General features: G+C 47.5%; 1 protein-coding gene across 1 annotated transcript; it reads left to right on the top strand.

Annotated features, from left to right (window-relative positions):
* Positions 1–3145: 3145 nt before the first annotated feature.
* LOC121280492 (Wilms tumor protein 1-interacting protein homolog) lies at positions 3146–50679 on the top strand. The gene is made up of 8 exons (XM_041192538.1): positions 3146–5173; positions 35272–35373; positions 36489–36556; positions 40783–40845; positions 46151–46281; positions 48020–48071; positions 48463–48531; positions 48788–50679. Exons 1-8 carry the CDS (start codon positions 3538–3540, stop codon positions 48938–48940), a joined length of 2274 nt encoding a protein of 757 aa, XP_041048472.1. The 5' UTR covers positions 3146–3537; the 3' UTR covers positions 48941–50679.
* The last annotated feature ends 11679 nt before the right edge of the window (positions 50680–62358 follow it).

Here is a 62358-nt window from a genome sequence, read left to right as displayed (position 1 = left end):
CCCAGGACATTGGGCAGAATGGCCTGCTCTCCTTTGAAAAAATGTTACTTAATCTTGCACCCGAGAGAGAAGACAGGGCCTCAGTTTAACATCACTTCTGAAAGATGGCACCTCCAACACTGCAGCTCTCGCTCAGTGCTGAACTGGAGTTTCAGCCTAGATCCCGATTCAAGTTATGTTAAACCTGGATAAAACACTTGTTCAGCCTCAGCCGGAGGATTGCACCCAGTTCTGGTCAACACACTTTCAGAAGGATGTAAAGGCGTTAGAGAGGGTACAGAAAAGATTCATGAGAATGGTTCCAGGGATAAGGAACTTCAGTTAATTAGGTAGATTGGAGAAGTCCTTGGAGAGGAGAAGGTTGAGAGATTTGATAGAGGTATTCAAAATCATAGGGTAGGGAGAAATTGTTCCCTCTGGTGGAGGGCAAGAACAAGGGGGAATAGATTGAAGGTAATTGGCAAAGGAAGCAATGGAGACATGAGGGAAAACCTTTTCACTCAGTGAGTGGTTAAGAATTATAATACTCTGCCTGAGAGTGTATGGATGCAGATTCAATGGAGGCATTCAAGAGGGCATTGGATTATAATCTGAACACAAAGAATGTACAGGGTTACAGGGTGAAGATGGAGGAGGGGCACGAGGTGAATTGCTCCCTCAGAGAGCCACACTAGACATGATGGGCCGAATGTGCTGTAACCGTTCTGTGATTCTAGATCTCTGGGGTGGGGCTTGAGCCCACAACCTTCTAACTCAGAAAGCAAGGGTACCATCCACTAAGCCATGGCTGACACCTGGAGAAGGTGCCAATTTGCAGCTGAGTTTTGAGACTTGGGTTAAACAAAGTGCCTCCCTGATGAGAGCAGGCAAAAATTTGCACTTAGAAAGTGGAGGAAGATTTGTAGTGGAGTTCTCCAGGGGTCAGCGTTGGGGCCCTTGCTCTTCCTGATATATATTAATGATCTAGACTGTGGTGTTCAGGGCACGATTTCAAAATTTGCAGATGATACAAAGATTGGAAACATTGTCAACTGTGATGAGGGTAGTCTTGAACTTCAAAAGGACATTGACATGTTGGTGGATTGGGCAGACAAGTGGCAGATCAAGTTCAATGCAGAGAAGTGTGAGGTGATTTATTTTGGCAGGAACGATATGGTGAGACAGTATAAAATAAAGGGAGAAACTCTAAAGGAGGTGCAGGAACAGAGGGACCTCGGTGTATATATACATAGGTCATTGAAGATGGCAGGGCATGTTGAGAGAGAGTTAATAAGGAATATAGTATCTTAGGCTTTATTAATAGGAGCATTGAGTACAAGAGTAAAGAGGTCATGTTAAACTTGTATAAGACACTAATTAGGCCTCATCTGGAGTACTGCGTCCAGTTCTGGGTGCCACACTTGAGGAAGGATGTGAAGACATCGGAGAGATTACAGAGGACATTCACCAAAATGATTCCAGAGATGAAGAACTGTAGCTTTGAGGATAGATTGGAGAGGTTGGGACTGTTCTCCTTGGAGAAAAGAAGGCTGAGAGGAGACTTGATAGAGGTATTCAAGATCCTGAGGGGTATGGGTAGCGTAAATAGTGAGAAACTGTTCCTACTCGAGAGAACATCAAGAACTAGAGGGCACAGATTCAAAATAATTGGCAAAAGGAGTAAATGGGATGTGAGGAAAATTATTTTTCACTCAGACGGTGGTTGGAGTCTGGAACGAACTTGCTGAGAGGCAGGTTCGATCGAGGTATTCAAAAGGGAATTGGATTGCTACCTGAAAAGAGAGAATGTGCAAGGTTACAGGGATAAGGCAGGGGAGTGGGATTGGGTAGAATGCTCTTTCAGAGAGCTAGTGCAGACTCGATGGGCTGATGGCCTCCTCCTGCAGTGTAAAGATTGTGTGATACGTTGTGAAATGTTCAAAGACTTTTTCACAGGAGAAGATGTAGAAGGATTTAGGGAGGGAATTAATTCCTGTGCTTAGGGTTTAGGCAGATGATGGCTCAGCCTCCAATGGTGGGTGATTAAAATTGTGGGATGAGTGCAGAGATCTCAGTGGACTATAGGGCTACAGAGATAGAGGTGCCAAGCCAAGGAGAGATTTGAAAATAGGGGCTAAAAGTTTTAAAATTAAGTCACAGGGATGAAGGGTGAGCAGCATTTAGTGCGAATTAGGGGAGAAAGGGCAGCAGTTTTGGATGAGTCCAAGTTTATGGAAGATGGACAGGAGAGCAAATCTGGAGATAACAAAGGCGTGCACGAGGTTCGAAACCAGGCGAAGAGAGGCAGAAACAGCGTCTGGGGCAGTAAGGCGGGGTGGGCTGCAGACTGTTCACTCTCCAGGGCTTCATCCGGCGTATCTATCACCCCGCGCTGGAGAGAAGCCGCCACTGATTCCAGTGGAATCGAGGGACAAATTCCACAGATTCCAGTGGGCACCGAGTGTCAGACACCTGAGCTCAGTTATCGCCACTTTCTCCCCCCCCGCCCCCCCCCAACATAACCCCCGGTTACTGTGTCCTCTTTATTGACAAAACACAGGAAGATTTCTCAGGGGAGGGAAAAAAAGGAGAAAACCTGGAAAAGTTCGATGCTGTAGAAGGGGTGGATTTCCTGCTTGTTGAGTATAACTAACTGCTTGCAGTAGATTGCGAACAAAATCATTTTTTTTCATGTCTGTGCATGAAGCAGCGTCACCCAGCAGCTTCTCAAAGTTTTTTTTCCCTCTCTCTCTCTCTCCTCCTCTTTATCCACCCCCCACCCCCCCCCCCGGAGTCTCTCCATCATATTGTTTGGCCTCGGAATTAAGCACATTCCTGGCTGCCTCATCGCTACCCCCCTCTGCCCTGCCTCGACCGTGCCCCTGCGCACATTCCACAGCCTCGCCAAAGAGTGCACGGAGGAGGAGGGCAGAGAGACGGGGACAGACTGGCATCTTTGTACCTCCTTCCAGCCAATAACAACCCCCACCCCCCCACCACCACTGCTCTTCCAATACCTGGTGGGGGGGGGGGGGGGTAACTAAATCCCACAAGGGAGGTGGGGGGGGGGGGAAGTTGTGCAGTGTGTGGACAAGGGGAGGGGGCTGGGGGTGGTGGTGGTAGTGGACAGGGAGGGAGGGGCTCTCTCTCTCTCTCTCGCTCTCTCTCTGCCATCCGGATATTGTTGCCTTTTTCTCTCCAGATTGTTACACGTTCGGTTGAAAGTAACGAGCTTCCCTCCGCCGTGCGCGCCATTCCGCGCTCGGTGCTGCGGCCCCGGGAGTCAAATTGACCAAAAGGGAATGTTTGTTTTTTTTTGTGTCAATTTCAAATGCAAAGAGTAAAATGCAGCGCGGGGGAGAGGTAGGAGGACAATGCAGGGGCTATAAGAGAAACTCAATAATCAATTAAAGAACAAAAGAAGGAGAATAGACAGCATTTCAAAAAGAAGAGGAATATGTTTTAATTCTCGCTCCTGCTGCTGCTTTCTCGGAGATTTGGAGTTTGCCTGAAGTTCCTCTCGGATTTTTTTTTGTTGTTGCGAGGACTCTGTAAGTTATGTCTAAATTCGAGGAGGATCTGGGAGTCCAGGCGAGCTTTCTGGAGGATCTGTCCCTGTACGAGGGGCCGAATGATGGGTTTTACAGCGGCCGGAGGGAGCTGCTGGGCAGCTCGGATTTGGAGGAGACAAAGCGGGCGTTCTTCCTGCAGATGATCCCGGGACATCACCACCACCATCACCACCACCACCACCCGCAACAGCAGCAACAGCAGCAGCAGCACCACCACATCCTGCACCTCCAGCCACCGGAGCCGGCCGAGCGGATGAACGGGGCCGGCGGCGTCGACCTCAGCCACCAGGAGCGGAGCCTGGGCACTTTCTGCAAACTCTCGGCTGCTCCCCGGGCCGGGAGCGGGGCGGAGGTGGTGGTGGTGGCGGCGGCGGCGGCGGCGGCGGCGGGCGGCGAGGCGGAGCCGCTCGGCTGCTACATCAAAGGGCCCGGGGGCCCGTTCGGGTACAGCGCGGAGAGCCGCCGGTACAGCGGCGGGGGGGGCGGCGGCGGCGGCGGGATGGTCCCCGAGCCGGGGCTGGGCGGCAGCCGCCAGGGTGGGGTTTACCCGCTCTACCCTCTCCCCAGCAGCGGCAGCGCCGCCGCCGCCACCACCACCACCAATGTATCCGCCGGCTCCAGGGGCAACATTGTATCGGGGCCCAGGGGCAACAATGTATCCGCCCGGGGCAACAATGTATCCGGCGGCGGCAGCCCTCGCTCCAGCCTGGCCTCCTCCTCTTCCTCCTCGTCCAACTGCGCCCAGGAGCACAGCAAACACCCCAGCCCCCGCTCCAGCCTCTACCCGAGCCCCCGCTCCAGCCTGGTGGTCCCCGGGCCCCCCCAGGACCGGTACCCGAGCCCCCGGTGCAGCCTGATCCAGTACGAGGGCGGCGGCGGCGGCGGCGGCGGCGGGGGGAGCGGCGGCAGCAGCGGCGGGGGCAGCAGCGCCCTCAGCTCCCGCTCCAGTTACGCCAGTTCGGCCAGTGACACCAGTAAACACTCGAGCCCCCGGGCCAGCCTCAACAGCTCGGAGGGCGGCGGAGGCGGGGGCAAGGCCGGCAGCAACCGGACCAGCGGCATCAGCCTCGGCTACGACCAGAGGCACATCAGCCCCCGCTCCAGCACCGTCAGCCCCCGCTCCAGCTACTCGGACTCCCGCTACAGCGGCCAGGCGGCCGGCTCGGGCTCCGACCCCGACGCTCCCGGGGCCGGGCTGAGCGCCAGGAGCAGCCTCTCCAGCCAGAGCTCCCGCAGCTCCCGCGGCTCCATGAGCGCCGCCTACCCCGAGCTGCAGCTGCTGGGTGCCGGCCTCCCGGAGGAAGCCTTCCCCGGCCACGACGGCCTGGCCTCGCCCGGGGACCCCCACCCCCACCCCCGACCGCTGGCCGCCCCCACCTCCCCCCGCCACGAGCAGCAGCCTCCTCCCCCGCCCTCCTCCAGCGCCGAAGCGGCTCCCAGCTCCATCCTCCCCTATAACTACAGCCCCGGCAAAGGGGCTCCCCCCGCCCACAAGTTCAGGATCCCCTACCAGGTCACCCCGTCCAGAGAGAGCGGGCCCAGCATGGCCGAGAAGAGGCTGGAAGCCCTGACCAGGGAGTTGGAGAAAGAGCTGGAGTTACACGTCAAGAAGGAATATTTCGGTAAGTTCACAGTAATGACACCAGCTTTCTCCTCCCTCCCTCCCCGCCTGTCTCTCTCCCTCCCCCCTGTCTCTCTCCCTCCCTCCCCGACACACACACACACACACACACACACTATCCGCAATGTCCCTGTCACTAACTCTCCTCAGCTAACTTGCCACTGGCAGTTCATTGTACCTGGGACTTTCCCAAGTTTTGCTCACAGGAGTGAACTTATCGTGGAGCAGTTGGTTCGTGTGTTCGGGTCTCCCATCTCCAGTGGCTGGTTCCTGGGATGGGCAATGGGAATGTAAACTGCACATTCCAAACCCTCACTGCACAGCTTGGGCTTGCCCGTGGTCACAGCGAGCCAGCAGGCTGCAGAACAATTAGAAACTCAACCCTTCCAAAGTCTGCTTGGAGATAGCGTAGTGTGCTGCAGTCACATAGTCTGGCCCTGGCAATGGGGTACGGTTCTTAGGGAGACAGGGGACAGGTCTGTAGCTGTCAAACGCTGGTGTACAGTGCTGGTGGGGGCAGGTCTGTCACTGTATAACACTGGTGTTCAGTGCTGGCAGGGAGAGTTCTGTCACTGTATAACACTGGGGTACAGTACTAGTGGGGGCAGGTCTGTCACTGTATAACACTGGTGTACAGTACTGGTGGGGACAGGTCAGTCACTGTATAACACTGGGGTACAGTACTGGTGGGGACAGGTCAGTCACTGTATAACACTGGTGTACAGTACTGGTGGGGACGGGTCTGTCACTGTATAACACTGGGGTACAGTACTGGCGGGGACAGTTCTGTCACTGTATAACACTGGAGTACAGTACTGGTGGGGACGGGTCAGTCACTGTATAACACTGGAGTACAGTACTGGTGGGGACGGGTCAGTCACTGTATAACACTGGGGTACAGTTCTGGTGGGGCCAGGTCTGTCACTGTACAACACTGGGATACAGTACTGGTGGGGACGGGTCTGTGTATAACACTGGGGTACAGTACTGGTGGGGACAGGTCTGTCACTGTATAACACTGGTGTACAGTGCTAGTGGGGACAGGTCTGTCACTGTATAACACTGGTGTACAGTGCTAGTGGGGATAGGTCTGTCACTGTATAGCACTGGTGTACAGTACTGGTGGGGACAGGTCTGTCACTGTATAACACTGGTGTACAGTACTAGTGGGGACAGGTCCGTCACTGTATAACACTGGTGTACAGTGCTAGTGGGGACAGGTTGGTCACTGTATAACACTGGTGTACAGTGCTGGTGGGGACAGGTCTGTCACTGTATAACACGGGTGTACAGTGCTAGTGGGGACAGGTCCGTCACTGTATAACACTGGTATACAGTGCTAGTGGGGACAGATGTGTCACTGTCTAACACTGGTACAGTGCTGGTGTGGACAGGCCTGCAGCTACCTAACACTTGGGGTGGGGTGCAGGTCTAGTGATGGCAGGTGTGTCGCTGTATAACACTGGGATACAGTGCTGGTGGAGACAGGTGTGTCGCTGTATATTACTGGTGTACAGGGCTGTCGTTGTATAATATTGGTGTATGCCACTGTATAGCATGGAATACAGTGTTGGTGGGGACAGGTCCGTCCCCGTACAACTCTGGTGCACAGTGCTGGCGGGGACAGATCTGTCGCTGTATAACACTGGTATACAGTGCATTTGGGGACAGGTAGGTCGCTGTATAACACTGGTGTACAGTGCTAGTGGGGACAGGTCTATCACTGTATAACACTGGGGTACAGTACTGGTGGGGACAGGTCTGTCACTGTATAACACTGGTGTACAGTACTGGTGGGGCCCGGTCCGTCACTGTATAACACTGGTGTACAGTGCTGGTGGGGACAGGTCCATCACTGTATAACACTGGTGTACAGTGCTGGTGGGAACAGGTCTGTCACTATAACACTGGGGTAAAGTACTGGTGAGGATGGGTCTGTCACTGTATAACACTGGGGTACAGTACTGGTGGGGACAGGTCTGTCACTGTATAACACTGGTGTACAGTACTGGTGGGGCCAGGTCCGTCACTGTAACACTGGGGTACAGTACTGGTGGGGCCAGGTCCGTCACTGTATAACACTGGTGTACAGTGCTGGTGGGGACAGGTCCATCACTGTATAACACTGGTGTACAGTGCTGGTGGGAACAGGTCTGTCACTATAACACTGGGGTACTGTACTGGTGGGGATGGGTCAGTCACTGTATAACACTGGGGTACAGTACTGGTGGGGACGGGTCTGTCGCTGTATAACACTGGTGTACAGTGCTAGTGGGGACTGGTCTGTCACTGTATAACACTGGTGTACAGTGCTAGTGGGAACAGATGTGTCACTGTATAACACTGTACAGTACTAGTGGGGACAGATGTGTCACTGTATAACACTGGTGTACAGTGCTAGTGGGAACAGATGTGTCACTATATAACACTGGTGTACAGTGCTAGTGGGGACAGATGTGTCACTGTGTAACACTGGTGTACAGTGCTATTGGGGACAGATGTGTCACTGTATAACACTGGTGTACAGTGCTAGTGGGAACCGATGTGTCACTGTATAACACTGGTGTACAGTGCTAGTGGGAACCGATGTGTCACTGTATAACACTGGTGTACAGTGCTAGTGGGGACAGATGTGTCACTGTGTAACACTGGTGTACAGTGCTAGTGGGGACAGATGTGTCACTGTCTAACACTGGTACAGTGCTGGTGTGGACAGGCCTGCAGCTACCTAACACTTGGGGTGGGGTGCAGGTCTAGTGATGGCAGGTGTGTCGCTGTATAACACTGGGATACAGTGCTGGTGGGGACAGGTCTGTTGCTGTATAACACTGGTATACAGTGCATTTGGGGACAGGTAGGTCGCTATATAACACGTGTACAGTGCTAGTGGGGACAGATCTGTCACTGTGTAACACTGGTGTACAGTGCTAGTGGGGACCGGTCTGTCACTGTATAACACTGGGGTACAGTACTGGTGGGGACAGGTCTGTCACTGTATAACACTGGGGTACAGTACTGGTGGGGACAGGTCTGTCACTGTATAACACTGGTGTACAGTACTGGTGGGGCCAGGTCCGTCACTGTATAACACTGGGGTACAGTGCTGGTGGGGACAGGTCCATCACTGTATAACACTGGTGTACAGTGCTGGTGGGAACAGGTCTGTCACTATAACACTGGGGTACTGTACTGGTGGGGATGGGTCAGTTACTGTATAACACTGGGGTACTGTACTGATGGGGATGGGTCAGTCAATGTATAACACTGGGGTACAGTACTGGTGGGGACAGGTCTGTCACTGTATAACACTGGGGTACTGTACTGGTGTGGATGGGTCTGTCGCTGTATAACACTGGGGTACAGTACTGGTGGGGACAGGTCTGTCACTGTATAACACTGGGGTACTGTACTGGTGTGGATGGGTCTGTCGCTGTATAACTCTGGGGTACAGTACTGGTGGGGAGGGGTCTGTCGCTGTATAATACTGGTGTACAGTGCTAGTGGGGACTGGTCTGTCACTGTATAACACTGGTGTACAGTGCTAGTGGGGACAGGTCTGTCACTGTATAACACTGGTGTACAGTGCTAGTGGGGACAGGTCTGTCACTGTATAACACTGGTGTACAGTGCTAGTGGGGACAGATGTGTCACTGTATAACACTGGTGTACAGTGCTAGTGGGAACAGATCTGTCACTGTATAACACTGGTGTACAGTGCTAGTGGGAACAGATGTGTCACTGTATAACACTGGTGTACAGTGCTAGTGGGGACAGATGTGTCACTGTCTAACACTGGTACAGTGCTGGTGTGGACAGGCCTGCAGCTACCTAACACTTGGGGTGGGGTGCAAGTCTAGTGATGGCAGGTGTGTCACTGTATAACACTGGGATACAGTGCTGGTGGGGACAGGTCTGTTGCTGTATAACACTGGTATACAGTGCATTTGGGGACAGGTAGGTCGCTGTATAACATGTGTACAGTGCTAGTGGGGACAGATCTGTCACTGTATAACACTGGTGTACAGTGCTAGTGGGGACCGGTCTGTCACTGTATAACACTGGGGTACAGTACTGGTCGGGACAGGTCTGTCACTGTATAACACTGGGGTACAGTACTGGTGGGGACAGGTCTGTCACTGTATAACACTGGGGTACAGTACTGCTGGGGATGGGTCTGTCACTGTATAACACTGGTGTACAGTACAGATTGGGGACGAGTCTGTCCCTATAACACTGGGGTACTGTACTGGTGGGGACAGGTCTGTCACTTTTAACACTGGGGTACCGTATTGGTGGGGACGGGTCTGTCACTGTATAACACTGGGGTACAGTACTGGTGGGGATGGGCCTGTCACTGTACAACACTGGGGTACAGTACTGGTGGGAATGGGTCTGTCACTGTATAACACTGGGGTACAATACTGGTGGGGACTGGCCAGTCACTGTATAACACGGGTACAGTACTGGTGGGGATGGGTCTGTCACTGTATAACACTGCGGTACAGTACTGGTGGGGATAGGTTTGTCACTGTATAACACTGGGATACAGTACTGATGGGGACAGGTCTGTCACTGTATAACACTGGGGTACAGTACTGGTTGGGGCAGGTCAGTCACTGTATAACACTGGGGTACAGTACTGGTTGGGGCAGGTCAGTCACTATAACACTGGGGTACAGTACTGGTGGGGACAGGTCTGTCACTGTATAACACTGGGCTACAGTACAGATTGGGGATGAGTCTGTCCCTATAGCACTGGGGTACTGTGGTGGGGACGGGTTTGTCACTATAACACTGGGGTACGCTACTGGTGGTGACAGGTCTGTCACTGAATAACACTGGGGTACAGTACTGGTGGGGACAGGTCTGTCACTTTTTAACACTGGGGTACCGTATTGGTGGGGACGGGTCTGTCACTGTATAACACTGGGGTACAGTACTGGTGGGGATGGATCTGTCACTGTATAACACTGGGGTACAGTACTGATGGGGATGGGTCTGACACTCTATAACACTGGGGTACAGTACTGATGGGGATGGGTCTGACTCTATAACACTGGGGTACAGTACTGGTGGGGATGGGTCTGACACTCTATAACACTGGGGTACAGTACTGGTGGGGATGGGCCTGACACTCTATAACACTGGGGTACAGTACTGGTGGGGATGGGTCTGACACTCTATAACACTGGGGTACAGTACTGGTGGGGATGGGTCTGTCATTGTATAACACTGGGGTACAGTACTGGTGGGGACGGGTCTGTCATTGTATAACACTGGGGTACAGTACTGGTGGGGATGGGTCTGACACTCTATAACACTGGGGTACAGTACTGGTGGGGACTGGCCAGTCACTGTATAACACTGGGGTACAGTACTGGTGGGGATGGGTCTGTCATTGTATAACACTGGGGTACAGTACTGGTGGGGACGGTTCTGTTTCTGTGACACTGGAGTGTCTTTGGATCTGTAACTGGGAGCAGGTGAGGAGATCTAAGGGTTTGACAGATGAGCCAAGGAAAGAGGTTTTGCATAGGAGGGCAGTGGTGAGGGAGGTTATTTGTTCGGAGGGCGCTGGTGAGGGAGGTTATTTGTTCGGAGGGCGCTGGTGAGGGAGGTTATTTGTTCGGAGGGCGCTGGTGAGGGAGGTTATTTGTTCGGAGGGCGCTGGTGAGGGAGGTTATTTGTTCGGAGGGCGCTGGTGAGGGAGGTTATTTGTTCGGAGGGCGCTGGTGAGGGAGGTTATTTGTTCGGAGGGCGCTGGTGAGGGAGGTTATTTGTTCGGAGGGCGCTGGTGAGGGAGGTTATTTGTTCGGAGGGCGCTGGTGAGGGAGGTTATTTGTTCGGAGGGCGCTGGTGAGGGAGGTTATTTGTTCGGAGGGCGCTGGTGAGGGAGGTTATTTGTTCGGAGGGCGCTGGTGAGGGAGGTTATTTGTTCGGAGGGCGCTGGTGAGGGAGGTTATTTGTTCGGAGGGCGCTGGTGAGGGAGGTTATTTGTTCGGAGGGCGCTGGTGAGGGAGGTTATTTGTTCGGAGGGCGCTGGTGAGGGAGGTTATTTGTTCGGAGGGCGCTGGTGAGGGAGGTTATTTGTTCGGAGGGCGCTGGTGAGGGAGGTTATTTGTTCGGAGGGCGCTGGTGAGGGAGGTTATTTGTTCGGAGGGCGCTGGTGAGGGAGGTTATTTGTTTAAGGAGGGTATTAAAAGTTTGTGGGGTGAATCCTGAGTGTTGTTTTAACCCCCTCCTGACCCACCTCAGCCCTCCAGTCAGGTAGGTTTATCTGAGTGATGTTTGGAGAACTGCGTCCCAGCAAAGGCTCTATTCAGAATCACAGAATTATTACCGTTCAGAAGGAGGCCATTCGGCCCTTCCTGTCTGCATTGGACCACCAAATGAGCTATTCACCTAGTGCCATTCTCTCGCCTTCTCCCTGTAACCCTGCACATTCTTCCTTTTCAGATAACTGTTTAATTTCCTTTTGAACGCCTGGATTGAACCTGTCTCATTCACACACTCAGGCAGAGCATTCCAGACCTTAACCACTCGCTGTGTGAAAAAGTATTTTCTCACATTGCTATTGCTTCTTTGCCAATTACTTTAAATCTATGTCCTCTCGTTCTCAATCATTTCAGGAGTGGGAACAGTTTCCCCCTGTCCACTTTGTCCAGATGCCTCATGTTTTCGAAAACATGTATCAAATCTTCTCTCAGTTGCCTTTTCTCCAAGGAAAACAGTCCCAACTTCTCCAAACTTCCTCATCACTGGAACCACTCTCATAAATCTTTTCTGCACGCTCTCAATCTGTCCTGCCACCTTCAATGACTTGTGCACTTAGGCACCCAGATACCTCTGCACCCCTTTTAGAGCTGTACCCCTTATTTTCTTTTGTCTCTCCATGTTCTTTCTACCAAAATGAATCACTTCACATTTCTCCACATTGAACTTCATCTGCTACCTGTCTGCCCATTCTACCAATTCTACCATTCTATGTCCCTTTGAAGGTCTACACTGTCCCCCTCAGTTCTCAAGGCTTCTGAGTTTTGTACCATCTGCAGGCTTTGAAATTGTGCCCTGTACACCAAGGTCTAGGTCATTAATATATATCAGGAAAAGCAAGGGTCCCAACAGTGACCCCTGGGGAACTCCACTGCAAGCCTTCCTCCAGCCCAAAAAACATCCATTAATCATTACTCTCCATTTCCTTCCACTCAGCCAATTCCATATCCATGTTGCTACTGTCCCCTTTATTCCATGAGCTATAACTTTTCCCACAAGCCTGTTTGTGCACCACTTTATCAAAAGCCTTTTGGAAGTCTGTGTACACCACATCAACAGCATCGCCCTCATCAACCCTCTCTGTTACCTCTTCAAAAAAACTCCAAATTAGTTAAGCACAATTTTTCCATAAGAAATCCATGCCAGCTCTCTTTAATTAACCCACATTTGTTCATGTGACTACTAACTTTGTCTCAAATTATTGTTTTTTGAAGTTTCTCCACCACCCAAGTTAACTGTCTGGCCTGCAGTTGCTCAGCTTATCCTTACACTTTCATTTTTGAACAAGGGTGGAACATTTGCAATTCTCCAATCCTCTGGCACCACCCTTGAGTCCGAGGAAGACTGAAAAATTATGACCAGTGCCTCTGCAATTTCCATTTTCACTTCCCTCAGTATCCTTGGATGCATTCCATCCAGTCCTGGTGCCTTATCAACTAAGTGCAGACAGCCTAACCAATACCTTCTTGTCAATTTTAAATCCTCCTTGTATCTGAGTTACCTCCTCTTTTACCGGCTAGCCTGGCTAGCATTTTCTTCCTTGGTACAGAAAAAGAATACTTTGAATCTAAAACCTCAGCTATACCCTCTGCCTGCGTGTGTAAGTCCCCTTTCTGGTCCCTCATTATCCCAATCATCCTTTTACCACCCTGTCACTATTTATATGCCTATGGAAGATTTTGGGATTCCCTTTTATGTTAGCTGCCAGTCTCCTTTCATACTCCCTCTTTGCTTCTATTATCCTGTGTTCAGTTTGGTTCTCAATTGTAATGATACCTGTCATAAGCACTTCCTTCAGGGTGGTAGAGAAAGCAGCCAGAAAATAAGACACTGATAAGTTGAGACCCCTCGGGGGCTGCTCTGTGGGTAGACTCAGTTGTGTTGTCAGCCACCATTGTCCAACTAGGGGTCACTGCAGAGTGACCAGGAGCACCTCCCCTGCCTGGTTTCCTGCCCCTCTCTTACTGAGGCTAATTGTAACATCACTGGCACCATCCTGGCTTCTGATCAGCAAGGACTGGGGATTGAGCAGTGTCTATCTAATCTGTGTTGCTCACCTAACTCACTGTTTCCACAGAGCATTTCAATCACCCTCCCTGACGACCTGCCCGAGCTCTGATTTCAAAGGTTGTTGCAGATTAAGATTCCCTCAGAATTCCAGGTGGTTTGGACAGTATTACGGGTTCAAATCCCACTCCACGGACTTGAGCACACAGCCCAGGTTGACACTCCGGTGCAGCACTGAGCCAATAAATCCTCAACCAGCACACCCAAAACAGATAATCTGGTCATTATCACATTGCTTTTTGTGGGAGTTTGCTGTGTGCAAATTCTTTGCTGTGTTCCCTCCATGATAACAGTGATTACACTTCAAAAAGTACATTGTTGGCTATAAAGTCTTTTGGGATGTCTGAGGTGGTGAAAGATGCCATTGAAACAAAATGGAAGTGTCTCTGTTTCATTGCAGCAGACCTAAGCAAAACCAAAATTCTGCAGCCCATATTCTAACTCGCAGCAAGTCCCTTTCACTGTCACCCCCTGTCCTCGCTGACTTACACTGGCTTCTGGTCTGGCAGCACCTCCAATTTAAAATTCTTAACATTGTTTTCATACCCCCTGGTGGTCCTGTGCTGGCTGCTCACCTCTTTTCTCCCTCCCACTCCCCCATGCCATCAGTGTTGTCTCCTCTAGTCCCCTGAAATCGGTGCCCCTCCAGTTCTGGCTCCTTCTCTGTCACCAGTCCCTTCCCTTCAGCTGCCTGGGTGCTAACTCTGGAATTTCCCCCTGAAACCTCTCCACCTCTCTACCCCTCTTTCCCCCTTTTAAGACACACCTTAAAACCTACCCGCTTGACCAGGCTTTTGGTCATCTGCCCTAATATTATCATAAGTGGTTTGGTGTTGAATTTTGTTTCTCGCTCCTATGATGAGCCTTATGATGTTTTACTGTGTTAAAGGTGCTATATAACTGCAATTTGTAACATTCAGGCCATGGGTTAGAAAGTGCAACAGGTGACTCCCTGGTGGGAAGAGGTCCCACGGACTTCTGCTGCTCTCCAGTTCCTTACTCCAGCACAGTAGCAGCAGGTCAATGGACCAGGGGGTGGTGTCCATCACCCGGTCTAAGGGTGTTGTCACTTGGCACCCCTATTATACAAACTTTACAGCAGAAGTCATTGGTCAGGAGCAGGAACCCTGATGTTTTTTAAACTGCCTCTCCCTAAACCAAGGGCCCTGAGATTAATTGTAGTGTCTCTCCCACTGCCTGAACCAGTACTGGACCTGAGTAGCCTTGGAGCGGGTGAAATGCTGATTCACCCGAATCGAAACCAGAGCTTAAAGGTTCATTGTGAGGACAGGCTGCATAAACTTAACTTGTATCCCCTCAAGTTTGGAAATTTGAGGAGTGATCTGATTGAGGTGTTCTGTAAAAGGATTTGATAGGGTAGATAGAGAGAAACTATTTCCGGGAGAATCCAGAACTAGGGAACAAAACCTTAAAATCAGAGCTAGACTGTGGTGTCAGTAATTGTGTTTTTATACAGTGTGAAGTGGGATGTGGTCCAGGATCACAGGCTGCAAAATTCAAGTAAACCCTTCACCTGGGTGTGATGAAGGATGGAGGTGGAATGGACACTGTGTGTCCAGTCACTTGCTGGTGAGGCCAACATTTAAGGCCCATCCCTAATTACCTAAAGGGGGTGGTGAGTTCAAATATTGAACTTTATTCCCCAAAAGGCTGTGGATGCTGGGGGTTAATTGAAAGTTTCAGATGGAGATTGGTAGCTTTTTATAAAAGCAAAATACTGCAGATGCTGGCGATCTGAAATAAAAAAACAAAAGTGCTGGAAAAACTCAGCAGGTCTGGCAGCATCTGTGGAGAGAGAAACAGAGTTAACGTTTTGAGCCCAATATGACTCTTCGGCGATCCCTTGATAGCTTTTTGTTGGGTGTCGAGCGATATGAAGCAAAGACTGAAAAATATTCTGACGGGATACAGATTCTGATCTAATTGAATGGAGGAACAGATCTGAGAGGCTGAATGGCCTCCAGCTGTTTGTGTGTGTGTGTGTCTGTGTTGTCTACCCTGTCCATTATGGGTGGGGGGGCTGTATAATTGATGAGAAGAAAAAGGAATAGATCAGAGAGGAGCCATTTCTTACTGTGAGATGGTGTGTGTCTGTAATCAGAGCAGTAATCCTTGTGAAGCAGAGAATAGGAGATTTTTTTTTTTAAACAAAGTGTTCTTTGGAAAGGAATGCATGCAGCGAGCTGCAAACTCCCACCCCAACCCCTCGGGAATGCTTCAATCCGTGAGAAGTCTCAGCAAAGTGTTTCGAGGAGGCTGATGAAATGAAAGCGAGATTGGAGGCCTTTTTTTTTTTACAAATTCCTGCAGCTGAGTCACAGTTTATTTCAGCTGAACTGTCTATCTGTCTATTTGTTTTCTCTGATCCCGTGTCTGGCTTGCTCTGTGTCTGGTCTGGACTGGGGCTCGCTCTGTGTCTGGTCTGGACTGGGGCTCGCTCTGTGTCTGGTCTGGACTGGGGCTCGCTCTGTGTCTGGGCTGGGGCTCACTCTGTCTGTCTGTCTGGGCTGGGGCTCGCTCTGTGTCTGTCTGGGCTGGGGCTCGCTCTGTGTCTGTCTGTCTGGACTGGGGCTCGCTCTGTGTCTGGTCTGGGCTGGGGCTCGCTCTGTGTCTGGTCTGGGCTGGGGCTCGCTCTGTGTCTGTCTGTCTGGACTGGGGCTCGCTCTGTGTCTGTCTGTCTGGACTGGGGCTCGCTCTGTGTCTGGTCTGGACTGGGGCTCGCTCTGTGTCTGGTCTGGACTGGGGCTCGCTCTGTGTCTGGTCTGAACTAGGGCTCGCTCTGTGTCTGGTCTGGACTGGGGCTTGCTCTGTGTCTGGTCTGGGCTGGGGCTCGCTCTGTGTCTGGTCTGGGCTGGGGCTCGCTCTGTGTCTGGTCTGGACTGGGGCTCGCTCTGTGTCTGGTCTGGACTGGGGCTCGCTCTGTGTCTGGTCTGGACTGGGGCTCGCTCTGTGTCTGGTCTGGACTGGGGCTCGCTCTGTGTCTGGTCTGGACTGGGGCTCGCTCTGTGTCTGGTCTGGACTGGGGCTCGCTCTGTGTCTGGTCTGGACTGGGGCTCGCTCTGTGTCTGGTCTGGACTGGGGCTCGCTCTGTGTCTGGTCTGGACTGGGGCTCGCTCTGTGTCTGGTCTGGACTGGGGCTCGCTCTGTGTCTGGTCTGGACTGGGGCTCGCTCTGTGTCTGGTCTGGACTGGGGCTCGCTCTGTGTCTGGTCTGGACTGGGGCTCGCTCTGTGTCTGGTCTGGACTGGGGCTCGCTCTGTGTCTGGTCTGGACTGGGGCTCGCTCTGTGTCTGGTCTGGACTGGGGCTCGCTCTGTGTCTGGTCTGGACTGGGGCTCGCTCTGTGTCTGGTCTGGACTGGGGCTCGCTCTGTGTCTGGTCTGGACTGGGGCTCGCTCTGTGTCTGGTCTGGACTGGGGCTCGCTCTGTGTCTGGTCTGGACTGGGGCTCGCTCTGTGTCTGGTCTGGACTGGGGCTCGCTCTGTGTCTGGTCTGGACTGGGGCTCGCTCTGTGTCTGGTCTGGACTGGGGCTCGCTCTGTGTCTGGTCTGGACTGGGGCTCGCTCTGTGTCTGGTCTGGACTGGGGCTCGCTCTGTGTCTGGTCTGGACTGGGGCTCGCTCTGTGTCTGGTCTGGACTGGGGCTCGCTCTGTGTCTGGTCTGGACTGGGGCTCGCTCTGTGTCTGGTCTGGACTGGGGCTCGCTCTGTGTCTGGTCTGGACTGGGGCTCGCTCTGTGTCTGGTCTGGACTGGGGCTCGCTCTGTGTCTGGTCTGGACTGGGGCTCGCTCTGTGTCTGGTCTGGACTGGGGCTCGCTCTGTGTCTGGTCTGGACTGGGGCTCGCTCTGTGTCTGGTCTGGACTGGGGCTCGCTCTGTGTCTGTCTGGTCTGGACTGGGGCTCGCTCTGTGTCTGTCTGGTCTGGACTGGGGCTCGCTCTGTGTCTGTCTGTCTGGGCTGGGGCTCACTCTGTGTCTGTCTGTCTTGGCTGGGGCTCACTCTGTGTCTGTCTGTCTGTCTGGGCTGGGGCTCACTCTGTGTCTGTCTGTCTGTCTGGGCTGGGGCTCACTCTGTGTCTGTCTGTCTGTCTGTCTGGGCTGGGGCTCGCTCTGTGTCTGTCTGTCTGGGCTGGGGCTCGCTCTGTGTCTGTCTGTCTGGGCTGGGGCTCGCTCTGTGTCTGTCTGTCTGGGCTGGGGCTCGCTCTGTGTCTGTCTGTCTGGGCTGGGGCTCGCTCTGTGTCTGTCTGTCTGGGCTGGGGCTCGCTCTGTGTCTGTCTGTCTGTCTGGGCTGGGGCTCGCTCTGTGTCTGTCTGTCTGTCTGGGCTGGGGCTCGCTCTGTCTGTCTGTCTGTCTGTCTGGGCTGGGGCTCGCTCTGTGTCTGTCTGTCTGTCTGGGCTGGGGCTCGCTCTGTGTCTGTCTGTCTGTCTGGGCTGGGGCTCGCTCTGTGTCTGTCTGTCTGTCTGGGCTGGGGCTCGCTCTGTGTCTGTCTGTCTGTCTGGGCTGGGGCTCGCTCTGTGTCTGTCTGTCTGTCTGGGCTGGGGCTCGCTCTGTGTCTGTCTGTCTGTCTGGGCTGGGGCTCGCTCTGTGTCTGTCTGTCTGTCTGGGCTGGGGCTCGCTCTGTGTCTGTCTGTCTGTCTGGGCTGGGGCTTGCTCTGTCATTGTGTTACTGTATTAAATACTAATCAACTCCTCTGACCCAGTGTATCAGGACTTTGAGCTACATCTCTCATTCAAGCTTAAGCCACTAACTGGCTTTTTGTGATTTGCTTTGGAGTGGATGCAGAGCGGATTTATGATACTGGGGATAAGGGACTTAAGTTACGTAGATTTCTGGATACTAATGATATCAAGGAATATGGGATAGCACCGGAGAGTGGTGTTGAGATAGATGATCAGCCGTGATCTCATTGTGTGGTGGAGCAGGCTCAATGGGCTGAATGGTCTACTCTTGTTCCTGTTTTCCTATCGAGAACCTGGATAAGTTGGGGTGTTGGAGGAGGGAAGGTCAAGAGGAGATTTAATAGAGATGTTTTACATTATGAATGACTCCGATATATTAAATAAGGAGGAACTTTTTCCCAGTGACAGGAGGGCCAGTAACCAGAGGACACAGATTTAAGATAACTGCAAAAGAACCAGGGGGAGAAATTTACTTACAAAGTGAGTTGTGGCTTGGAATGCACTGGCTGAAATAGGGCGGTGGAAGCAGATTCAAAAAGGGAATTGGATAAATACTTAAAGGGGAAAAATGTGCAGGGCTATGGGGAGAGAGAGAGAGAGAGAGAGAGAGCAGGGGAGTGGGGCTGACTGATTAGCTGTCTGAGTTAGCAGAGTCATGATGGGCTGAATGGCCTTTACCTGTGTGTAAAGTTCCTTGAAATGAGTTTGTGTATTGAATGGTTGAGTTATTCGGAAAGAATTGCCCCCCCAATGTGATTTGCAAGTCGGCTGGTTTAGGAAATTTCACCCATGACGGTGATAGAGGAGCTGTATTGGGCCTCAGTGCTCCTGACCCAATGAGTAGGTGGGGGTGTTGGTTAAATCAGTAACGGTCCCTCCCTTGTACAGTGGGAAATGCACAAGTGTTGATGTCAAGGGCACACAGCGTCTGATGTAGCTGTGATTCCTCACAGTAATTGCCCACCAATTTTCAATGTCTAGGCTCATGTGCAAATTGTGATCTGCTCACCAATCTTGTAAAACTTCACTTCCGTATCCTGGGGAGGAAAGAAAGAACAAACCTGTATTTCTATAGCACCTTGCACAGCCTCTGGATATCCCAAAGTGTTTTTAAAGTGTATCCTCTGTTGTTTATTTCGAGAGGACTAGAATATAAAAGCAGGGATGTGCTGCTGAGGCTTTATAAGGCTCTGGTCAGACCACATTTAGAATATTGTGAGCAATTTTGGGCCCCGTATCTCAGGAAGGATGTGCTGGCCCTGGAGAGGGTCCAGAGGAGGTTCACGAGAATGATCCCAGGAATGAAAGGCTTAACATATGAGGAACGTTTGATGACTCTGGGTCTATACTCAATGGAGTTTAGAAGGATGAGGGGGGATCTGATTGAAACTTACAGAATACTGAAAGGCCTGGATAGAGTGGACGTGGGGAAGATGTTTCCATTAGTAGGAGAGACTAGGACCCGAGGGCACAGCGTCAGAGTAAAGGGAAGACCTTTTAGAACAGAGATGAGGAGAAACTTCTTTAGCCAGAGAGTGGTGAATCTATGGAATTCATTGCCACAGAAGGCTGTGGAGGCCAGGTCATTGAGTGTATTTAAGAGCGAGATAGATAGGTTCTTGATTGGTAAGGGGATCAAAGGTTACGGGGAGAAGGCGGGAGAATGGGGTTGAGAAATTTATCAGCCATGATTGAATGGCAGAGCAGACTCGATGGGCCGAATGGCCTAATTTCTGCTCCTATGTCTTATGGTCTTATAACTGTATTTTACTGTAAGGCAGGGGAGTGGGACTAGGTAGAATGCTCTTTCAGAGAGCCAGTACAGACTCTGGGCCGAATGGCCTCCTCCTGCACTGTAAAGATTCTGTGATAATGAGGGTGGAAACAATGGTGCATTAGTGCTAAGACTATCCAAATTACATAGCGAGACTCAGGTTGGAGAGAGTGGTCTATTCTATCACAGAGGAATCACAGCTACCTCAGACACTGTGTTCCCCTGACATCAACACTTGTGCATTCCCCACTGTACAAGGGAGGGTTAGGGTTAGTCACTGATTTAACCAACCGCCCCATCCACTGTCTATGGGTGTCTCTGTGTTTCACACTGGAAGAATCGAGTTTGTCTCTACATTCGCTGATATAAAGCACCTTGAGGTGGTGAGAGGAGATGTGCTGGGATAGGGTGATGTTAACAAATTCAGGAGTCCTGGCTTTGACGCTTCACATTGATTGAGAGGCATGAGAGAGAGAGTTTGTGTAGACTTGGGGGATTTTTACAGAATCGTGCATCAAAGAGGGAGGCCATTCGGCCATTCAGCCCATTGTGCCTGTGCCTGCTCTTTGAAAGAGCTATCTGGTTTGTCACGCTCCCCATAGCCTTGCATTTTATTCCTTTTCAGATATTTATTCAATTCTCTTTCGAAAGCTATTGTTGAAGCTGCTTCTACTGCCCTTTCAGCCAGCGTTTTCCATATCACAACAATTGGCTACATAAATAAATTTCCCCTTGTTTCCCATCTGGCTCTTTTGCCAATTATCTTAAACTCTGTGTGCTCTAGTTACTGACTGTACTGTCAGTGGAAACAATTTCTCATTTACTCTATCAAAGCCCTTCAATAATTTTGATTCATTACATATCCCTTAGGGATGAGCAATAAACGCTGGCCTAGCCAGCAACGCCCACATCCCATGAATGAATAAAAAAAATTCTCCCTTTAAGGAGAACAAACCCAGCTCTCTCGTTTCTCCACATAACTGAAGAGTCTCATTCCTGAGGTCATTTGAGCAAACCTCCCTGCACCCTCCTTCAGACCTGGACCTCGACTCTCCTGTACTCTTGCAGTCTTATAGATATGTCACATTGCCTATCACCCCTGTTGTAACCACCCCTGCCCCCAACAACCCCTAGTCTCTAGGTTGCAGCACCATAAACCCTCTTGGCTCTGTACCTCTTGGAAACTCCTTTAGCTTTTCAGTCTGTCATCTCCCTTTGTCTCTCCCTACAAGTTGGTTACTGCCCAACCCTCCCACAACTACAGAGCTCCCTGTAAGTATCCTCGGGCTATAGTGTAAAATGTGATGGGCGCTTTACGGATACAAGTTTCCAAAGAAGAAACCCGTTCTTTGCATGTAGCTATGCCAGAATATATTACCCATTAATTACCCCTTGAGAAGGTGGTGGTGAGCTGCCTTCTTGAACCACTGCAGTCCATGTGGTGTAGGTACACCTACAGTACTGTTAGGGTGGGAATTCCAGGATTTTGACCCAGTGACAGTGAAGGAACGGTGATATATTTCCAAGTCAGGATAGTGAGTGACTTGGAGGGGAACTTCCAGGTGGCGGTGTTCCCATCTGTCTGCTGCCCTTGTCCTTCTAGGCGGTAGTGGTCATCGGTTTGGAAGGTGCTGTCTAAGGAGCCTTGGTGAGTTGCTGCAGTGCATCTTGTAGATGGTGCACACACTGCTGCTACTGTGCGATGGTGGTGGAGGGAGTGAATGTTTAAGGTTTTAAGGTCGTGAATGGGGGCCGATCAAGTGATCTGCTTTGACCTGGATGGTGTTGAGTTTCTTCAAGTGTTAGTTGACTTGGCAAGTGTGTTACTGGTGTTCACTGGATCAGGACAATCTGTTGTTCACAGGGCAGGGTTACCTCAGCTGATCGTGTTGTGTGGCAACTCGCTGTTCCAGCCACTCCCTCATACAAAAGCCCCCTGGGAGTTATTGCAGCCTTTGAGGTCGAGGTATCCAGAATGTTCTGGGGTTGGAGCAGTTGGGTGCCTCGGGGCTGATTGATTGTTGCAGTGTGGGAGAGGGACAGGTTGGGCCCATCCAGCTCCTGTCACACTGCGGCTGATTAACAAATATTTCTCTGTCTGGACTCCCCGGCTGTCTGAAAACTGAAATATTTTCTCTTGTATAGTTTCTGGAAAAAGTAACTGCAGCGTTTAGTGGGCAAGTGTATAACAGTCTGCTTGAGGAAGTACTGGTGAATGCTGAATATGAGAATTATAAATGTAGGGGCTTCCCCAACACTTATTTTAATGTGTTTGAGGCTAAACCACAGATTTCTTGAGCAAACTGACTCTGCAGTGAACTTAAAGCTATGTCCTGAATCAAGCTAGGGTCTAACAGTTACCAATTAATGAGATAAAGCTGCTCAAATATGTGGGACCCCCACAAACTCTCCCACTCCTCTCCAAAGGTGAAGGCACAAACCACCTTTAAACTCTTGGATCCAGGTTAAAATACTGGAATAAATTAATTTACAGTTGTGATGATATGTAGAAGTAGAAAGCTGAGTACGTGATGGAGAAAGGAATAGAAGAATATGTTGTTGTGGTGAAAGAGGCTTGTGTAGAGGATAAACACCAGCACAGACCAGTTGGGCTGAATGGCCTGTTTCTGTGCTGTAAATTCTATGCAATTAAACAACATGAACCACACTTGAGCAACTATAAACTATTTCAAAACAAGAAATCCTTGCAGTTATTCTCAGCAGCTTGTATTTGCAGCCAGTTTAATTTTCTTTTATTTGTTCACAGGATGTGGGCGTCGCTGGCTGGGCCAGCATTTATTGCCCATCCCTAGTTGCCCTTGAGAAGGTGGTGGTGAGCTGCCTTCTTCAACCACTGCAGTCCCTGTGGTGTAGGTACACCCACAGTGCTGTTAGGGAGGGAGCTCCAGAACTTTGTCCATGTGGTGTAGGTACACCCACAGTGCTGTTAGAGAGGGGGTTCCAGTCCGTGTGGTGTAGGTACACCCACGGTGCTGTTAGAGAGGGGGTTCCAGTCCATGTGGTGTAGGTACACCCACAGTGCTGTTAGAGAGGGGGTTCCAGTCTGTGTGGTGTAGGTACACCCACAGTGCTGTTAGAGAGGGGGTTCCAGTCCGTGTGGTGTAGGTACACCCACGGTGCTGTTAGAGAGGGGGTTCCAGTCCGTGTGGTGTAGGTACACCCACAGTGCTGTTAGAGAGGGGGTTCCAGTCCGTGTGGTGTAGGTACACCCACGGTGCTGTTAGAGAGGGGGTTCCAGTCCGTGTGGTGTAGATACACCCACGGTGCTGTTAGAGAGGGGGTTCCAGTCCGTGTGGTGTAGGTACACCCACGGTGCTGTTAGAGAGGGGGTTCCAGTCCGTGTGGTGTAGGTACACCCACGGTGCTGTTAGAGAGGGGGTTCCAGTCTGTGTGGTGTAGGTACACCCACAGTGCTGTTAGAGAGGGGGTTCCAGTCCGTGTGGTGTAGGTACACCCACGGTGCTGTTAGAGAGGGGGTTCCAGTCCGTGTGGTGTAGGTACACCCACGGTGCTGTTAGAGAGGGGGTTCCAGTCCGTGTGGTGTAGATACACCCACGGTGCTGTTAGAGAGGGGGTTTCAGTCCGTGTGGTGTAGGTACACCCACGGTGCTGTTAGAGAGGGGGTTCCAGTCTGTGTGGTGTAGGTACACCCACGGTGCTGTTAGAGAGGGGGTTCCAGTCCGTGTGGTGTAGATACACCCACGGTGCTGTTAGAGAGGGGGTTCCAGTCCGTGTGGTGTAGGTACACCCACGGTGCTGTTAGAGAGGGGGTTCCAGTCCGTGTGGTGTAGGTACACCCACGGTGCTGTTAGAGAGGGGGTTCCAGTCCGTGTGGTGTAGGTACACCCACGGTGCTGTTAGAGAGGGGGTTCCAGTCCGTGTGGTGTAGGTACACCCACGGTGCTGTTAGAGAGGGGGTTCCAGTCCGTGTGGTGTAGGTACACCCACGGTGCTGTTAGAGAGGGGGTTCCAGTCCGTGTGGTGTAGATACACCCACGGTGCTGTTAGAGAGGGGGTTCCAGTCCGTGTGGTGTAGGTACACCCACGGTGCTGTTAGAGAGGGGGTTCCAGTCCGTGTGGTGTAGATACACCCACGGTGCTGTTAGAGAGGGGGTTCCAGTCCGTGTGGTGTAGATACACCCACGGTGCTGTTAGAGAGGGGGTTCCAGTCCGTGTGGTGTAGGTACACCCACGGTGCTGTTAGAGAGGGGGTTCCAGTCCGTGTGGTGTAGGTACACCCACGGTGCTGTTAGAGAGGGGGTTCCAGTCCGTGTGGTGTAGGTACACCCACGGTGCTGTTAGAGAGGGGGTTCCAGTCCGTGTGGTGTAGGTACACCCACGGTGCTGTTAGAGAGGGGGTTCCAGTCCGTGTGGTGTAGGTACACCCACGGTGCTGTTAGAGAGGGGGTTCCAGTCCGTGTGGTGTAGGTACACCCACGGTGCTGTTAGAGAGGGGGTTCCAGTCCGTGTGGTGTAGGTACACCCACGGTGCTGTTAGAGAGGGGGTTCCAGTCCGTGTGGTGTAGGTACACCCACGGTGCTGTTAGAGAGGGGGTTCCAGTCCGTGTGGTGTAGGTACACCCACGGTGCTGTTAGAGAGGGGGTTCCAGTCCGTGTGGTGTAGGTACACCCACGGTGCTGTTAGAGAGGGGGTTCCAGTCCGTGTGGTGTAGGTACACCCACGGTGCTGTTAGAGAGGGGGTTCCAGTCCGTGTGGTGTAGGTACACCCACGGTGCTGTTAGAGAGGGGGTTCCAGTCCGTGTGGTGTAGGTACACCCACGGTGCTGTTAGAGAGGGGGTTCCAGTCCGTGTGGTGTAGGTACACCCACAGTGCTGTTAGAGAGGGGGTTCCAGTCTGTTTGGTGTAGGTACACCCACAGTGCTGTTAAAGAGGGGGTTCCAGTCTGTTTGGTGTAGGTACACCCACGGTGCTGTGGGTTATTTAGGGAAGGGAACCTGATGCCATGACCCTACATGTGACAAACGTTCTCTCTGAGCTGCGCAGATGCTCGGCTGCTGAGCCCAGAACTTGCCGCACACAAGAAGCTGGTCCCTTAAGTTGTGCTTTTGTGTGGGTGCATGGCAATCTTAAAGGGACTGTGCATGGCAGTGGGAAATTAGAGCCAACATTGCGTGTGACCCATTTACTCTGATCTCTTTTTAATAAGCTCAGACCTCAGCTGTTAGGCCTCATTTGTGGAAAGCAAGACAGTCCGGAACTGGCAATAAATGTGACCCAGGCAATGTTACCTATTTTCCAACAGCAAGTAAACCAACACTTTTGATAGTTACTTGAGAGAGGAGCCTCCTGAAAGCTCTGATTACCTCTCTTCTCAACATGCAGAGGCAGAGTTAGGCAGAAAGATGACTGCCGAGCGAGTTCATGCAGGTTAAACCCAGCTTCTACTCTCCGAGAAAAGCAGGCTCTTTGAAACACAGACTAGAGAGAGATCCATGTGCTCACACTGCAGGAAAGGAATGCCATCTCTGTGGACACACCCTCCCAGGATAAGGATTTTGTGTTTTTGAGAGAGTAACTGGTTGTCCAGGCCAAGCTGCACACACTAAAGGTTTAAGTAAGCAGTTTCAAAATCACAGGAACTTTGACTCGGTTTCTATTCTGAATTTGAACTTACTTGGCGACGCTGAGAGTTTGAATATCTCCCTAGGATTCTGGCAATTAACCACCCTTAACCTCAGTGAAAGATCAGCTGGAGTGCAGGAGAGAGAGAGAGAGAGAGAGTGTTTGCAATTCTCCTTCAAGATTTCTGTGGCAGTTTAACCTGCAGAAATTTGTCTCACTCTGTGCTGCTCCATTTTATATCTTGGTGATGGACAGCAACCAGATCTGAAATAAAGATTGAATTAACCCCGCCTGCCACATCTTTACACCGCTGGTAATGACCTGTTCCTGGGTACCCCGTGCCAGTATTGGTCCATCCTATCTTCACCCCCATTCTATATGTAACATGAGTGGTTAGAGATCCCTCAGATCCTCTTCTCCAGATTCCTGGGCGTAGGTGTCACTGAGGCCCTTTGTTGTGCTCAAGACACTGGGTGGACCCTGGCCCACTCTGATCTGTGTGGCTCAGCACTGCAATAGACTGTGTATTTACACTGCCACTGGTAAAGCTGCTCATGGACCTTGTTTGGAAGTATTTGCTGCAGGTTTTTAATGATGTTGAGGGAGTCATTGGAACAGTCTGCAGGAGATGGGTGACCATATGTTACTGCAGAGCAGGAACCTGATTCAGAGCTGTCTCATTGCCATCTGGAAGACTTTAGGATTCACTTAATGTAAACTGAATGAGTGACCTTGGCGAAATAGACATGTCACTTCTGCCCCTGCCCCCCGCAACCTCCAGACCATGATTGTGGGTTCAAGCACCTGATAAAGGCTTCTGCGAAGTTAAGTGTTAATTCTGTAGATCTGGAACAATCAACATTGTTGATCTGTCAGAGAGAGAATTGAAGATGACTGTTTTAAATAGAATTACATATAGGTTCACACTACAGAAACAGGTCATTCGGCCCAACTAGCCTGTGCTGGAGTTTAGCTCCACTCGAGCCTCCTCACACCCCTCTTCCATCGGACATGATCGTCATATCCATCGATTCTGTTCTCCCTCACGTAATTATGCCCTTTAACTCTGTATGTACTCTAGTTGCCTCAACTACTCCCTGTGGTAGAGGGTCCCACATTCTCACCACTCTGGGTAAAGCTGGTCCTCCTGTATTTCCCTGCTGAGTTTGTTAGTCTTATATTGAGGGGAAAGGGAATCTTAGCTTTGTAAACAAACAGACTACAAAAGCTAAGACGTTATGTAAAATCTTTATAAATCACTGTTAAAATGCGTAGCTGGAGTATTTATTGTGTCCAATCCTTGCTGTTACTTTGGGGAGGATGTCAAAACCTTAGAGAATCTAAAGGTTATGATTTGCAATACTTTATTTTAAACCTAGTTCTCTACCAGATGTCAGTTGACCTGTTGCGCACTTCAAGTATTTTCTGTTTTTATTAAACTGTTGGAACACCTGTTTTGATTCTCCCCACTCCACCCCGCCCACCGCAATCTCCTTGATATTCTCCCTCTTTTGTCTGCTCACCCAAGAGTGTGTGGTCTTAACTGATACAGGATCACACCTGAAGTGGAGCAGTTCTCTGCGCTCCTTCTATTCTGGTCTTTTATGCATTCTCCATTTCCTTCCCTCCTCCACTGGCCGCATCTTCAGCAGCCAGGGCCCCAAGCACTGCAATTCCCTCCCTAAACCTGTCTGCCCCTCTCTCTTCCCGTAAGAAACTCCTTAAAACCTGCCTCCTTTAGCCCTGTTCTTTTCACTGTGTCAACATTCCTTTGGAGTTCCTCGCGATGTTTTGCAATGTTAGCAATATCAATTAGAATGCAAGTTGTTTAAACGTTATTTTGAAGATGCGCTCCCACCCTGTTCCCCTCTCCTGGTCCAGCTCCAAGGGTAGGATGAGGTTAGCGGAAACTCACTACCCACAATGCACCAGCAAAATCAGGGCAACCATTGAAACTGTTAACTTCCTAGTTCGTTTACTTCACATCAAAGGTGAACAACAGATGCATCCACTGGAAATAACTTGAGTCTGTTCCGCACAATGTTCATCTGAGGTTGAAGTGAGATACATTCTTGGGATAATATAGAGCGAGTTTCATTCTGTATCTAACCCCATGCTGTACCTGTCCTGGGAGTGTTTGATGGGAACAGTGTAGAGGGAGTTTTACTCTGTATCTAGCCCCGTGCTGTACCTGTCCTGGGTGTGTTTGATGGGGACAGTGTAGAGGGAGCTTTACTCTGTATCTAACCCCGTGCTGTACCTGTCCTGGGAGTGTTTGATGGGGACAGTGTAGAGGGAGTTTTACTCTGTATCTAGCCCCGTGCTGTACCTGTCCTGGGTGTGTTTGATGGGGACAGTGTAGAGGGAGCTTTACTCTGTATCTAACCCCGTGCTGTACCTGTCCTGGGAGTGTTTGATGGGGACAGTGTAGAGGGAGCTTTACTCTGTATCTAACCCCGTGCTGTACCTGTCCTGGGAGCGTTTGATGTTGACAGCGTAGAGGGATTCTTGAATTGCTCTTCAAGGCGATGGATGTTGCTGCAAATGATTGGAATACTCCCCTCTTTGTCCGCCCCGCTCTCACTGCCTCCTGCAACCAATCTGCACAGAGCAATAACTGTCAGAAAACAATGAAATAACTGGTTCTGATAAATATCAGCTCACTGTCAGCATTAGGGGTCCTGCATTCTCTCTTATGAAGCAGAAGGTTGTGAATTCAAGTTCTGAAATCTAGGCTGGTGCCCCCGAGTGTGGTGCGCCCAGTACTGTATTTTGGATAAGATGTTAATCAGAGTCCCTGTCTTCCCCCTCTGACGTTACAACTTCCTGACACTGTTCAAAAAGTGCGTGAGTTCCCTGCCGTGTCCTGGCCGATATTTATCCCTGCAGCAACATTACCAAAAAAAGGTGATCTGGTCATTATCACGTTGCTGTTTGTGGGAGCTTGCTGTGCGCAAATTGGCTGCTGTGTTTCCTACATGACAACAGTAATTACACTTCATTAACTATTGCTTTGCTATGCCCTGAGGTTGTGGAAGGCACTTTAGGAATGCAAGTCTTTAATTATTTTGTTGATGTTGATTAAGGTTTAAATATAGGCCAGGAAGCTGAGGGAACTCTGCTACTTTTTGCAAAGTGCCATGTTGTCTTTGCATTTGCTTTTCTTGTATCCTCTCCTTTCTAGATTGAAGTTCTGAATTCTTGGTTAACTGTTGGGAGGTTTCCCCTCCTGCTCTGGCCTTTTAAGCTGTTGTTTATTTACCTGGATTGTGAAGTTGCCTTTGAAGATTTGGCATTCCTACAAAATTCTGATTTTCCTCTGCTTCTGAAAGTAAGAACAGAGGAGGAACTGGAAATGAAACAAGGAATAATTCATTGTCTGATGAGCTGAACGTCTGTGTGAGGGGCAGGCTTTGAGAAGTTTATTTTTTTAAAAGAGCATTCGGGTCTGTATCACAGAATCTTTACACTGCAGAAGGAGGCCATTCAGCCCATTGAGTCTGCACTGGCTCTCTGAAAGAGCATTCCAGCTAGACCCACTCCCCTGCCTTATCCCCATAATCTTGCACATTCTCTCTTTTCAGGTTGCAATCCAATTCCCTTTTGAACACCTCAATCGAACCTGCCTCCACCACCCTCCCAGGAAGTTTGTTCCAGACTCCAGTGAAAAAATTTTTTCCTCTCATCATACTTACTCCTTTTGCCAATTATTTTAAATCTGTGCCCTCTAATTCTCGATGCTCTCTTGTGTGGGAACAGTTTCTCACTATTTACCCTGTCCATACCCCTCAGGATCTTGAATACCTCAATCAGCCTCTTCTCCAAGAAAAACAGTCCCAACCTCTCCAACCTATCCTCATAGCTACAGTTCTTCATCCCTGGAGTCATTCTGGTGAATGTCCTCTGCAACTCTCTCTAATGCCTTCAAATCTTTCCTCAAGTATGGTGCCCAGAACTGGATGCAGTACTCCAGATGAGGCCTAACTAATGTCTTATATAAATTCAAGACCTCCTTTCTCTTGTACTCAATGCCCCTATTAATAAAGCCAAAGAAAATATATGCTTTATTAACTGATGTCTCAACATGTACTACCATCTTCAATGACCTTTGTACATATACACCGAGGTCCCTCTGTTCCTGCACCTCCTTGAGAGTTTCTCCCTTTATTTCATGCTGCCGCTCCATATTCTTCCTGCTAAAACAAATCACCTCTTACTTCTCTGCATTGAACTTCCATCTGTCACTTGTCTGCCCAATCCACCAACATTTCTTTGTCCTTTTGAAGTTGAAGACTATCCCCATCACAATTGACAACATTTCCAATCTCCATATCATCTGCATATTTTGAAATCATGCCCTGCATACCACAGTCTAGATCATTAATATATATCAGGAAGTACAAGGGCCCCAACTCCACTCCAAACCTTCCTCTAATCTGAAAAACAATCATTTATCACTATTCTCTGTTTCCTGTCACTCAGCCAATTTCTTTCCCTTCTATTCCATGACCTCGAATTTTGCTCAAAAGTCTGTTGTATGGCACTGTATCAAATGCCTTTTGAAAATCCATACACACCACATTAACAGTGTTTCCTTTATCAACCTTCTCTGTTACCACCTCAAAAACTCCAGCGAGTTAGTTAAACATGATTTTACTTTGAAAAATCCATGCTGGCTTTCCTTAATTACCCTGCCTTTGTCTAAATGATTATTGATTTTATCCCATACTATAGTTTCCAGACGTTTCCCTACCACTGAGGTCAAACTGACTGGCCTGTAGTTGTTGGCTTTATCCTTGCACCCCTTTTTGATCAAGGGTGTAACATTCACAATTCTCCAGTCCTCTGGCACCTCCCCTGTGTCTAAGGAAGACTGGAAGATTATCACTAATGCCTCTGCAATTTCCACCCTCACTTCCCTCAGTACCCTTGGATACATCTCATCCGGTCCTGGTACCTTATCTATTTTAAGTAAAGACAACCTTTCCAACACCTCCTTCCTCTCAATTTTAAGTTCTTCTAATGTACCAGCCACCACCTCTCTCATCTCTGCCTGGGTAACAAGCTCTTCCTTTGTAAAGACAGACGCAAAGTACTTGTTCAACACATCCGCTATTTCTCGTTGGCTATTTTAAGAGAGATAGTATACAAAAGCCAGGAAGTTTTGCTAAACCTTTAAGAAACACTAATTAGACTCCAGCTGGAGTATTATGTCTAATTCTGTGGAACACACATGAGGAAGGAGCGGGTGTAGAGGAGATTTACTGGATTGTACCATAGATGAGAGTCTGCTGTAATGTGGAGGAACTGGAAAATCTGGGATTGTTTTTAGAGCAGAGAAGTGAAGGGGAGATTTAATCGACGTGGTTTTGGTAGAGTAAATAGGGGGAAACTCCGCACTGGCAGGAGGGTTGATAACCAGAGGATACAAATTTCAGATCACTGGTGGAAAATGAGACATGTTTTTTACACAGGAGTTGCTGTATCCTGGAACGCACTGCCTGAAAGGAGATCCAATAGCAACTTTCAAAAGATGAATTCTCAAGGGCTGTTAGGGATAGGCAATAAATGCTGGCTTTGTCAGTGACGCTCATATCCCATGAAAGAATTTTTAAAAAGGATAAACGCTTGAAGGGGAAAACGCAAGAGAGTGGGATGAATTGGATAACTGGATAGCTCTTTATAAAAGCCAGCATTGGCATAATGGGTTGAATGGCCCTCATCGTCACTGTATGATTCTATAATTAAAGGGCCACTGACTTTAAAAAGAAAAACATCAGACAATTTTAGGGAGGGAGATGAGCTGCCTGTCCCAGCATTTCCAGTGTTTATATGTGGACGTGGGATATGACATTCCGATGGGAAGCAGAGCGTCTTGTTTGTGAGCAAGCACTGGGTGGTGCAGACAGCAAGTAGAGAGGCAGCAGTCAAAAGTCTGAGAAAAGTGCCTGGCGATGTTTACTGCTGCTTGGCAGGACCCAGCAACAAGGCCTGGTACCTTCCTGGGCAAATTGGTTCTGGTTGTGTGTTTCTTGTCCCCGATTGGCAGCTGGGGGGGGTAGAGAGAGGAGGAGACCTGCAAACTTTTAGCTGCAACCCCTGCACCTAAACCAGAGGAGCCTGACAAATCAGCCCCTCAGTGAAATTGGTGTCCTGGTTTGTGAGGCAAGCCTTGGCTAGCATCCAGTGCATGCCTTTTATGCTTCATTTGCAAGATTATAAACACGATTGGTCTCCGCGTAGAATGAAATTCTAATTTCTGATTGTTTGGGAGGGTGTGGGGAGGGCAGGCGCTAATGATCCTTCCCTGTTTGCAGGTGACAGGTTGACCTTGGAGCCTGTCACTGGCAGTAGCTTTGAAGGTTGCTATATTTATCAGGCAGGTAGTTGGGTCTGAAAGGTCTTGTTCTGGAATATGGCAGTAATTGTACATTAGATTGTGCCAGGTTGCATGCTGACCCCACAGGGAACGTGACCTCCAGCTAATCAACTCTTTTATTGTGAGAAGCATTCCGACCAGCAGAAAGACCAAGGCAATTGAGAGTCGCTCCAGGATTTTTTTTGTGTGTGTGACGTTTCTGCAGGATCGTGATTTCGCTGCAGGAGCCTGAGAGTTTAACCAACTGAGCAACCTTGACTGTTTGATCCCAGGTTGTGACATTCCAGACTTCGATTATATCTGCAGGGGGTGGGTTTTGAGCTGTGTAATGTTGGAATGGGCACAGAGCTGTCACTGGTCACAACAGTTTCAACAAAACCACAGCAATAAAAGCCATGGGTTGAAGCTTTTTACTGCCTGCTACATCTCCGTATCAATGTGCCCAGTGTCACTGCCTTTACCTCTCCTGACTTTTCCCTTGTCCCTAAAGACGCCTGTATAAATGTCGTAATGGTTTCCAAATCTGCCCTTGCTCACAGTGGCTCGATGGGTAACACCTTTTGTTTCAGAGTGGGAAGGTTGTGGGGTGGGTAAGGGAGTGCTGCTTTGTCGGGGTTGTAGTACTAAGGGAATGCTGCACTGTTGAAGGTGCAGTTCTGAGGGAATGCTGCACATTGAGGGTCATAGTGAGGGAGTGCTGCACATTGAGGGTCATAGTGAGGGAGTGCTGCACATTGAGGGTCATAGTGAGGGAGGGCTGCACATTGAGGGTCATAGTGAGGGAGTGCTGCACATTGGAGGGTCATAGTGAGGGAGTGCTGCACATTGAGGGTCATAGTGAGGGAGTGCTGCACATTGGAGGGTCATAGTGAGGGAGTGCTGCACATTGGAGGGTCATAGTGAGGGAGTGCTGCACATTAGAGGGTCATAGTGAGGGAGTGCTGCACATTGGAGGGTCATAGTGAGGGAGTGCTGCACATTGGAGGGTCATAGTGAGGGAGTGCTGCACATTGGAGGGTCATAGTGAGGGAGTGCTGCACATTGGAGGGTCATAGTGAGGGAGTGCTGCACATTGGAGGGTCATAGTGAGGGAGTGCTGCACATTGAGGGTCATAGTGAGGGAGTGCTGCACATTGGAGGGTCATAGTGAGGGAGTGCTGCACATTGGAGGGTCATAGTGAGGGAGTGCTGCACTTTGGAGGGTCATAGTGAGGGAGTGCTGCACTTTGGAGGGTCATAGTGAGGGAGTGCTGCACTTTGGAGGGTCATAGTGAGGGAGTGCTGCACTTTGGAGGGTCATAGTGAGGGAGTGCTGCACTTTGGAGGGTCATAGTGAGGGAGTGCTGCACTTTGGAGGGTCATAGTGAGGGAGTGCTGCACATTGGAGGGTCATAGTGAGGGAGTGCTGCACATTGGAGGGTCATAGTGAGGGAGTGCTGCACATTGGAGGGTCATAGTGAGGGAGTGCTGCACTGTTGGGAGGTGCAGTACTAAGGGAGTGCTATACCGTCGGAAGTGCAGTATTGAGGGAGTACTGCACTCAGGAGGGTCATACTGAGGGAGTGCTGCACTGTTGGAGATGCTGTCTTTTGGATGAGATGTTTTCTACAGGCCCTGTTTGATCTCTCAGGTGGATGTAAACAATCCCATGGCACATTTGCAAGTGGTGCAAGGAAGTTATCCAAGTGTCCTGTCCAACATTTAATCCTGAAACAAAGCAAAAGGACAAATTATCTAGACATTTATCATTGTACTGTATGGGGGAGCTTGCTGTATACAAATTGGTTGCTGCATTTGCTACATTGCAAGAGTGACTGCACTTCAAAGGTACCTCACTAACTGTAAAACTCTTTGGGATGCTTTCAGGCCTATGACAGACAATGTATAAATGCAAGTCCTTTACTTCTGTGTCTCCATGTCTCACCCACCCTAGTGGTGATCTGAAACACATAGCCACAAACAATTTCCCCTCCCCATACCCACTGCCTTCCCCTCTTACTCACTTACTCCCTCCCTCTGCTCCCCTCCTTTCCCATACTTGCTCTCCTCTGTCTTCTCCTTACCCTCACACATTCTCCACTCCTTTACCATTGATGTCCACCAGTAAGGTCATGCATCCTAAGGGGATCCGTCTGTGAGACAATATTTGCTCAGACTGTTGTACTGACTGTGACATTTCCATTCAGTGTATGTATTGTTTCAGGCTTCTCCCCGCACTCCTTTCCTTGAATGTCACACTGTGAATTTTATCTGGGTGAGTCAGTATTGAGTTGCTTTGTTGGGCGTTGAGGGATCTGGACCTTCCCAGGTGTTGCCGCAGTTAAGTGCAGTAGCTGAAACCATAGGAATCCCTGGGGCTCCTTCGACTCCCTCCTCAGCTGCAGTCTAAGGCTCACTCTCCTCATTCTCAGGATGTAGGCATCGCTGGTGAGGCTGGCATTGCCAGCCTGTAGTTGCCTTGAGGAGTTGGAAATGGGCCAGGTCTCCACTTTGAACCACTATCAGTTTGGTACAATCTTGGTTCTTCCATTGTAATAGTGTTTATATTAAATTAAAACTCTTGTTACCATTAAATTATTTTCCTTTAAGTTAACATTTCAAACAAGTGGTGACTCCATCCTTCACTGTCTCCCCCCCCCCCCCCGCCAAAAGTGTGAGATCTAGACCTAACTGAGCAAGGTTCCAAACTGATTTTCTCGGGTTAGAACAATTCGACTTGCTTAAATCTGTCTCAGCCGGTGCTTGGAGTTAAGTAAGAGACCCTTCAATTCAGAAAGAAACCGTTTGTCGTTTTGCTTGTAACCTTAAAGTCAGAGGCAGGCTATTCAGGAGTGAGATGAAATATTCCTTCACAAAAAGGGTGGCAAAAGTGTAAAACTCTCCTACAAAAATCAGTAGAATTTAGCTCAAGTCGTCATTCTAAATTGAAGATTGATAGATTTTTGTTGGACAAGGCTAAAAGGATTTGGAACCAAGTCAGGTAGATGGAGTTAAATCACAAATCAGCCCTGATTTCATTGAATGGAGAAACAGGATTGAGAGGCTGAATGTCTCCTCTTGCCCCTGTGATCACAGAGAACCATTTAACTTGTATGGCTTTGTTCATCCCTCAAACTTGTAACCGGGCAGATGTCAAACGAAGCCTTGCAGCATTCCTATTGGTTTAGACCGGAGTGGGAGGGATTGAGGTTGTGGATTTTGAACTCCTCGCATATCCGACTGGATCTGAAGGGGCAGGCACTGAGTCAAGTTAATTCTTGTTGAAGTAAACTCCATGTTTGTGGTTTTGTTTTCTCCCCTCAGGGATGTGTGTGAAATGCAGGAAGGGAGTGTATGGGGCCAGCCAGGCCTGCCAAGCTATGGGCAACCTCTATCACACCAACTGTTTCATCTGCTGCTCCTGTGGTGAGTAAGCCACCTCATCCTCACCCGACTCATTGTGGCGACTCTCTTGCTGCACTCTCGTTTCCCCATTGCTTCCTCAGCTTCTGTATGTAGAGGTAAACAATGATTTGACTGAGGTTTTTAGGATTTTGAGATGAATTGTTGGGGCAGATGAAGAGAAACTTTCTCCGTTTATGGGGGGAAACTACGACAAGGGCACATCACCTTAAAATCAGAGCCAGATCCTTCAGGAGAGACGTTAGAAAACAGGTCTTCACACAGAGTGGTGAAAGCGTGGAACTCACACCTGCCCTCCCTCGCCCTGTGGGCCCTCGCTCGCCCTCGCCTGTTAGAAAACACATCTTCTCACAAAGGGTAGTGAGGGTGTGGAACTCTCTCGCACTCCCTCGCTCGTTCTCAAAAAAAACAGGTAGATTCCAGCTAAGTCAAATCAGAGATTAATATTTTTTCCTCTGGTAAAAGGATATGGAACCAAGGTGGGTGGATGGAGTTGGTCTCCCTCCCTCTCCTCAAACGTCTGACAACTTCTAAGGGTGCTGACAGCTGACTATTCAACAACCAAGGCATCGCAGCTGAGCCCAATGTTCTGCAAACCTGACTCCCCTAAACATTAGCAAACTAACATATCTTTCTATTCGATTCCCCCCTCGTGTGTTTAAACAGCTTCCCCTCAAATGTATCAAAACTGTTCACCTCAACCACTCCCTGTGGGAGCGAGGTCCACGTTCTCACCACTCTCTGGGTAAAGCAGTTTCTCCTGAATTCCCTGTCGGATTGATGAATGATTGCTGCCCTACGCTGGAATGTGTGAGAGTGTGTGTGTGTGTGTGTGAGGACGTTGAATGAGGACAAGATCAGGCTTGGTGTTGATGCCTCACACAGTGCAAAAGCCTGGGGCACTAATTGTGCAGACTCACACAGCGGGCGTGTGGACTCCCGCGTGCAGGGCTTGTGCTGGAAGGCAGCCTTGGGAACATTACGCGCAGCAACAGAAAATGATTTGAACGGATAAGCAGACAGGCTCCATGGGTCAGTTAATCATTCCCCGCCCATCAATCTTGTATTTTCCCTAATAAAGTGCCTCACTTTGTATAATGCTGCTCTTTCTCTGACAGGGAGGCGATTGCGAGGGAAGGCTTTCTATAATGTGAATGGCAAGGTGTACTGTGAGGAAGACTTCCTGGTGAGTTTATTATCCTGCACAGGTTTCAGTGACATGTGAGAGGGACAATGTGAAAACAGCACCATTGGATTGTGTGAGACAAACCCAGCTCAATGTTTCTGGATCCTGAGCTTGGTCTGTGTCAGAACATTTCACGATGTTAATTTCTGGGGCGATGTTCTAGTGGGTATCAAGCTGTCAGTGAGAGTGAAATCTGTGTAATCTCCTCTGGCCCTACAACCCTTTAAGATCTCTGCACTCCCCCCAATTCTGGGCCCTAAGCACAGGAATTCCCTCCCTGAACCTCTCCGCCTCTACCCGTCTTTCCTTTAAGGGGCTCCTTAAAACCGACCTCTTTGACCAAGCTGTTGATCACCTGGCCTAATATTGCCTTTCTTGACCCGGTGTTGAGTTATTTGAGATAATGCTGCTCTGAAGTATTAAAGGCGCTATGTAAATACAAGTTGTTCAATATCGCAAAGCTGCAAATGTTTATTGATTTTAATTTTTAAAGTGATTTGGTAATAGTTCATTAAATATGCCTGATGAAATTAGTGGCAAAATCTTTTGCAAACACCAGCTCTCTCTCCTCATTGTCTGTCTGGTTATTTCCAGGAGATGGACCAGTGAACATACAAAACCTAAATGTTACAGAGTCAGACTGACAACCCTGCAACCGGGATTGATTTTAGAAGCAATCCTGATCCTGTCTAATTTTAGCATTTGTTTCAATGATGTCAGCAAAGTCTAATTATTAACCCTCAGGACCCTGGATAGTACTCATCCTGTTTCCTTTTGAAAGTATCTAGGCTTTTTGCCTCGGTCACTTCCTGTGGTAGCGAGATACATGTTCTAATTACTCTGAGTAACTCTCTCCTCGTTAGCCGAGTGGATTTATTAACGACTCTTGTGTTTGTGACGTTTTGGATTCTCCCAATAGTGGAAACATTCCACATTTACCTTGTTCACCCCATTCATCATTTTGAAGGCCTCCTATCAGGATTGTCTCTCAGGCTTCTCATTTTTAAAGGAGAGAAAAGGACCCCGCCTGAACAACCTTTCCCAGTAACTGTAATCTCTCCACTCTGGTACCATCCCTTGTCAATCTTTTTTGCACTTTCTCCAGTGCTTTACTGTCCTTTTCCTAGCACGGAGACTAAAACCATGCACCATACTTGGTTCTGTGCAGCCTCACAAGTTTAACATAACTTCGCCTTTTTTTTTTTAAAATAATGTGATATCCCTGGAAATAAATCAGTATCTTATTAACATGTTTAATTCGCAGATCTGCAAAATCTGTTTTTAATGATTTGTTCACCTGTATCCCGAGATCCCTTTGCTCTTCCAGCCGCCCAGTTTCTCGTTTACTCAGGTGTCGGTGATGTTTCCGTGTTTCCTTTCAAACTGCACCACCTTGATTGAAGTTTATTTGCCACTTAGACTGCCCAGCCTGCGTGTTCTCTAACGTCTCCATGTTTTACATTTCATTCTCCCTCGGCATTTGCTCAGATCCAACCCCACAGCCGGGAATCATCTGTAAAGTTTGATATTGAATTATCTATTCCACACCACAAATCATTCCTATAAACAATGATTAGTGGTGGTGGCAGCCTCAATCTATTTTCTAACTTTCTCCAGCCTTTGTCCCTAAACCCTGTTGTTCATCTTTTGCTTACATTCCTATAGCGCCTTTCATGACCTCAGGATGTCCCAAAGTGCTTTACAGCCAGTGAAGTACTTTTTTGAAGTGTAGTCACTGCTGTAACATAAGAAACATGGCAGCCGATTCAACTGTGTTTGAAAGAGGGATCCAGTGAGACCCACACCCCTGCCCTTTCCCCACAGCCATGCAATTTTCTCCTTTTTAGGCATTTATTCAACTTCCTATTGAAATTCACTATTGAACCTGCTTCCACCTCTAGTTCAGGCAGCACATTCCAATCACTACTCACCATAAATAAATTCTTCCTCCCCTCTCTCTGGTTCTTTTGACAATTCCCTTAAATCTGAACTGCCAGTTCCTGATCCTCCTGCCACTGGAAACAGTTTCACCTTATTTGCTCTTATCAAAACCCTTCTTTGACTTTGAGCGCCTCAATTAAATCTCTGTTTAATGCTGTCTGCCCGAAGGAGAATAACCCCTTTTGCGGTTTCTCCACATTAACTGAGGCCCCTCATCACCGGTGCCTTTCTAGCGAATCTCCCGGGAACCTTCTCTAAGACCTGGACATCTTTTTTTCATTCATGCGATGTGGGCTTCGCTGACTGGGCCAGCATTTACTGCCCATCCCTAATTGCCCTTGAGAAGATGGTGGTGAGCTGCCTTCTTGAACCGCTGCAGTCCATGTGGTGTAGGTACACCCACAGTGCTGTTAGGGAGGGAGTTCCAGGATTTTAACCCAGCGACAGTGAAGGAATGGCGATATATTTCCAAGTCAGGATGGTGAGTGACTTGGAGGGGAACTTCCAGCTGATGGTTTTCCCATCTACCTGCTGCCCTTGTCCCTCTAGACGGTAGTAGTCATGTGTTTGGAAGGTGCTGTCTAAGGAGCCCTGGTGAGTTCCTGCAGTGCATCTTCTACATAGTACACACTGCTGCTACTGTGTGTCGGTGGTGGAGGGTGTAAATGTTGAAGGTGATGGATAGGGTGCCAATTAAATGGGCTCCTATGTCCTGGATGGTGTCAAGCTCCTTGAGTGTTGTGGGAGCTGCACTCATCCAGGCAAGTGGAGAGTATTCCATCACACTCCTGACTTGTGCCTTGTAGATGGTGGACAGGCTTTGGGGAGTCAGGAGGTGAGTTACTCATTGCAGGATTCCCAGCCTCTGACCTGCTCTTGTAGCCACAGTATTTATATGGCTAGTCCAGTTCAGTTTCTGGTCAATGGTAACCCCCAGGATGTTGATAGTGAAGGATTCAGTGATGGTAATGCCATTGAATGTCAAGGAGAGAGATAGTTAGATTCATTCTTATATAAAATTAAAACAGAAAATGCTGGAAAAACTCAGCAGGTCTGGCAGCCTCTGTAGAGAGAGAAACTGAGCTAACGTTTCGAGTCCGTATGACTTTTCAGAGCTAAAAGGAGAGACTTGCAACGTGAACTGTCTCTCACTACAGATGCTGCCAGACCTGCTGAGTTTTTCCAGCACTTTCTGATTTTATTTTAAATTTCCAGCACCTGCAGTATTTTGCTTTCATCTTAGATTCTCCCTTGTTGGAGATGGTCATTATCTGACACTTGTGTGGCACGAATATTACTTGCCACTTGTCAGTCCAAGCCTGGATATTGTCCAGGTCTTGCTGCATTTGGACATGGACTGCTTCAGTATCTGAGGAGTCACGAATGGTGCTGAACACTGTGCAATCATCCACCCGGAATCGAATGCCAATGGTCCAGCTTGAATTTTACCAGGGTTTTATAAAGATTTAGCATAACCTTCTTACTTTTGTGCTCTATGCCTCTATTTACAAAGTTCCTGGAAATCTGTCAATCAATAACCAGCAGATTGCAATCCTCATTGATTGGGAAACAGATGGAGAGCGTGCAGGGTCAGAGAATTAGCTGAAGAACACTGGTTGTCAGCTGCTGCTTGTTTGACAAGAGAACCGGCAGCTGCCTCGCCAGTAAATGTCTTCAGATCTCTGGGGGAGATGGTGACCAGGACTGAGCGATCTGGTCTCAATCTGAGCTCAGCAGTCGACCCCAGTGTAAGGACATAGGAAAATGTCTAAACAACAACAACTTGTATTTATACATGGCGCCTTTAACATAGGAAAACAGGTTTCCCCACAGGAACGTAATCGACAAAATTTCGTGTACAGCCAGATGAGATGTTAGGACAGGTGAGTAAACGTTTGGTCAAAGAGATATTTTTGAAGGAGTGCCTTGAAGGAGGAGAGCAAGGTGGAGCGGGGTAGGAAGGGAATTCCAGGGCTCGAGGCCCAGGCATCTGAAGGCACAGACATTAATAGTGAAGCAATTAATATCTGGGATTTCAAAGGGCCAGAATTGGAGGAGCACAGATAACTCAAGAGGGTTGTGGGGCTGGGGTAGGTTACAGAGATAGGGAAGGGGGAATTTGAACACAAGGATGGGAATTATAAGATTTGAGATGAATCTTTGGTGGCGTGTCACTGGATTGATTATTTTGCAATATTGCCTGTGTTGTCTTTATACACGTTGATTATGTTGTGTGGAACCTTATGTTGTGTGGAATCTTTCAATCGAATCTTGTGTTTTTATAGTATTCAGGCTTCCAGCAGACGGCCGACAAGTGTTTTGTGTGTGGACATCTGATAATGGAGATGGTAAGGAATGGGAGCGCTCCCAGGATTACTCCCTCTATATAATAGAGATCCTGTGTAACTGAGCATTGCAGTGACTGTCCTTCCAGCATTGATTTGATCCAGCAGAGGGTGTCACTGGCTGTAAGGGTTCTATGTGATGTGAGAAACAAGCAGTCTCAGCTACAGAACAAAACCATTCCTAATTTGGCAAATTCATGGCAAAACCCAAGTTGGTGGAATGAGAAACGAAGTGCTAACAGGAACACTAAGTGGCACTTGTGTAATGAAAGGGAACATTACTCTGTATCTAACCCCGTGCTGTATCTGTCCTGTGAGTGTTTGATGGGGACAGTGTAGAGGGAGCTTTACTCTGTATCTAACCCCGTGCTGTACCTGTCCTGGGAGTGTTTGATGGGGACAGTGTAGAGGGATCTTTACTCTGTATCTAACCCCGTACTGTACCTGTCCAGGGAGTGTTTGATGGGGACGGTGTAGAGGGAGCTTTACTCTGTATCTAATCCCGTGCTGTATCTGCCCTGGGAGTGTTTGATGGGGACAGTGTAGAGGGAGCTTTACTCTGTATCTAACCCCGTGCTGTACCTGTCCTGGGAGTGTTTGATGGGGACAGTGTAGAGGGAGATTTACTCTGTATCTAACCCTGTGCTGTACCTGTCCTGGGAGTGTTTGATGGGGACAGTGTAGAGGGAGCTTTACTTTGTATCTTACCCTGTGCTGTACCTGTCCTGGGAGCGTTTGATAGGGACCGTTACTCTTTAAGCATTAAGATTAGATCTAGTATATCTGTAGCGGTGTGCTGAGTATCAATTATCTGTTGTGTTACTGCCTGTTATTATTTATGCTTTAATAAAAGATTCTATATATTTTGATTGAAATTATAGACAGAGTTTTAAGTGGGAGGATTAGCTCCTGACTCTTTGTGATTTTGTTTTGAAGTTTTTAGATGGAGAATATATTGTTCTATCTGGAGGCATCACCGTTATTGTAGCCAAAACACTCCACCTTGTGATATGGGATGTCTTGTCGATGTGTAATGTTTAACCGTGTTGCCTTGTGCTCAGATTCAAGACACTTCAGCCCGTTATAATGAAAACCCGCCAGCAGCTGGAGTTGTTGTTTATCTTCTCTTATCCACACTGATCGAAGTCACTAACATTCACCGGGGTGATGAGAGAGTTCATCACCGCCACTTGGCTGTTTCGTCAGTGTTTGAGCCTGTCTTAGGCGGGATTATGACCTTCTTTCATATGTCGATCACACCATATAAGTCGATCTTTGAAGCCGTAAAAAATCTTTCCAAAAAATGGTGCTTGATTTAATACGCTGAGTATAAAATGGGAACTGCCGGTGTTGGTGTGGGTGGGTGCCATTTGGAGATGTGAAAAAAACACCAATTCAAATCAAATCAATGTGCCATGTTTATTAAATGAATGAATTCTAAATGGGTACCTTCAATTACAATCAAAACAATTTTAAAAACCGCCAAATTCATTGTCTTTGGCATCCAAGGTAGAGTTCAGCAAATTTATTGAGTCACTTTGGCATCATTGTAAGGATCCCACTCTGGACCAGATGTGGTGCTTTCGATTTCAGAATCATCCCTCACAACAAACTATCTTCCTCTCCATCTATTGAATAGGATGTTCCACATTTTTTTTTGAATGATCTAATGACAGTTTGTGCATTAATAGCATCCCACGGTTTGATGGTGAAAACACACACAACACCGAGTGAGGCAGTGTGCATGTTTCCGGCCCTTGTGAAGGAGTTTTTTCTCCCAGCGACCATCCCCCATTCCACTGACATGAACATGATCCTTGAATGGCTTGTTGAAGCACACGTCCAGAGGTTGAGCTACAGATGTTAGACACACCCCCACTATTACTGCAACGTGTGTACTATTTCTTTGTGGGCACCTCTTGACCTCATTGGTACCTGGGATGTGAATATGCCCCATGCTGATGAGCTAACCCTTTGTGCCTGGCGCCTATTTCCCACGTTATCCACCCACAACTTCACTCCATCCTTGCCCATCCAACCATTGTCATACACAAACTCCTGCAGGGAATTTGATTTTCCGAATTGGTTTTATATTTCAAAATTTGCCAGGAGCTTTAATTTTGTTCTGTTGGCCCCGCAGCCTGGTAACAACACGGCCCTTGTCTTCTCGTGTCCTGTAGTTTTCACTTGGAACTGTTTCCGAACCCTTTCACTCCACAGTTTGGTTGCTGGGCATATCAAAGCTCGTGGGCAGTTGATGCATATCGCCGACGGGACGTATTGAGTACTCGTGTTTTTGCCACTGTGCAATGATGAATCGCTGGAAACTGGTCATTTTGGCAGAGGTCTTTTGGTAATCTCTGGCGGATTTGGTCCTCTGCCTCAGTATTAAGACATTTTTGTTCCACAAAGCAGCCACACCAACTACGATCACTCTGAAACCTTTGCTGCCTTTGGTTTGATTTGACCCACTTAGGTGTGTGTGTATACACATTGCGTTCCTGGTGGCAATGTAACTCTTCTGGCAATTTTGAGCACTCAAGATCAGGCCAGTGGCTGGTCCCTGTTCTCATGGTGCATTTGGTCTTGAGCATCGTTTTTTTGCAGGGCAGACCCCTCCCCCTCCCCCCTCCCCCTCCCCCTCCCCCCCTCGCACCAGTTTTTCACTAACACCGAATTCCCTCACTGCAGCACGGTTACTTGATGCGGTAGCAAATGTTTCAAAGTTTGAAACCGGCTTAGTGCTTTGTTCGTTCTTCATTCTTTTTGCTAGAGGATGCATTTCTCTTCATCGTATCGCCTGCTTGCTCCCATGTGCCAACTCAGAAATGTATGTTTTACTCATCTTATGAGGTGAAAAATTGAGACCGACTCCGAATGCAAGTATAGCATTTCTTAACAGAAAAGGAGGGTCAACTTATACACCAAGTACAGGCTTACACATGAATTTTGGCAATGAAAAAGGGGTTGTCTTATATCCCGGATCGACCTATATGCTGCAATCTATGGTATTTGGAGTTCAAGTAGCTCCATTAAAGTTATGTGCTGAAAGCAGCTCAAATTCCAAGGAGCTGAGCGCCTGTATTGTGTCTATCGAAGTTGCAGATAACACACCCCTTAGTATGAGGTGGTTAGGAAGGCATATGGGATACTTGCCTTTATTGGCCGAGGCATAGGATATAAGAGCAGGGAGGTTATGCTGGAGCTGTATAAAACGCTGGTTAGGCCACAGCTAGAGTATTGCGTGCAGTTCTGGAATCCGCATTATAGGAAGGATGTGATTGCACTAGAGAGAAAGCAGAGGAGATTTACCAGGATGTTGCCTGGGCTGGAGAGTTTTAGTTATGAGGAGAGATTGGGTAGGCTGGGGTTATTTTCCCTGGAGCAGAAGGGATTGAGGAGGGGGGGGGGCATGATTGAGGAGTATAAAATGATGAGGGGCATAGATAGGGTAGGATTTCCCCTTGGTGGAGGGATCAATAACCAGGGGGCATAGATTTAAGGTGAGGGGCAGGAGGTTTAGAGGGGATGTTAGGAATTTTTTCACCCAGAGGGTGGTGGGAATCTGGAACTCTCTGCCTGAAAGGGTGGTGGAGGCAGAAACCCTCATAACATTTAAGAAATATTTGGATGTGCACTTGCGATGCCATGGAATACAAGGCTATGGGCCTAGTGCTGGAAAATGGGATTAGAATAATTAGGTACTCGTTTGACTGGCATAGACTCGATGGGCCGAAAGGCCTTTTTCTGTGCTGTAGACCTCTATGAATTCCCAAAACATTTTATTAAATTGGTTTCAGAGAATAGTTTAAAATGTTGTTGAAAGTTAACTAATATAATGTTCTTCATCTGCTAGTTTTGTTTTCTGTTTCAGTTTATACTTGGCAATAAATCCGCTTTATTATTAAACCTGGTACATATGGACATTTAACCAGTTTTAACTCCTGTTGGAGCCATGAGATGCCTATGACAGGCAGCATGTCCATTTGTCCAGTGATTAACTTGAGCAAAGGGTCATTGTTATTTCTTTTGACTCACTGAAGTATTAACTCTGCAATATACCTGAGAATTTAAGCAGGATGTCAACAGGAGGGAGAAATCATTTCAAATGTTGGGGGAGAGCAGAAAGAAGCTAATTTTGCTGCAGTTGATTTCTGGTGTCTGGTAGTACTAAAAACTAGTGAACCAGTCCATAAAGTAATTGAAAAGGCTAATTGGACTGTTGGCCTTTACCTGAAAGGGTCTGGAAAATAAAGGGATTGAATTTCCTTAGAAAAGAAGAGGCTAAGGAGTGACCTAAGTGAGGTGTACAAAATTATGAGAGGCTTAGGTAGGGTAGACAGGAAAGACCTGTTTTCCCCTAGCTGAGGGGTCAATTACCAGGAGGCATTGATTTAAGGTGATTGGTAGAAGGATTAGAGGGGACATGAGGAAAAACTTTTTCACCCAGAGGGTGGTGGGTGTCTGGAACTCGCTGCCTAAGTTGGTGGTTGAGGCTGAAACACTCAACTCATTTAAAAGGTACCTGGATCTGCAGCTGAAGTGCTGGAACCTGCAAGGCTATGGACCAGGGGCTGGAAAGTGGGATTAAAATGAGTGGCTAGTTTATTTTTTTCTCTTTCTAGCCGGTGCAGACACGATGGGCTGAATGGCCTCTTTCTGCACCCTAACCTATCTATGGACCTAAATTATGCCGCAGTTAGACTCTGTGGAATATTGCGCTGGGCCTGAGAGAAGGATATACTGGCCAGGAGGGGGGTGCACCTGGACAAAAATGGATTGTTAATATGAGGGCAGTTTGCATAGACTAGACTTGTATTCCAGTGAGTTTGGCAGGCTAAGGAGTACTTAGCTGATACATTCAAGATGATTAAAGGTGTTGATGGGGTGAGCAAAAGAACTAGATAGATATGAGCCCAGAACAAGGAGCATAACTTAAACCCGAGCCAGGCCTTTCTAGGGTAATGGTCAAGATTCAGTGGAAACCTGGAACTCTCTGCCCCAAAAAGACTCCGGACTTTTGGGGAGGGGGGGTCAAGACTGAGATGAGGAGATTTTTGTTGAGGAAGGGTGCTGAAGGATATGGGTTGGGAAACAGATCTGCCATGATCTAATTGAGTGGTGGAACATGTATGATGGGGCTGAATGGTGCTGTGGGCTATGGGATTTGATACTGAGTTTGTACCAGCACAAGGTCTCTGCGGAGGATGGAGGAATATTTGAAAAGGGTTGGGGGGGGTGGGGGGGGTGTCTTCTGTGTTGGGGCCTGTGTGTGATATAAACTAACTTCACCCTGTGTTGGTTACAGATTTTGCAGGCTCTTGGGAAGTCCTATCACCCTGGTTGTTTCCGCTGTGTGGTGTGCAACGAGTGCTTGGATGGTGTGCCGTTCACAGTTGATGTGGACAACAACATTTACTGTGTCAAAGATTACCATACGTAAGTGTCCAGCTCGTGCTCTCTCCCCTCCCCACCTTGTGTTTCAGGGTCTCTATTCTCTAGGAGCTTGGTGGCTTGTATGAGGAACTGTGTGTGTCCTGTCTGAGTTTATGCAGTGAGTATTCACTGCCTTTTTGGCCGGGGGTGGGGTTACAGGGGACATCACAGCCCATCCTCCTGTCACCTGGCAGCTGAGGTAACAGCGATACACTTTTCAGTATGATTGCCGTCAGCAACTATAGAAGCGTTCAGCACTGAAGGAGGCCATTCAGCCCGTTGAGTCTGTGCTGGCTCTTTGGAAGAGCTGTCCAATTAGTCCCACTTCCATCCTCTTTCCCCCATAGCCCTGCACATATTTCCACTTTGTGTTTTATCCAGTTCCAACGTGTAAAAATAGATCTTCTCGTTTCACATCTGGTTCATTTGTAAATCGCTTTCAATCTGTGTTCCTCTGGTTACCGAACCTCCAGCCACTGGAAACAGTTTCTCCTTATTTACTCTTATCAAAACGTTTCAGGATTTTGAACTCCTCGATTAAATCCCTTTCAGCTATTTTAATGAGATCAATCCCAGCTGCCGGTAATAACAGCAACCCGACTGGTTTATTTTTACTAAAGTAAAAACAGAAAGTGATGGAAAAGTCTAGCAGCATCTGTGGAGAGAGAATCAGAATTAACCTTTCAGCTCCAATATGACTCTCCTTTGGAGCATGTAGGACCTGAAACTTTAACTCCGTTTCTCTCTCCATAGGTGCTGTCTGACCTGCTGAGTATTCCCAGTATTTTCTGTTTTTATTTCAGATTTCCAGCATACGCAGTGTTTTGCTTTTATTTTAGTGATTTATTTCTACCTGGAGCCATGCTCCCTCCATCTTTAGGGTGGTGATATTACCAAGCAAAATGTAGTATATGGTTTTATCCCATTCCCCCAAAGCAGTGAGTGCTGTTGTGCAGGCTCGAATCCATTCTGGCTCAGTGTGATCCCATGTAGACAGGCGCGATGAATATCCACCATGCTTCTGGTTGAGGTGGGAATGTTGGCCAGAACACTGGGAAAGCTCCTCTTACAAAAAAGCAATTTGCCAACCGCTCTGTACTGACCCTTTTGACAGTGAGCTACTCCCTCAGTACTGACCATCCGCTGGTGTCATGCTCTCTTGGTACTGCTCCTAAATATGGTACTCCTTCAGTGCTGGCCCTCGGGCAGTGCGGCGCTCCCTGGGCACCGGCCCTCGGGCAGTGCGGCGCTCCCTGGGCACTGGCCCTCCGGCAGTGCGGCACCCCCTCGGCACTGACCCTCCGACAGTGCGGCGCCCCCTCGGTACTGCACTGAAGTATCAGCCTGAAACAATGATGCCCTGCCCCCCACTTCTTGGTCCAACTGTAAATGACATTCAAGCGATAAGCTGCACATGTCCATGTGGTTCTAAGATGACCTAAAACTTCTGTTTCTACTGCAGCCTGTAACCCACTCCTGGATATCCCCCAACTCCCAAACCCTGCAATTAGATTTCAGTTTATAACTCACTACTGGGTATCTCACTATGGAACTTGGTTCTGGTGCTCCCTGTATATTCTGTGCTCCCTGTTCCATGTATATTGTGTTCCCTGTATATTCTGTGCTCCCTGTTCTATGTATATTGTGTTCCCTGTATATTCTGTGCTCCCTGTTCCATGTATATTGTGTTTCCTGTATATTCTGTGTTTGTTTAATTTGTGGTAAATCTCTTTCTGTCCAGGGTTTTTGCACCAAAATGTGCGTCCTGTGGACATCCCATTCTCCCAGCACAGGTATGGTCTCCACCTCTCTCTCCTTCCCATTGTGACTGTGTGTGTCTCTCTCTCTCTCTCGCTCTTACTACTTTCTTTCTCTCTCATTTGCCATCTCTTGCTCTCTGTTTCTCCTTCCCACTTCTTCACTGGATCCCACCCCCATTCTGTCTCTCTGATCTTTTTTTCTCTCCGTGTTTCTTTCCTCTGTTTATGCATTTCTCTCTCTCTTCACCCCCCTCCCCCTTTTATGATGTATGCTTCAGTGAAATTGTATGTCTGAATTTTGAAGGGAATGTGAGTTAGAGGAGGGGAGGGAGAAGAGGGAGGTGGGATTGTTGGGAAGTGGGGGGAGTGCCTGCTGCACTGAGGGGAGAGAAGTGCTTTCTGAATGAGCTTGATTTTTTTTCAGGGTTCAGAGGAGACTATCCGAGTGGTGTCAATGGACAAAGATTATCACGTGGAGTGTTATCACTGTGAGGTGAGACTTTGGCACGTATATTTTCAAAAAGTTTTATTTTTTCTCGAGCTACTAGAGCCGGCCGTGGGGTTTTGGGGTTTTCACACACAAGCAACAACCTCCTGGACTACTGTCCATTGGGAGCTGTATGGTCTACCTTGATTGGCTACTCCAGCAAGCCAATAAGAGGGGTCGGGATGGGAGGGGGTTCAGAAGCTGGGATATTTTATTTGCAATAACCTACAACCCCAGTTAATTCTTCCATTGTTACCCCCAGGATTGTCATCTCCAGCTGAATGATGAGGAGGGCTGTCGTTGTTACCCTCTGGAGGGGCATCTGCTTTGCCACAGCTGTCACATCCGGCGAATCAACATCCCTCCATCACCACATCCTCCCCCGAGTTACCAGCTTCATATCACTGAACTGTGATGTCTGCACTCCCACGTTCAAGACCAGACTTAGCGGTGGCAACTCCTAAACCTGGCAGGAATCTACTGAGACACCACTAGCCACGCCTGACTCTCGCTCTCTTCCCCATCCCTCCTCCTCGTACTGCTGTTGTAACCTGAATCTAGAAGCTTCCTGGCATTTCTTCTGGAGGGAGAGGGAGCATCCAAGGTTACTGTTAGAAACCAATCCCTCATTCAGGAGAGGAGCAGCTTCCGAGACCATGGGGAAGAAGAACTGACACACTCTCAGTTAGAGGAATTCAGTGACCAAATCTCAGCAGGTGAGACCCTGCCTACCAGTGGTGTTGGGGCGACTGACTGGCCAGACCAGAGGGACAATCCCAACCTCAGTCCGACTCCCATCCGACTATATGTTCAAGTTTCCAAAACGGCAGCTAGATCTAGCGCACTCAACACTAACCATGATTTCATTTTTTTTGAAAGCCTCCACTAAATGTCATCAGATGTTTCTGGCTCAGGATGTGCTTTTCTGAGTAACCAAAGCTTGGTTGCCCCTCTCAAGATAAAGGGTTTCTTTCAGATACTCTTCAGCGCACACAGAGGGACATTGTCACCCTCCGAGAGTCTGTAGGCTGAGGTGCTCTCTTTCGCTTAACTGATAGCAACTGTTAAAACTTGACCATGACCATTGCTTGATGGGTAATTCAGCACTTACTAACATATCATCCACTTGCTATAATTAACCTCTTCTGTACCAATTGCAACACACAAGCATATAGACTATGCAAAGTAACGCAACCATTTTATATAAAACTCCTTTATTGGTTGCAATGTACAGTGAGCCCAACTTTGTAACTTTTTTAATAGTTTTTTTTAAAAACATGTGTTTTTATTCTAATTGGATGACACAGTACATGTTCCTTTTTGTACTGTTTGTTCAGTGGACCCCACTCCCTCAGCTTTTCTCCCTCCCCCTCCCCCGCCTGTATATCTTTGGATCTTCCAGGAGATAATGGGAAGGTCTGTGCTGTTGATGGTTGCTCATGTTAATGCGCATCAATTGGACCTTAATGCACAGAATTTTTTTCCCCTGCCTTGCAATGACATCCCACCCTTCCGAAGGGGAAGCTGGAAGGTTTTTTGTGAATGGGAAGTGTCTGAGTTACTAGTATTTATTCGTTTAGTAACTAGGGCTGTCCTTTTGAATTGTTGGCAACGAGCGAGCATTCAGTGGTCGAACTGGACGTTCAGCTTGCTTGACCAACGGTATTGGTCTCCCTGCTGACTGGAGATCTTGAAATCTGACACATGATGTCAACTCCACTCTCCCTTTTCCCCCCCCCACCCCACCCCCAGCTGCCTTCTCCACCTTATTTATTTTTCCAAATGACCCCACTCCTTCATCCCCCACCTCCCTTCACCTGAAAGAAAGGTCTCTTCTCTGTCTGTGGCTAGCTTTCTCCCACAGCTGGGGGTCTTCTGTCACCTTCCCAGGTCACCAAACCCAAACTTTGCCCCTCTTTGCAAACGAACATGGAGGTACTTGCTTTCTGTTTGCCCAGCAATAGACAACGAGCACTGTTTCCCTTGTCTTAGTGCCATGAGCTCAACTTGACAGGAAGTATCTGGCACCAAAGTCTCAATGAAATGTCCTGCCCTTGTCAATGTCGATGTCTGCTTATCCCGGGAGAACTTCCCTTGGCTACTCCTCCAAGAAGATGCTTCCTGAATGGTTGGTGCTCAGCTGGCCAGCTATGGTGGGGGGGGGGCGGGGTTTGAAGTGGGAGGGGGAGGTTGAAGTGGGAGTGAGGGTGGGGACAGGGGAGATGAATGAGGGTTTGCTTTGACACTCTCTCTCTCTGATCCCACGTGGACCACGAGAGCCGCTAGAGGACGTGCAGCACCTTTGGAACCAGTGAGAGGGAGCAGTTTGGCGGGGGCGGCGCTGGTTAAAATAACAAAGAGCAGAAGGAAAATGAAAAAAGGAACAGTTTCTCCTGAAACCTTGGGGCTGTGTCTGGGTGATTTCTCCAAATCCTGTATGGGGTTGAAAAATTCTGTCTTTTTGATTTTGTTGAGGCAAAGAAAAGACATGTAGATTTATTTATCTAAAAATAAAGCCACATAATATCAACCTAAATTATTAAACGTGTAAATGTCAAAGGTCATTTAACCTTAGATATAATCTGCCTTTTTTTTTCAAATAAAACAAGTTTTTGTAGTTAACTTTGACTTTGTGCTTTGTCTCTGACTGGGTGGGAGGAAGTGATGTCATCATCCTGAGAGATCATGGGAAATGCAAACAACAGGCAGAAATGATTGTGGGAAGCATTGCTTGTTGTGGCAGCTTCCTGCCTCGTAGGCCGATGGTTGACACCGTGGTGGTCAACTCTGATAAGCATCAGCTGGTGTGTCTCCACGCTGACATGGCAGCCTCTGCTTCATCTACTACAGAGGAAGACGCTGGGTAACTTGAGGTGGGTGGTGGCTGCTCAGTGGTACACGATGACCCCTCCCACCATTGGAGTTAATACGTAGCACCTGTTCTCTACTCCATTTGAGTTGGGCTTATCAGTCGTAACTCCTGTCAGCATTCTGCACTGAAACTGGAGTGTCCTCTCCAGGGCCGAGGCTAAATCTACGGAGACCCTGTGCTGCCCAAACATCAGGGACCCCCTCTCAACCTCCCTGGTTGAGTCCAAAGGAAAGTAAAGCACCGACCCGGTTCCAGAAGTTGCCGGAAAGATGAGGAATTGAGACATCGGTCCCTCTTTGGGCTCCACTCCAGATTTTAGGTCAGTGTTTTACTCCCTCAGTCTTCAACCCTCCCCAGGTATCCATAAGGCAGTGGAGCTATTCACCCACAGCTGGGAGTTTGGAACATGAGTGCCAGCGCCTGTCCACATGCCAGTGGGCCCACACACTGCGTGTCTGGGGCCAAACCTCTCCCCAGTTCCTCTGAAGCTTTAGCCCGAGGCCTCGAGGGACCCGGTTTCCGTGTGTCGCCATGAGGAGGCGCAGCTGAGGACTTGCTGATGGAGAGACTGTGTACTGACAGGGAGAGACTTACACATCTGGCTGATTTTCACATTGCTGTGAGCCAGTGGTGTTGGCTGAAAACCAGATGCACAGAAAAGTGGAAAGCGTGCTAACCCTCTTCACCCACACACTGGACACATCACATCGACCTGTTGGACACACTGCATGCATTTAAGAGCAAGAGACCATTCAGTACCTGAAACATATCCCATCATGCAGTTAGATCCTGACTGATCTGTACCTTGATTCCCTCTTTTTTTTTTTTCCATTTGGGGATCTGGGCACCGCTGGCTGGGCTGGCATTTATTGCCCTTGAGAAGGTGGTGATGAGCTGCCTTCTTGAACCGCTGCACTCCATGTGGTGTAGGTACACCCACAGTGCTGTTAGGGAGGGAGTTCCAGGATTTTGACCCAGTGACAGTGAAGGAATGGTGATATATTTCCAAGTCAGGATGGTGAGTGACTTGGAGGGGAACTTCCAGGTGGTGGTGTTCCCATCTATCTGCTGCCCTTGTCCTTCTTGGTGCTTGTGGTCGTGAGTTTGGAAGGTGCTGTCAAAGGAGCCTTGGTGAATTCCTGCAGTGCATCTTGTGGATGGTACACACTGCTGCTACTGTGCGTTGATGGTGGAGGGAGTGAATGTTTGTGGATGTGGTGCCAATCAAGCAGCTGCTTTGTCCTGGATGGTGTCAAGCTTCTTGAGTGTTGTGGGAGCTGCTCTCATCCAGGCAAGTGGGGAGTATTCCATCACACTCCTGACTTGTGCCTTGTAGATGGTGGACAGGCTTTGGGGAGTCAGAGGTGAGTTACTCCTTGCATTATTCCTAGCCTCTGACCTGCTCTTGTAACCACAGTATTTATATGGCTAGTCTAGTTCAGTTTCTGGTCAATGGCAACCCCCCAGGTTGTTGATAGTGGGGGATTCAGTGATGATAATGCCATTGAACATCAAGGGGTGATGGTTGGATTGTCTCTTGTTGGAGACGGTCATTGCCTGACACTTGTATGGTGTGAATGTTACTTGCCACTTGTCAGCCCAAGCCTGGATATTGTCCAGGTCTTGCTGCATTTGGACATGGGCTGCTTCAGTATCTGAGGAGTCACGAATGGTGCTGAACATTGTGCAATCATCAGTGAACATCCCCACTTCTGACCTCATGATGGAAGGAAGGTGATTGATGAAGCAGCTTGAGATGGTTGGGCCGAGGACACTACCCTGAGGAACTCCTGCAGTGATGTCCTGGAGCTGAGATGACTGACCTCCAACAACTACAACCATCTTCCCTTGTGTTCTGTATGACTCCAACCTGCAGAGAGTTTTCCCCCTGATTCCCATTGACTCCAGTTTTGCTAGGGCTCCTTGATGCTACACTTGGTCAAATGCCACCTTGATGTCAAGGGCAGTCACTCTCACCTCACCTCGGCAGTTCAGCTCTTTTGTCCACGTTTGAACCAAGGCTGTAATGAGGTCAGGAGCTGAGTGGCCCTGGCAGAACCCAAACTGGGCATCAGTGAGCAGGTTATTGCTAAACAAGTGCTGCTTGATAGCACTGTTGAAGACCCCTTCCATCACTTTACTGATGATGGAGAGTAGACTGATGGGATGGTAATTGGCCGAGTTGAATTTGGCCTGCTTTTTGTGTACAGGACACACCTGGGCAATTTTCCACATAGCTGGGTAGATGCCAGTGTTGTAGCTGTACTGGAACAGTTTGCCTGGGCGGGTGCAGCAAGTTCTGGAGCATAAATGTTCAGTACTATTGCCAGAATGTTGTCAGGGTCAATGTGACGCGGCAGATGATGTGTGCTAGGTGAATCAAATCTACGAGGGAAACTTGATCACACGGCCACAACGGTTTTGCAGTTTGTATTTTATTTCGAGATGAGTGCCCTGAATTCAGTAGTAATAAGTACACCTAGAGCCTAGAGATTTTTTTTTAGAGAACTACATTAACATTTATTAACAAAAGAAAAGATTTCAAGCATATAAATAGGCCTACAAATTACTACAATAATAACTCCTAAAACCCCTAATTAATCTGGCTTCCAGTTACACCCACATTCAGGCAATAGTAAAAAAACAAAATAGATTTGAACAGATCCAGGCAAATCACCACAATGCCCTAGACAGTAGAATTCAAAGTGGCTTTTCACAGCTTTGGTTTCTGTAGACAGCAGCTTAATGGACAAATACTTTACACACTTCTGGTAGATCTTACAATTCCCTCCCTGACATATCTCCTCATCATCTTTTTACCTGTTTCTCCTAATGCAAATTCCATTGTTCCCATATGTATTTGGAACTTTATTTTTCTCATAATATAAATCATTGCATGGGGCCAATATTATCAGTAACCTTTGGGAAAAATAAACACACTGCTAGGCCCAGCTTCTCTGGCTAGGTATAACATCCTACCATCCCTTTGAAATTCACCCTGATTTATCTACAAATGCAAATTCACCTCATATTCTAAAAGTCAAGCCATGTTTATGTATTTAGCATTTCAAACCTAGCTCCTTTTGATGAGTCAAAGCCTCCAATTCAATTAAATCGCACACACACACACTATCCAAACCTTTGTATTAACCTACTTTTACAGCAAATCACAACAATATTATGATAATTATTATACTTTTGTGACACTCCCCTCCTTACGAGAAAATGTACCATCATAATTTTTAAGAACGGCTTCATTTTGTTAACCCATCTAACACTACCTCCTATACTTACCTATACTCACTCTATTACATTACCAGATGTATATATTAACATAATATATATACATATAAATCCTTGGTATCAACAGAAATCATTTCAGCCCAGTGTCCAGGTTTTAAAAGTCCAATTTTCCCTTTCAGCTTTAAACTCTTGGCAATGCCTCTGCAATCAGATCTTCTCATCCAGCCACATGTATAATCTGTAAATTAAATGGTTGCAGTGATAAACTCCATCTGAACTGCCTTGCACTTTGGTCTCGAAATCTGTCCAGAAACTTTAAAGGATTGTGGTCTGACGAATTGTTTGCCACGTAAATCTCAAAATGCTGCAATGCTAACATCAGATCCAGAGTCTCCTTTTTGATTGTTGAGTATCTTCTCTGCTGTACATTCAACTTCCATGGAAAATACCCTATCGGTTTCTCAGTTTCAGTTTCATCTTCTTGCTACAGTACGCCCCCAATGCATATATTGCCAACTTAAATTGCTTGGCATAATTTGGTACTGCCAAACTGGTGTCATAGTCAATACATTTTTCAAACAATACAATTGTCAAATGCCTTCTGCCACTCGTGTCCATTGAAACTTTTATAATAGTTCAGTTAATGGAGCAACCACACCTGCTAAAAGTTGATACAAATTTCCGGTAAAACCCACTCAAGCCCTGAAGTCTTAACACTTCTCATTTTGTTGTAGACTTGGGGAAATCCACGATAGTTTTGACTTTCACATCTCTCGGAGCTACCTTATCATGTTCAATGATATGGCCCAGTTTGTAACTTGCGATTTTGCAAATTCATCACCAAATTAGCTCCTTGTAGTCGACTTAAATAATTCTTACAGATGTTGTAAATGCTGCTCCATGTTTGAATGAAAACTATCAAGTCGTCAATATAAACAGCACAATTACTCAGTCCTGCAATTACTTTGTCAGTCTTTGAAATGTTGCAGGTGCATTTTTCATACCAAATGGCTTGAATTTAACCTGATATTCTCCATCTAGCATCACAAAAGCTGATATCTCCTTTGCTTTTGCCCATAATGGTACTTACCAATTTTTTAAAAATTCATTTATGGGATGTGGGCGTCACTGGCTAGGCCAGCATTTATTGCCCATCCCTAATTGCCCTTGTTCAGAGGGCATTTAAGAGTCAACCACAGTCCTGTGGATCTGGAGTCACATGTAGGCCAGACCAGGTAAGGACAGCAGATTTCCTTCCCTAAAGGATATTAGTGAATCAGATGGGGTTTTTTTTTATAACAATTGTCAATGGTTTCATGGTCACCATCGAACTTTTAATTGCAGATTTTTATTGAATTCAAATTTCATCATCTGTATGGTGGGATTCAAACCCAGGACCCCAGAGCATTACCCTGGGTATCTGGAATATTAGTCCAGTTACAATACCATTATACCACCTTCCCAAGATCCTTTCAGCAAGTCAATCTTTGTGATAAACTTTGATTGTCCCACTTCCTCAATGTAATCTTCCAACCGTGCTATAGGATATAAATCTGCTTTTGTCACTGCATTCACCTTTCGATAGTCCACTCACAGGCTTTGTGTTCCATTCAGTTTCGGTACCATCACAAAAGATGAACTCCAGTTATTGCAAATAGACTCAATGATGTCATTTTGAAGCGTGAATTCAATTTCTGTCTGTACTTGCGATAACTTTGCTGGATTTAATCTATAAGGATATTGCCTTATCGAAGATGAAACTTCTACACTGACATCATGTGTAGCTAAATTTTTCCTTCCCAGCTTATTCCTACAAATAGCTTTGTGTGACTGCAATAGCTTCTCCAAATCACTTTGACACCCGTCTGGAAGGTAATTCAATATTACATTTAAATTTTCAAGTACCCCCTCATAATCCACTAGAGGAAAATCAATTTCAGAATCCTACATTTTTACCTCTCTCTCCTTATCTAATACCACTAATACCTCCTTTTGTTTCTCTTCCCTTGTCAAAGTACTTTTTAAGCATATTTACATGACACACCCTCTGCTTTCTTCTATCTGGAGTATTTATTAAATAATTTACTTAGTTTCCTTTCAATCCCGCAAGGCACACTAAACCTTGCCTTTAACGAGTCACCCAGTACTGGTAACAGAACTTATCTGTAGTTTTCCTGTCTGCCTTCACTTTCATCACTTGCTGTGATATCTTTAAATGTTCCCTAGCTAACTCGCATGTTCTGTCCAATCTTTCTCTGAAGTTTGTTACATAATCCAGGAGAGTAGTTTCCCAATTTTGACCCATCAATTTCTCATGAGTCAATTTCAGTGGTCCCCTTACCTCATGACCATAGACTAATTAGAAAGGACTCAATCCAGTCAATACATTAGGAGCATCCCTAATAGCAAATAACAAAAATGGAATTTCCCTGTCCTAAACTTGTGGATAGTCCTGACTTTATGCCCTCATCATAGTTTTTAAAGTTTGATGCCATCTTTACAAAGCCTCTTGTGACTCAGGAAAGTCAGCTGTTGACTTAAAACTGTTTTATCCCCAAACTATTCATTACCTCCTTAAACAGTTGTGACATGAAATTTGAAACCTGATCTGATTGTATTTCTTTTGGTAAACAATATCTTTTAAAAAATTTAGCCAACTTTTTCACAATTCTTTTTGTTGTAATATTTCTCAAAGCTATCACTTCAGGAAACCTTGTAGACACATCCCTTATTGTCAGTAAGTACTGATTTCCACTTTTAGTCTTAAGGAGGCGTCCTACACAATCAATCATGACCCTAGTAAAAGTTCTTCAAATGCTGGAATTGGAATTTAAGGTGCCAGCTTAATCACTGCTTGTGGTCTCCCTATCACCTGACATGTGTTACATGTTCTACAGAATTTAACTACATCTCTATGCAATCCAGGCCAACAAAAATGTTTTTGTATCTTCGCCTGTGTCTTTCTAATTTCTAAATTCCACCCCCCACCCCATTGGAATTTCATGAGCTATTATCGGGATCTTGTTTCTATATCCAAATGGTATAACAATCCGATGTACTTCCCTCCAGCTTTCATCAGCTGAAATTTGATACAGCTGCCACTTTCTCATTAAAGCATTATCCTTAAGGTTATAACATTCTGGAATACATTCTGCCCCTGTTTCTGAGTAAACATCCAACCATCTCTTTGAAATTCAAGATACACTGAGTTATCTACTAATGCAAATTCTCCTTGTCTCACGTTCTAAAACTTCAGCCATGTTTACGCATTTAGCATTTCAAACCTAGTTTCTTTTGATGAGTCAAAGCCTCCAGACCAGCTGTCTCCAATTCAATTAAATCCCACTCGCACACGCACACACACACACGGAATCTATCCAAACCCCACTATTAACCTACTTTTACAACAAGACACAATAATATTAATGGAATTATTATACTTTCCTGACATCTACCCACTTTATTTATCCATAACCAGATGAGGAGTGTTGGCCAGACCAGTTTATCGTACATCCAGCAGAGAGCTTGCTGATATCTCTCTGCAGCCTCACTGCCTTCATTCTCTGTTAGCTTCATCATTTCCATCTTCTAACTATTTCATCAGATCCTGCATTCAGTGTGACTCAGTGGGTGGTGCTGTCACCTCTGAGTCAGGAGGTTAGAATAGCTGAAGTTCCACCAGCAATGATAGGATAGTGGGAGGGAGAGAAAGAAAGAATGCACAGGAGACTGGAGTTCAGCTGGTGTGGAAGGGGAAGGGTGTAAAGACAGGAGGGAAGGAGGTTTGAGGAGGGAGGGTTTTGGATGCGATTTGGGATTGGGGAGTCGGTGTGGGTTAGTGAGGGCAGGGCTGTTGTGAAGGCAAGACAGGAAATGGATGAGTGACACTGTTTTGGAGAGGGGCAAGGGCAGTGGATTGGGATTTCAGCAAGAGAAATCGAGTATAGAGGTGACAAAAGGTTTCCCAGATGGCAGACAGTTTTATGCAGGTGGTGATGGAAAGGAAGTTTGAGGATTGGTAGGACTTAGAATCCAAAGAATGTGAGTTCAAATTCCAGCAGGACATTTTTGGATTTTGAACTTTTAAAAAAATAATCCGATATCAGTAAAAGTGACCACGATGCTGTGGGATTGTTGTAAGAATCCAACTGGTTCACTAATATCTTTTAGTGCAGGAAACCTGCCTGTATGTGACTCCAGATACACATTGGCAGAGCGACTGAAGACACAGGAACTCTCGATCTGATAACTAAGGTTTCACAAGTAGAGGTGCTATGGAGTCAGTGACGTTGGGAGTCGATTGTTTTCAGTTTTTTCCAGTGTTCAGTGGGAAGATATTTTTTGACTTGTCCACTTCCAATTAAGCAATCTGATAGCACAGATTTAGTCTTGGTCTTAACACCTTCCAGGACAAAGCAGCCACTTGATCAGCACGCCATGCACCATCTTGAACATTTACTCCGTCCACCACTGACACACAGTGACATCAGTATGTACGGTCTACGAGAGAGGTGAGGTGAGAGTGACTGGCCTTGACATCAAGGCAGCATTTGACCGAGTGTAGCATCAAGGAGCCCTAGCAAAACTGGAGTCATTGGGTATCGGGGCAAAAATCTCTGCTGGTTGGAGTCATACCTAGCACAAAGGAAGATGGTTGTGGTTGTTGGAGGTCAGTCATCTCAGCTCCAGGACATCATTGCAGGAGTTCCTCAGGGTAGTGTCCTCGGCTCAACCATCTTCAGCTGCTTCATCAATGACCTTCCTTCCATCATAAGGTCAGAAGTGGGGATGTTCGCTGATGATTGCACAATGTTCAGCACCATTCACAACTCCGCAGATACTGAAGCAGTCCAAGTCCAAATGCAGCAAGACCTGGACAGTATCCAGGCTTGGACTGACAAGTGGCAAGTAACATTCGTGCCACACAAGTGTCAGACAATGACCATCTCCAACAAGAGAGAATCCAACCATTGCCCCTTGATGTTCAATGGCATTACCATCACTGAATCCTTCACTATCAACATCCTGACCATTGACCAGAAAATGATTCTTGGGGCCACCTGAGTGGTGGGGTCAGCGGAGCAGGGCAGGTTGGGGAGGGGGGGGCTGCAGCAGGGGGTTGCTGGTAAGTGAAGCCATCGCCGGAGACACGTTGGCCGTTTTGCTCTTTAGAAGTGGAGCAAAAAGGACACATTAGCCTAATGACAACTGGGCTGGTAACTCAGGTTGTGATTTCAAATCCGGGCATGCTAAGTTGTGAAACTGGATTTAATAAATCTGGCAGCAGGAAAGCTGCTGAATCATTGTAAAATCCCAGCATGTCTGTCATCCCTGTCCGCTCTGGGCCTACATGTTACTCCATTCCCACATTAATAATCTCAGAGTAAATACAGAAGGATAATAAATGCAATTCTGTCAGTGTTGATTAAATTTGGAAATACACCTACACATGGGCACAATCCCATAAACAGTGATGAGCTGAATCCCCAGCTCATGTGGAGTTGGTTGAGGCAGGATGTTGGTCCAGGATAGAGGGGACCCCTGTGCTCTAGCACCCACTGAAACCACAGTAACTGAGCCTTGGTTTAACAATGGACAGGACACTCCATTCACCAACTCCGCTTCACTAAGTCTCAATCTGTGTAATTTCTGGCAATTCCTTCAGCAAAGGTTTTGGCATTTGTAGACACCAGTGGAAGCCATGGATACATGAGTTACAGCAACCAATCAGATTAAACCCCCAGCTTTTTCCCATTGTTGTGTTATGGGTTCGTTTGATGTCTTATTGATGTAAACTTGCGACTTGTATGTTTAAACATGAACCACTTATTAGTCATCCTTAACTATGTAATGATCCCAGTTATTGCCATGCATGGTGCTACTCCCATGCAGGTACCTTCTAGGCTTTTCTCCAAGTCTATTACCATGTGACTCTATACATCATACCATGGGCTATGCTATTCTCCAGTCCCACATTAATCCTTGCTCTGCTGAGCACCTTTATATTACAATGCAGCCTCACTCAGTATCGCCCTTTCTTCTCAAATGAAAACTTTCCTCCCTTCCAATGGAGTATAGCTATTTACAACACAACCTTCACTTGCTATTTCTCCCCCCCAACCCGAGTCTCTGACTTTATGAATTCAGATGGCCTTGATGCTTGACAGTTCCTCCACATCTCAAATTTGGAGGAGTGGTGGTAGTACTCTGTGTTTCTGGTGCTTGGTTATCTGCATTTGATTTGCTCTTTGTGCTTCTTCAAGGTGCATTTTTTCTTTATTAACAACCCGCCTGCTTTTTTTTGGACACCATGGGTTTGTCCCATTTCTTCCGTAGGGAATGTGCACTATGTTCATTTTTAGAATAGACTCGAATTTTCTTTTCCATGGTGTCGGCTGGATCTTGCTTTTCACAAATGGAACCTTCATTGTCAACCGTTTCACAATTTCAGCCGTTTCATTTTCCAACAACTCAATGTTTCTCAGTTTGTCTGAGACATCCAGTGCTATTCCTTCTTCTAGTTCCTTGCATTTCAGTGTCGGATTTACATTTTCCGATCTCATTTCTGTCTTTTCTTTCTCTGTCTGCAACAGAACTTTGTCCGTGGTCTTCATTTTGGTTTCACTGTTGGCCAGGTCTGTCTCCGGCGAAGTCTTCATTTGATTCAGTTCCGTAATTTTGCTGCTCGTGGCTTCATTATCCGCTCGCCACTTGGGAAGTTCGACGGCTTTTCTTTCCAATGCCTCCTCTTTTCCATTCAGCTGCTTCTTCAGCTCTTCAGTCTGTTTCCTGTAGCTTTCGGCTTCCTCCTGAAATATTGAACATTGCTGAGTTTGCTCTGCCAACTGGTTCTTCCGTTTGTTCAGTGACATTAAATTCATTTTCCTTCTCTTCGTAATTTTCCAGAGGTACAAACTTTGTCCTGAGGGATTCTTGTAACATGTGAAGGTTTTTCAATAGGTTTTCCTTTTATTTGCAAAACTCGCTCGCTTCATCTTGAGCTTTCCTGTAATTCACCATAGTCTCCGAGTTTCTTCTGCTGTGTTTCCATTCTGCTGTTTAACTCATTCTTCAATTTGTCATGTTGCTGAATGGTTACCCATTCCTTTTACATTTGATTTTGAAGGGCAATCAGCTGTTCTTTCAACTGTTTATTTTCTTGTTGACCTCTAACCAGCTCACTCTGGGCTTCAGTGCATTCTTTCATTGCTACTGATAATTGCAACGCAGCTTTTTCTGAAGTAATATTCAATATTATCTATAACCGTTCATGTTTTTCAATGGCTGCATGTCAATTCTTCAAGGAGCTGTTCAGGGATGCAACTTCTTTGTGTGCCTTTTGTGCCTGCTGTTTTGCGTAGCTGTAAATCTGATTGAGTTTTCCCAACTCCTGCTTGGATTTGCCAACTGTGGAATTGAGGGTGGTTATTTTCTCCTGATACCTTTGTGTTGTCGCTGAAGTTTGCTTGTTCAGATCTTGAACAGCTTGGTTCATTGAAAACTTCAGGTTATCATGCGTTTTCAAAGGTATATACTCAGCTTGAATCTTGTGCTTGAAATCTTCCAGTTCAGCTCTGATGTGAACATTTTCCTGTGAAACATCTTCATTTCCTTGTTGCAAATTTTGCTTCTTTTGAGTTACCTCAGATAGCTTTTCTTCATTCACAGGCATCTTCTCACTTCGCACTGCCATCTGTTGTTGCAGTTTGGGTATTGTG

The sequence above is a fragment of the Carcharodon carcharias genome, chromosome 7 (genome assembly GCF_017639515.1).
Source record: "Carcharodon carcharias isolate sCarCar2 chromosome 7, sCarCar2.pri, whole genome shotgun sequence".
In the NCBI taxonomy this organism is placed as follows: domain Eukaryota; kingdom Metazoa; phylum Chordata; class Chondrichthyes; order Lamniformes; family Lamnidae; genus Carcharodon; species Carcharodon carcharias.
This window is presented reverse-complemented; position numbering and strand designations above follow the sequence as displayed.

What these genes read in the sequence shown, in the direction of transcription:
- LOC121280492 (XM_041192538.1), top strand. Translation starts at nt 3,538, where the DNA reads ATGTCTAAATTCGAGGAGGATCTGGGAGTCCAGGCGAGCTTTCTGGAG. An exon ending in CGTCAAGAAGGAATATTTCG is followed by an intron (nt 5,174 to 35,271) that starts GTAAGTTCACAG and finishes TTCTCCCCTCAG; the next exon opens with GGATGTGTGTGAAATGCAGG. An exon ending in GACATCTGATAATGGAGATG is followed by an intron (nt 40,846 to 46,150) that starts GTAAGGAATGGG and finishes TGTTGGTTACAG; the next exon opens with ATTTTGCAGGCTCTTGGGAA.